The sequence below is a fragment of the Coptis chinensis genome, chromosome 4, assembly GCF_015680905.1.
Source record: "Coptis chinensis isolate HL-2020 chromosome 4, ASM1568090v1, whole genome shotgun sequence".
Classification (NCBI taxonomy): Eukaryota; Viridiplantae; Streptophyta; class Magnoliopsida; order Ranunculales; family Ranunculaceae; genus Coptis; species Coptis chinensis.
In genome coordinates, this window is record NC_141459.1 from 24,677,298 (window position 1) to 24,749,386 (window position 72,089).

The window sequence follows — 72,089 nt, forward strand, 5'->3', positions numbered from 1 at the left end:
CATAATATATAATAAGATTTCAGTGCATCCTAAAGATGTAAATGTAGTTACTTATTAATGGATCTGATAACCAAGTGTTTTTTTTTTTCCATTCTATATTGTTTTTATTTGTTTCAATATGTGGTTGTTATTTTTTATTCTTCACTCTTAATTTTCTAAGAGCATTTCTAGACCAATTCGTGCATGGGTAGACATCAATGATTCTATCCATAGTATTTTTAGAAGTTGAAGTAATCCAAACTTACTTTCATGGTTGTTATTTGGTTATATTTGCATAATCTGATAAGTTCATGGTCGTTGTTTAAATTTTGAATGGGGTTCTTGGTGTTAGTAGTGTACTCAAGTGGGAATGAATTACTTTGTACATGTTTAAGGTTTGTGTGTTAGTAGTTTGCATGTCGATGGTATTTTGAAGTAGATAAATTTCTCAGGGAGTGTCAGTGGCGCTACCAGAAATAGGAGATTCTTACATGGAAGCACAAATAGGAGATTCTTCAACAGAAAGTAAGTTAGTATAGCAAATGAGGTGATATAACTGAGTTAGGTTGTGTTTTGTGAAGTTGTTGGACAATATATTCAAAACTTGAAACTGTACTTCTAAATTTTTTGGTCACACTAATTTTATTGTGTACATATGTTTATGTTGGAACATTTGTGTTGTTCAGACTACCATTCTTCAAATGCATACTTAAAGTAAAATGATGTAAACCTACATGATAATATAGATACTTGAGGGAAACCAAAAGGTTCCATGATCATGTACCATAATAGTTGAGTAATATACTCATATGGATTTAATTTCTTAAAATTGAAGTTCAGGCACACAACATAATTCATATTTGATATTTCTTAAATTTTGTGGGAGTCGGTTTCCACGATTTTTCGGTTCACAAGTTAATGTTTAATGTATCTTAAAGTTAAAGCAATCGGTACTGCGTTTTTCGACCCAGTTGGGTACGTTTGATTGATTTTCTAACTTGATTGTTTTGTATGTTCTTAGATTCAGGTGTGTTATTAATCTAATATAATGTTGATTTTCTTTCACATGCGTTGCTTTACTATATTTTTGTTAGCCTTAAGCTACTTCATTGGTACTTTCGTCTCACTTACAATTACAAAAGGAAAGATTTATTAGCACTTGGTTTCTTTTGCAACAAATCGAAGATGAAGAATCTAAAAAACCATCACATTTTGGGTATGAATTTGAAGGTCTTGATTCTCCAATTAATTAGCTATGGCTCAGTCCTGAAGGTTGGACGACTCATTGATTCTTATCTAGCGGAAATTGTGCCTGATCCATATCTAGATCTACGGAAATTCATTGATATCATTGAAATCTTGCTTGACTTTGCCTGAGTTATTGATGCTGGACTCTACAGAGCAGCTGATATATATTTAAAGGCAACTTATCCAACTTTTTGTTTTTGTTAGTGTTGCAGTCTAAATTCATTTCTAATATAGAGTGATGATGTGATTCAGTGTTAATTCGACTCTTTCTTATGCTTTATTTCACTTTAATTTGTGATGGGGTTCTAATTAATAGATTTCTTTTGTAGAACAAAATTGAAATTTTTATCACAGGTTTGTTTTGAAATTTTCATGTTTTTAAGAGTGATTTTTTTTGTAATTGCACTATTAGTAAATTAAGTATTTATTTGTTTTCTATCGCGGACCATATTTCACATTTGTCTCTGATGGATTTCAAATATTAAACCATGAAGAGGAGTACCTGAGTTTCTTGGAAAAATGGTCGTGCTAACATGAATTAGCAAACGATGAACATTCTTATTATCTGTTTTGAGGACTGTACATAACGATAAATAGAAGTTGGTATTACACATCAACTTTGATAATTATCAGGAAATCAAAAACTGGACACAAATGCATTGAACCAACCCAAAAAATAATTAACGGGAAATAGGATAATAATGAGAAATCGCAAGTTGGATGCAACAACATTGAACTAACCTCAAAGAATAATTAAAGAGAAATCAGAAAATGGTTGCAACACTGCATTGAACTAACTCGGAATAATTAACATGAAATAGGAAAATGGATGCAACACTGCATTGAACAAACCTCAAAGAAAAATTAATGGGTAACCGGAAAATGGATGTGAGTGCATCGAACTAATCTCAAAGAATAATTAATGAGAAATTGGAGACTGGATGTAACACTGCAATGAACTAACCTCAAAGAATAATTAAAGGGCAACTGGAAATAAGAGACTGGATGTAAATGCATCGAACTAATCTCAAAGAGTTATTAATGCAAAATTGGAAAATTGGATGCAAATGCATTGAACCAGCCAATGTCAAAGAATATTAATGGAAAATTGGAAACTTGATGCAAATGCATTGAAGAAATCTCAAAGAATAGTTAATGGGAAATCGGAAATTGGATGCAACATTACATTGAACTAACCTAAAATAATAATTAATGAGAAATCGAAAATTTGATGCAAATGCATCGAACTAACCTCAAAGAATAATTAGTGGAAAATTAAAAACTAGATGCAACTGTATTGAACTAACGCCAAAGAAAAGTTAACGAGAAATCAAAAACTGAATAAAAATGCATTGAACTAACCTCAAAGAATAATTAACGAGAAATCAAAAACTAGATGCAACTGCATAAACTAACCTCAAAGAAATAATTAACGGAAATAAAAATTGGATGCAAATGTATCAAACTATCCTCAAATAATAATTGACGTGAAATTGGAAACTGGATCCAAATGAATTTAACTAACCTCAAAGAATAAATAACGGGAAATTAGAAGCTAGATGCAATTGCACTAAACCAAAGAATAATTAACATGACATCGAAAACTGGATGCAAATCCAGCTAACTAACCTCATAGAATAATTAATGGGAAATAAAAAAACCGGATGCAAATGCATCGACTAACCTTAAAGAATAATTAACGGGAATTCAGAAACTTGATACAAATGCATTGAGCTAACTGTTGGGGTTATACATCAATACCAATCGATTCCTCACTACACAGATAACTTGTATAGTATTCAATTAGTAAACAGAATGAAAGTGGCCAGGGCTTCATCGATTCAAAATGTTCCTCTTTAGTTATCCTAGAGACCTAGTAGGGTTTAAAATCTCAACCCAAGCCCAGACAAAATTTGTTTGGGCTCAGCTTTTCTTGCAAGTTAAGAAAGAGCCCAGCCCAAATCCGATCCCAAGTAACGCGAATATTCAAAGATCAGAACTACTCCCGCCAAAAAGACATTTGATCAAATGGTTGAGAGAACTTGGTTTGAACTGGAAATATTTGACAGCTGACAATTATCTCTATAAATAAACAGCCTACCCATTCATAAGAAAAAAAAATCCAAGAACAAAGAAGAAGGTACGTACGTTGTTTTCTGTAGTCTATAAATAAGTGATTTATACGTAGTCCAGATGTTTCCGGTAGGATTTCGTTTTGTTCCAACTGAGGTTGAGATGATATATTACCTACGTGATTCCTATGCCTATGGAGGAGGTCTACATGGGATAATGAAGAATATTATTGTTACAAAAGACGTATATGGTAGCGAGGAGCCTGCCGAGATATTCAACGGAAGTTCGGCAACAGAGATGTACTTCTTGACTGTCATCAAGAAGAAATCAGATAATGGCTGCGGAACGAATGTAGATAGAACAGTCGGCGATAAAGGAAGGTGGAAGATCTTGGGGTCGTGGCAAGACGAAGGGGGAGTCAAAGACGCGGTGATCTACGACCCTCAAGATAAGTCTCTAATTATTGGGTATATGAAAACTCTGAATTTTTATGGTAATGATGAATCAAAGAAAGAAGTTGGATAATGCATGAGTACACTTTGAGTGTTAATCCTCCTGGTCAACAAGTATGGGCTATTTTGTAAGATCATCAAAAAGTCCAATAACAGCGATGTTCAAGTTCAGATATCTTAGAGAAGAATACTAGAAAGAGGGTTCGGAGGATAACAACCCCTTCCCTACCCACCCTAAACCCTGCCCGAACTTCTTACCAAGGTTCTCCTATTCGGCTTCAGTTTTCGATTATCTTGATGACTCAAGTTCAAGGTTGCATCCTTTAATATGCACACCACATGATGATGGTAAAGTAGAATCTGGTGGTGTCTTTGTGAGCATGCCCTCTTGATGTTGATATGTTTTCAGTCCGGACATTCTCATTAATCTAGATGAGTTATTAGCTTCTCCGGAAGATGAGCCCAAATCTCTCAATCGATCTTCTTGCTCGGGCATCGAGTACTCAACTGTGTGCTAATAATAACAATGACGACAAGTTTGGTTTAGAGGAGTTTTCAAATAAGCTAGAAGAAGAAGAGGAGGATAATGATGTCGGTGAGGTTGATTTAAAAGAGTTTTCAAGTAAATTGGAATCGGAACTGCTACAAGAAGAGAAGGATATTATTAATGATGGAATGGAGAAACTTGCAGAGGAGTGTATTGTGGAATCATCAGCAGACAGTCTAGGCGTTCTTAGTGAAGAGGCAAAGTTTCAGTCTAATGAGGATAATCAACTGGATCATCATGCTATTCCAGCTCAAACTAATTGGGTCACTTATAATGAAAAAGACATGGAATCGGCTTACACAGATCTTGACAACTTTAAGTTCTTAGAGGAACTAGAATCTATTGTGGGTACAGATAAGTATGAGTTGCAAGTAGATGATCCGTTTTGTAAATCATTCGTGGGAGAGATGGATGTCGCATCTGCAATGCCAGCCTTGAGTGTTTAATTAATTCGCCTACTCGATCAATGTGGCGCATGCAGTACTGATGGTGTGCCAAATATATAACAATCCAAGGGCATGAGAAAAAGTTTATGCCGGTGATCTATATAGAAGAGAGGAGGAAGAAGAAAGAATGAAGAAAGGACATAAAAATGAAGAGTATAATATATAGTAAATTGGTGGTGCACTACTGAGGGCTGTGTGCCAAGTAGCAAACAATGGACATGTGAAGAAGCTTACATCATATCTATTGAAGTATTGAACAGAGGAAGCAGGAAGAAGCTACTGATGGTTATAGAAGACTAGAGTATGAAGACCTTCAGCTGCCACGTATTGCTCCAGCTCAGCTGGTTCTAGAACAGCCACCTAATCAGTTAGTTATAACAAACTAACAGAATTAGTTATAACCATGTTAGAATTAGTTATAACCGTATTAGAATTAGTTGTGAGAACTCTGTCTATAAAAAGAAGTTGTAATCATTTAATGAGAAACTAATGAGAAATTTTCCTTAGTCTCATTCTTCACTTCTTCTTCTTTTTCTTCTTCATAGTTTAATCATGGTATCAAAGATTTGAACATAAGTTCTTCAAGATCCACCATTAAAGAAGCTTCAATCATTCAAGAGTTCTCTAATTCATCAGGTTTTTTCTTCAATCTTTTTGTGATTAAACTATGAAGAAGAAGAAGAAGTGAAGAATGAGACTAAGGAAAATTTCTCATTAGTTTCTCATTGAATGATTACAACTTCTTTTTATAGACAAAGTTCTCACAACTAATTCTAATACGGTTATAACTAATTCTAACATGGTTATAACTAATTCTGTTAGTTTGTTATAACTAAATGATTAGGTGGCTGTTCTAGAAGTAGTTGAGCTGGAGCAATACATGGCAGCTGAAGGTCTTCATACTCTAGTCTTCTATACACCCCCTCAAGCTTTGATGAGTACTCAGTAAAGTTTGATAGCAGCTAAAGGTCTTCATACTCTAGTGGAAAAACACCCCCTCAAACTGAAGTGATTTCTGTCAATTTTGTAGTAGGAAGAACATTGAGTCTTTGTTGTAACATTGAATATCGAGTTGTGGACAGCCTTTTGTAAAGATATCAGCAACTTGGTCTTCTGTGCACACATATTGTAACCTGAGAACTTTGTTAGTAACTTGTTCTCGAATATAATTAAAATCAACCACTATATGTTTTGTTCGGGCATGAAACACTGGATTCATGGAAAGGGCAATAGCACTCAGATTATCACACCATAAAATAGGTGAATCCGGCAGAAAAACTTTCAGTTCTTTTAGCAGTATACACAACCAATAAATCTCAACAAATGCGTGTATGCAAGAGCCACAGATTCAAACTTCATTGATGATCTTGAAACTGTTGTTTGCTTCTTAGAACTCCAAATTATAGGATTTGAACCATTAAAAACACATAGGCCGATGGTAGATCTTCTATCAAAAGGACATCCTCCTTCGGCATTCAAGATCGAAAATGCTCGACTTGAGCATTTCCTTTCTGTAACTTGATACCATATTGTATAGTACCTTTTAGATACCTAAGTATCCTCTTGGATGCAACAAGATGAGTACTCCTTGGCTGTTGCATAAATTGACAAACCTGATTAACTGAGAAACTGATGTCTGGTCTTGTCCAAGTAACGTATTGCAGTGCCCCTACTAGAGATCTGAATTCAGTAGGATCGCGCAGTTCTTCTCCACTAGTTTTATCAAGCTTAGTTGAAGTAGAACAGGGTTTTGCTCCATCCATCTTAGTTTTCTTCAGAACATCCAAGACATACTTTGTCTGTGTTAAGAACATGCCATCCTTATCCCTTGTTACTTCTAATCCCAAGAAGAAATGTAAGTCACCTAAATCCTTCATGACAAACTTTGTACTTAGCTAATCAATCAAATTAAAGCCTGACAATAAGATTTAGAACTTCCTGTGACCAGTAGTATGTCATCAAGATACACTAGAACAAATGTAATGTCCTGAGCCGTGGATCTTATGCATAAGGAAGGATCAGCTTGAGATAAGGTAAATCCTATATCAACCAGAACATTCATCAAAGCTTCATACCATTCTCTGGGTGACTGTTTAAGTCCGTATAGAGACTTATGTAGTTTACAGACATGACGAGGTTTCAGAGGATCAATAAAGCCAGGTGGCTGAACCATATACACATCTTCTTTCAGAGTACCATGCAAGAAAGCATTAGTTACATCTAGTTGTTTTACTTGCCAAGAAGCTTGTGCCAGTCATTTATAGAGAAGAGAGGCAGAAGAAGAAACAATGAACAGAGGAAGTATGAAGAAGAAAGACAAGAGAATATGTGCTAATTGCATCTCAATCCATGTATCAAAACTTGAACTTAATGAAATGATTCTCGCTCCCTGTCAATGCCGAACCACGTAAATCTTGTGTTGTTTTGATTTTAGTTTTTGCTTCTTTTTCAATTTTCTTGTTAGCATAGGAGCTTATCTAGCTACGCATACTCATAGTTAACGATATGCAGGAAACCTTTGCTCAAGAATCTGGTCTTTCCTTAGTTAAATGAAGAGGCTTTCTGTAACGCCCGTATTTTTAAATACGTATTTTTCTATTTAATAAATTAATTAAATTATTTATTTTTAAAAATTCATCGGATTGGACTCGGGATACGTGGGCCTGGTTTTGGGCCCGAGTCTGTGTTGGACTTGGGTTTCGGACCCAAGTATATAAACACATTGTTCTAGAGAATAGGGTTTTGAAGATAATAAAATAATGAAAATGGAGGCAGAGATGAAAGCTGGATTGCTGGAGGGTGGAGCGCGACGAATCGGGCTAGGAGGATTCTTCGAGCTGTTCATACAGGTGAGTAGCTATTTTGCTATTTCACCGGATTTGTAGTTTACATATATCGGCGTATACTGTTTCTGTTTTTTTATACTGTTCATTATCCTGTTGTATTGGACTTTGTGCCATTGGTTTTATTAAATTTTGTTAAATTTCGGATTTGAGTTTAACTGTCGGAACTGTTGGAACTCGGAAGTCGTCAATGGCGGCGTCGCGAGTCCAACAACGAGAAATCGCCAGTATTTCTGTCGAACTTTATGGCCGGTTAAGGGCAGCTAAAGCCCAAATCTATAATCTATAGAAATCGTCAGTTTTTCTCTTTGTTTCACTGTTGGAACTGAAGTCGTTACTGACGGCCAGAGAAAAATCGCCGGTGCATGTTTTGAAACTGTTTGTGTATTCCTCTTGTTGTATTGATTGAGGTTGGTTGGTTTGATGTTTGGTTGGGTGATTTCGTGATGTTGGGAACTGTTGGAGCTTTGTGGAGACGTTAATGGCGTCTACAGTAAATCGTCCACTTATATTCAAACTTTGTTGTTGGGTTTGGTTGTGTGTTTGAATGGAGTGTGGGCGATGGGTAGCTAGTGAGGGTACGTGAGGGCAGTCGAGTGGAGCTTGTGGAAGCCATTAATGGCGCATGAAGATTCTAGATCCAGTTTGGTTGAGTATTTTAAATTTAAGAATTGAGTTTTTGGCTTTTAGTAAAGGTGTAGGGTTTGTGGTTAGGAGTGACTTCGGTTGGGTGAAATGGGAGATGGTGGTGGTCGGTTTTGGGTGGCTGGAGGAGGAGAACTAGGGAAGAAGAAGAACTGTGGATCGGCTTGGGCTTGGGCCTGGGTCGGTTTCAGTTTTTGGGCCGACCTTGTTTTGTTGTTGGGCCCGATTCTATTTTGGTTTTAGTTGGGCCTTATTTGATTTGTTTGTATGGGCCGGATTCTATTTTGGTTGGTTTGGTCCATTTTTTCTTTTAAGCCTTTGGGCCAGAACTTAGATTGTTTTGTTGGGCCGGTTTCAGTTAAAGTTTTTGGACCGAACCACTTAACTGTTTTTGGGGCCCGTTTCTAATATTGCTTTGGGGCCATCGGACTTAGAATAGATCTAATTGGGTCTTTAAAATGTTTAGACTTTTCGGGTTAAGGTTTGGGGCACTGGCCCGGTTAGGTCCGAACTATGACTTTGGTCACGAGCCCACGTGAGCCATGCACCTTTGCCTTTTAGCCACGAACCATAGCTATGACCACTCGACTTGTCGAAACACCGAAAAACAATTTGACTTTGACCATGACATTTGACTTTGACCATGATATTTGACTTTGACCGAGGCCATGTTGACTTTGACTTTGACCATGATCTGACTTTGACCGATGACTTTGACTTTGACCGTTGACCTTTGACCGTTGACTTTTGGTATGGAATGTTGACTTTTTCCAGTTTTTCACATATTTGATTTATATGGACAAATATAGTAATAAAATATTGTCGATATTGTATAACTTGGTTTGTCATTATCTAATTTAGATTTGGCGTGAGTAGTGTGTAAAAGCATATAAATATTGGGCTTTGATTGTGGGGATTTAATTGTCTTCACGTTTTATGTTGTATATTATATAGACACATATATAATAATAAAATTTGTGGAAGCTAGTATAAATTTGGTTGTCATTATCTAAGAAAGATTTGACATTGATGTTGTGTATTTTTGACATGTGGCGCTATTGAGATGTTAGGATACATTATATTCCTAATACGCTATAAAAATGTATGTGATACGTTGAAGCATTGTGATATGATATAATATGCTGGGATATTAATATTAATGCAATATCTTGGAGAAATTTATATAAACGCTCCATTATTATATATGTGAGATCTTCTTATGAGGTAGCATAGTATTGGTGAATATTTGCCCACGGGAGTGTGGTGAAGTGCAATAATATATTGACACGTGAAAGTCGGAAAGTGGTTATGTGAAATAACTGAGATATTTCTATATATTATGGCTTAGTGCAATAAGGTAATTGACCTGCACGTGATATAGTGGAATTTATTATGAGTCATTAATATATGACACCTGAATAAATTACGTAATGAAAATCCTAGAACCTGACTACCACAACTCATGTGATTGGCCCTTCGGCGTTTCGATTAATCTGAATGGCCTTCGCCCCTTCCGGCGTTTCAAGAAAGTTTGAATGGCCCTCTGGCGTAATTAATAGTGTCTTGATTATTCCGTTCGCAAAATAAAACGATGATCTTGCTACGATATTTTATGCCGAATAGTGGCATTACTTACATAATTGCTTCCGTGTGAGGATTTACGGTGTCGCGGCATCCCGCCGGGTGGTTACGCATTCGGAGTGGTTCATTATGTAAGGGGAGGCATGTGGATGTACATGTTCGGCGGGTAGCGATTGTGGTAGCCGGGAAACTAGGTAAGACATAGATATGACGTGATTTTAGGGACACACAAAGAAAGTCTAAACTAATATAATTATGGTAATATGTTGGTAAATAATATATCTCTAGATAGATGATTGTATATGTCCGGGTGGTTAGTAGTTTAGTTATAACCTAAAAACCTCGTGGAGGAACTAAATGCCTTATTTATGATGATTATAGTTTGTTGTGTGGTTAGTGGGAAGTTAAAGGCGCCTCGATTGGAGGAACTACTGCCTAGATTATTGTACTTAAAGATGTTGTATTAGTCGTTGAAAGTTAAAAGCCCTCGGTGGAGGAATTAAGCTGCCGTATGGATTATGGATATATTTGTATAAGTATATATTGTTTTTAGAGCTACTCACACCAAAGATTTTTATAATCTTCAATCCGATTTGCATGTTTGCTTATCGGGTGTGTTCATTAAATGAACATAGTTGATAAGTCTTGGCAGGTTTAGTGATGAAGAAGATTGGTTCTTTGCTTGTGGTTTTGCGTTAGCATTGCATCTCAGGATAAGTTTTGTTTTCCCTTGAGGTGATATAGATTTTCAGTTGAGATAAGGTTATTTGCATTTTCATTTGTAAATTGTTTTTGGTAATGAAGATGACTGTTGTTTAAGTTAAAATTTTTATTGGTTTTAATTATCCGCATATTTTAAAACTGTTTATGGGTTTTTGGGAGTGGAGAGTGCGTCACACCTCGAAAACAAAGAGTCGGGGACAAATAATGTTTTTCCGAATTCTGTCGAAATTCGGGGTGTGACACCTTCTTGTCTGCCTAGTTCTTTTCCATTCCACTCTAATGTATAGAAGAGTACAGGAACACAGGACCTGTCTGCCCTGCTTTATTGATTATTTATTTTTTCATTTTTTTTTCAATTCGTTTCTTTGATTTCCTGTGGTTACATCCTCTTTAGTCTTTGTTTTGCTAGGTTTAGCTCACTATCAAAATGTGAATTTAACTGTCTCCGATTATTGGCTTAGTCTGGTTTCAGGAGTGCTTTCTCTAAAAGCTGATGTTCCATGCATGTGTAATGTCTTCTTATTCATGACCTTGGTCCTTGGAATTGGCGTAGTAATCATCATAACAATAACAAGAAGCCGAGAAACAACATAAAACACAAAAAACCAGCCCTTATATCTTCTCATTGTGCACCACAAAAGTGTTTGTCATTACAATGTGTCAGTTTAGTGTATCAACATCTCTCCCCTTACTGAAGCAGATATTCATGATTATGCCTCCTAAACTTGTGCGTTGATCTCAAACTTGCTACTGAGAATTACCAGTTCCTTCCATGTATTTTGTGTTGTGCCAGCAACATAGCGTGTTTATCGTTGTGGGCTTGTGGCTGTAATGGTAAGGTTTCACATGTCTCCTCATGTAGCAGTAGCAGTACGTATATCAACTTCGTAGGGTAACTTTGCATTGTAAAACTGAAAGTGATGATTGGAGGGGATCCCACTATCAAATCATATACTCAACTAAGATATTTCTGTGTTATTTATTGCGGAGAAGATTCATAATAGATTGTTAATAGGTCGAATCACTAACTCAGTTCATAGACAAACAGTGACTTGGTGAAGCCCCATATTTTCTTTCCATACCTTAGAGAAACAGCATATTAGAGTTGATACGTTTTCATATCATCATCTGAATTAGTTATTAGGAAGGTACGAATGTGTTTGATTATGGTTGGTGCCTTGGTGGATCTTTCTGTCTTTGAAAACATCAGATGTCTTTCTTGCTTACAAAGTTTTTGACTGCAGCCTCTGGGAATAGAATTATAGAAGTAGAGGAGGAGCTTATAAGCCAAAGATAAGATTGCACTACCATTAGCCCATTAGGAAACAATGATACATTTACAACAAAATTTTCTTGCTAAGAAAGCTGAAATCAAAAGCCACACACAAAACGGCCAGAATTCAAAAATAATAATACACAAACTTTGCACCCACAGATACCGAAGTCCCCAGAATTCCAAATGCAAGCTTCAAACACACGTAGAAGTCCCTCCATGATGGCTCAAGTACTTTCCGCCTCATTTCATATGAAAGGAAGTAGCTTAGCAAGGAAACACATCGTGTTTTGAGTTATACTTTCTTGCAAGTACAATAGCTTGTAGGAATTGTGCCTTCGGGCTATGTACTCGTCTGTCGTGTTGCATCTTTGTTTGTTTTGTACCTCCCTCTAATGAATATAATACTCTTAGGGAGGAATGTAAGCTTCAACCTTTGGCTTTAATACACAGCGGTCTGCCTTAACCCCAGATTAATTTTTTTTGTTTAAAAAAAAGTAAAATGACAACTCTTTTACCTCCAAAAAGTCAAAAACTATAGGTTAACCTGACTGGAAAAGCTTCAAGGTCTCGTGCGGAATGAAATCTCAAACAGTCCTGGACGAGTCGACGCAAGAGCAAAACCTTGAGATTGCAGTGGTTTTTATTTGCATCTCGGTGATCCTCATGATACTGTCACTCTCACTAAACAGGGACCAAATCACTATTGAACTATTAGATGCTTTTGCTGTATTCTTTACAAATTATTTGTACGAGGTTTTAGAGATTTAAGTCTAGATAAATCCCATTATCGAAAAAAGGGCTTCTTGTGCCAATCAGATCAGAATACCAGGTAACTCGAAAAAGACCGTGCAATTTTTATCCCCATGGACGGTTGGAAAATATTCTAAAATATGCCAGACTTTAAAATTTATTCACACGAATTCACTCTGGGAGTACCTGTAACGTCATTCGGCATTAGATTTTACAATTAACTACAACATCTTTTCAAGAACAACCAAACAACTGCGTCCTCCACATCTAATATTACATTTCTGAAGATACGGACCTCCAATTTCTGTCTTTATGATAAGTTCTACAAATCCGGCTACACATTCAACACAACAATTGGTAGGTTATATTCCTTGACCAAATGCCGAAAGCTGTTCAGAGCCTCGTTAAGATTATAAGCTTCGATGGTGCCATTTTGGCTAAAAAAAACCAAGAAGCTTCAGTGTATATTTTGCAGACCAGGAACCTCAGTATCATCATTACCTCTTTTACATGCCCTATATTACGAAATGTCTTACTCTCAAAAATGGCTGAATCTTCTAAGTTATTATTCATTACTGTTCTCTATCCAAACGCAGTCTAAGTCAAGTCAAGCTACTTCGAGTTCGAACCCTATCGATTATCATTTGTCTTCCTGACAAATCCTCTTCGTAGCTAACAACCTGCATTTGAAACAAAATAGTATAAACATGAAATCTACAAGCTCATAAAAAAAACAACAGTAATTACAACTGGTTATGAAGTTATGAACTGAAACCTGAGACTCTGTTTGTGTTTCACTAAAAACATCGTACGGCCCTTGGTTCACTTGTCCTGAAGGATTGTAGAGATCATCTTGTTTGTCAGTCCTGACATAAACAATCACGAACAAAGTCAAGGTATTCATGTACAAATGGATCATTTATTACAATAGTAATGAAATACGTGAATTGAGATGAAATGCAATGAACAAAGATTCTTGCCTATCTTTAACCAAGTACTTATGATTGAACACATACACGTGTAAGTACCTCATTTATTTTCTTTTCTTTTTATGCCCCTTTTAAGTACTAATTTGTAAACGGGAAGAGAGAGGGAAAAGGAGTTCATTTTTGTTTTCTCTTTTTCCGTTAACTTTGTCTTTACTCTGCTAACTGCTACAGTGGGTCCCCTGGATTTCCCTATCTTCCAGTCCTAATATTATCTTTGGTTCGTACTCCCAACAAAATCTCTAGTAACTAGTTAAAGGAGGAAGGGAGGGAAGCTGAACTTTGACAAAAATTACCTGCTTTTCCAATGCTTAAAAACTCCAAAAGCCGATCGAGAATCAACATGATCTTGGCCAAATTTAGAACGATCAGGTGAAATAATTTGCATATTAACAGTCAAAGAAGATTGATCAGATACGCTCTGATCCCCTTGTGTCGCCATGTCTTGAATCTTAAGCATCATTTAACCAGTAAAAACAAAAATGAGCTAAAGAATCGTAGTTGCACAGTAAAGTAAATTAATAATTATCCCTCTCTTACCTTATTTGACTGCGCTAATAAGTCTTCGATAGCTGCAGCAACATCTGGAACAGAGTGAGAAGCTTCGGTAACATCAACTGCGATGTTGTTCCTCATTGAATCCACTTTGACAGTGGGAACTTCTTCATGAACTTTTGCAGTGCGCAAATCCATGTGGGTGATGCTCTCCACGAGCCTTGCCCTTTTGCTAGAATTACTACCGCTAACAATATGAGATGATATATTTTCCTGCACCTGGGATTGAGTTGGCAACTGAGATGGAATATCTCCAAATGTCATCCGAGCAGCTTGCGTAGGATACTGACTCATTGTGCACAAACCTGCCTCTCTATCTTGAGCTGTGACAGCTTTTGGCCGAAATGAAGCAATAGGGAGAATTGAATCCTGATATGGTATGGATGTGCATTAATCATTCGTTTTTTCTAAAAAATGATATTGCAAAAATAAGAGATAGTTGAACAGCCACAGAGAGAGAGGAAGAGAAAATATACCTGCCTTACGCATTCAGATATCCACTCAGAGGTGACTGACTGTATCTCCCACTTACAAGCAGCCTCGTACTTGGGGCCACTGGAAAACTTACATAGTAAATGGGTGACCCTTTTACTCAGTTTCTCAGTGAATTTAGCTCCTAGAACATAGCACAGGTTTCTCAATAATTTCCTATCCTTCTCTTCATATTGAGAGACACAAAACCGAAAACATTCGAACCCAGGAAAAGGAACTCGACAGCGAAGTGGCGAGTAGATAATGTGACTTCGAACATCATGCAGGCATCCGTCCTTCAGCAAGAAATTACTAAACCAATTATTGGAAGCAAACACTATTGTGTTAGCCAAACAAAAAGAACCCCAACAGATTTAAGGAAATGGAGTGAAGTACTAAACACTTTGAAAATTAGCCTATACTTTCGAATTGTTAATTACTGACTATCAATCATTTTATACCCAGCCACAATGCAGTAATGAACACAAACTTCAATAACAAATTGGAAGGCTAAGAAGTGTTGAGAAACATGAAGATGACATACGGTTTAGAAGAAACATGAGGTGCATTCAAGTGCTTTCTTGTCCAGGTTACATCTTACGACTGTCTGATTACTTAGAATGATCAATGGAATATAAGAAAGAAAAAACTCAAAATGAAGCGCATGGACATGCGTATATGTTTTAATATTCATACACCGACTGAAGGCCATTTTCAAACATGGGCCCACGCTTGACCTAAAACGCATCAACTTGTTGATCAGCAAAGGAGCACTACCTTTATAGCTTCCAAGTTTCACCATATACTTAGGGCTGGTCATCGAGTCGAGCTATTCGTGAGTAACTCGAGCTCGGCTCGTCGAAGGCTCGACTCAAACTCGTTCGCACAAAAGTATGAGTCGAGCTTGAGCTTAATTTAAAGCTCATTCTAGATAGCGAGTAGTTCGAGTTCGAGTTCGAAGTAGCTCGCATGAAGTTACTTTCGTGAGCTACTCGAGAAGTCGAAGCTCGAGCTTGAGTAGCTCATGAGAGCTACTCGCTTTATAAGCCCATACGTAGTATATAATTTATAATTTATACGACATTTTATACTTTATACCCAACTATAATTTACAATTTATACTAGTTTTAATGTTTTATATACATTTTTTTCGAGTTTGAGCTCGAGTTCGAGTTCAAACGAGCATAAGTGAACTCGAGTTCGAACCTGAGCTCGAGCTCGAAGTGTAAAACGAGTCGAGCTCGAGCTATTAGTATAACTAGGCGAGTCGAGCTTGAGCTTCAATATTAAGCTCGAATGCGAGTTCGAGTCAAGCTTCTACATGTGCAAGTCGAGCTCGAGTATAGCAAAACTCGACTCGGGTAGCTCGATGACCAGCCCTACATATACTAGACCGGGTTTTAGCAGCTTGTAGACACAGTAATAGATTCGGAAGAAATAGAAACGGAATTGCACCGTACGGAAGATTACCAATATAATAGAGGCTAAAAAGAAAGGTAAACTGATGATCCTACGTTATGCGCACCTCTAAACAAGACTTGATCCAGTGACTAGAGACAATAGTAGTATCAGAAACATCAGAAGGTCTATGCCCTAAACCGTGAGTCTCAATAGTGAACTGTGCATTCCGCTTGATGTGATTATCCACTACCAAACCTCCCCCTTGGTTAACCCATTCCACAATTTCAGCTCTCTGTACAAAAATGCGGACCAAATTAATGCCACGAATCAAAAGAAACAAATAAAAGGTGATATGGAGATAGCTGTCCAAGAATCCAAGATAAAGTATACGAAAAAGAATTGTCAACTAAACAGAAAGAAGGAATTAAACTGTTGGTGTCTACAACAATATCTACAAATCCTAACTTTGCCTCGTATCTTTTTTACCCAATTCATTGATTGGTCATTGACATCTAGATAATTAAAGTCGTTCTACAAGTGATCATCATTTGTTCCAAAAAAATTAACATTAAGCCTTAAAGTATTACGGCTTGAATTGGAGAACATTCTTATTTATGAAAGACCATTAGCACTATTAAGAATATTGGAGGAAGATACAATCAACCCTCTATCCCCTCATGACCAGCAATTATAGAATCACGATTACAGTAAAAAGAAAATAAACTTACACAATCTTCAGGAAAAGAACTCGAAAAGCGGAACTGTAGTCCCTTGAATATATCTGATAATCTTCTTTCTTGACCATCGATAGTGCCTGGGTGGGAACTTAATTCCTTCTGGTCCGTACGGTCATCATTTAGCAAGCAAAACTGGTCTTGCCGCCTAGATTTCGCAGATTCTTGTAAAACATGACTTCCTTCCAGGTTTGCTGTCAAATTCCTTTCTGTGACATTCTCGAATGACAAGCCCTTCTCAAACGTCACACTGGTCTTCACCTGACAAGTCGGAAGGATAGAAGCACCCGTGGAAGTCTTTCCTTGATTTATAGCAGAAATTCCGGTTACTTCTGCTACATTGGAGCATATATAATTTCAAAGTCAGGAAACAATAAAGTTCGGAAAGCATTTCCAAATAAAATGCTACAAGCTTTCCTTTGCCAACAAATGGTGCCAGGATATAAAAAATTTGAAGCTTTACTTGATAGTATTGAATTTTTTTAAGAGACAGTGTGCACACCTTTTGGAAGAAGTACATCAGATACATGTCTTTGGGACACAGGAACTTCTTTCCTTTCACGGTCACAGTCTTCCAGCCAGATGGATTTGACAATATAAATGATACCCAAAGCTGCATGATGCCTTAATTCCTTTTTTTCACTGTGTAAGAAAATCATCTTGGTCCTCTTAGAAATGACTCATTCTCTAGCTTTCTCAAGGTGCTAGTATGCCTTAGTTCTAAAATCCATAAGTCAGAAAAAACGATCTAATGTGAGCTATGGCATCATCTCTAGGAATTGTCATCTAATGGAATATGATATGATGAAGGTGGACAGGAATAATGATTTCAGTACGGGCTGCAATGCATCCAAGTTTCGTACTGATAATCTAGATGTGTTTAGAAGAGAAGGAAACATTTGACTCAACTTTAAGAATGGACCACACACAGAAAAAATAGAACCACAATTCTCACAGTGCAGCAACTAGTAAGAAAACTTACTTCTCAGAAGGTGTTCCCACAACAATATGTGTCAACCTTTCGCTGAATGACATGTAGCGAGAACCCCCACCTTTCCGCACCAAATTGACTAGTTTACGCATTTCAGAAGCCTGGAAACCAACAAACAAGATTCTGCAATCGGATAAGTACAAATCATTATCTTCCTTCTGAGAGTCATCAGCGACAAAATCATCAAAGTTTGTTTCATCTCCAGGCTGCAAGTCGGGTACTTCACTTTCCTCATCGTTAATGAAGATAGTGGAATCAGAAAATGTAGACGACATATTCTGGGAGAACGTTGTTTCTAAATCTGCTTTAACTGAGGATGGAACAGACTGTGAATCTGTGTTGGCTTTATCCTGTCTATGCTGCGCCATTAGACCTCCCTTTGAACCACCAATCATAATACTAGCTGAAGAAGTACAGGAGATCCGAACAGAGTAGGATTCCTCTTCTAGACAGGCTACTCATGAGAAAATAAATTCATCGGAAAAATGTGTTCCAAGGATTTTCTCTAAGGTGTTATGAAGTCTTCTGCAATCGCAATTTTAAATAAAAGAGATTATAAAATCAGGCATTACCTCTTCTAGCAATTGACTGCTCGAGCCATTTTGGAGTAACAATATGAATGCTACCCCATTTCCTTGCCACTTTATATTTGTCACCTTCAGGAGCGTACTGTACGTCAAGGGATTAACTTTATGCAACTAAAAGCTCAACATATGTTTGCATTTAATAAGAGAGTGTCTATGTAGTTTTTTAGTAAGAAGCAAGTGAAGAAATGAAGAAACATATTCTTTAGAAGTAACCACATGACCACAGTGAAAATAACAAGACAAACTTCACCAGAAACATGAACGTTTTTTCCCAATAGGCAACATGAAGCAAAATTTTGACATGATACTGATCTCTGAAACACAAATCAGACAGTAATAGATAGTTTCTATGCAGGTTTTTAGATGATTTCAGAATAGATGATTCTTATGTGTATGACATTTGAACTATTAGTACATCCTAGAATTATGCAACAAAAAAAAACATGACACCTCACACTAACCAGCAAGGAAAAAGATCAATGAACAGAATAAGAAAGAGCATGTGATCTCGTATTAACTCTAGAGGTTGTTTTACTAATTAATTAGTTCACAGTTTTCACTTTAAAACCTTTATACATCAAGCAAATGCGAAAAGTTAGAACAGAACTTGTGTACTTTGGTAATCATAAACAAGCACAGATATATAAGTATTCACTTATCAAAGGGCAATCATTAATGTTTGGATTATGTTCGTCAATATAAGGATTTTCGATGTCTTATCTAAAATAAGAGCATAGTTAAATTCAGCTCAACTTCTTTTAAGTAAACCCATAAAATAAAGAAGATGCCAGAAAAGGATATGTCAGATATCAAATGTGTACAAAACTTGGTCAGATCAGCAGAGTAATTCCCTCCATTCTGTAGAACAAGATTCGCCATTTCCTTCCGCGTATCTGAGTTATAACCAAGACCTTAGCACCCTTACTCAGAGGAACTTCAATTCAAGCAATGTCAGAACTCAGCAGTAGCAAATATCTTCAAATTCAGAAACAATTTTACTTAAAAGAATCAACCTGCTTTAGCTCTGGTAATACAAATTGTCAACCCAGAAAAAGGAAGAACCTTGTACGACTCCTGAGGCACGACACGATGCTCATTCCAGCACTGATTTAGCCAGTTAATGGTGACAATTGGTTTCTTGAGAACCATCAAAGCCCACTGAAAAAGTAACAATAAATACAGAAACCAATACATACATGCTACTGATTCTAAGTTAGTCTAGTACAATAACAAATAAATAAATAGATAATCCCGTAACAAACTGTAATTTTAAACAGAGCTGGTAGCCATTAAACATTGAACAAACCTTAGTGTATAATTCAGTCAATAATATAGTAGAAGATGGAAGAACATGAAAGATATGCCGGGAGCAACAGTAGATACGAGATAACAATTTCTAAGCTGTCACTCTAAAACAAGAATATTAGCCTGCTTTTTGGTCTCAACTTAAGCAGCTACATATACAGCAGGCTAGAATTTCTTCAAACAAGAATGATAAGTGATGTAAGTACCTTGTATTTTGCTGCCAAAACGTTTTTGGCAATAACAAAACTAACATCCATGGACGCCCGAGTTTGAACAATTCCTCCCATTGCATTCACTAACTTTTCAATCTTAACCTAAAAAATCACAACTATTAAAGTAGTCAATAACTTAAAATTTTAAAGTAAAGTATATTATCACCTTTTCTTGTTTATCGAAACCAGACGCAAGTAGTTTAACACCATCCATAGCAAGACAACATGTGTATCCCTTTCGTTCGGGTAAATTCCTTTTCTCTTTGGCACACGAAAGTACACATTGTGGACCTACCAATATTAAATTACAAAACAAAAGTCAATTAGGTCAAATTAAATTCAACAGTGGCCCCCATTTCATCAAATACTTACCGAGCAAATTACAACCCTTCTCTTTAAGAGCCTCGAATTTCTCCTGGAAAAAAAAAAAAAAAGTTAAAACAAAATGAGCGGAAATGAGGAAGAGTCTTAATTGAGAGGTTTACGTGGTCGGATGAAGAGATGACGTGGTAGTCATTGGGAGCAGTACGCCAAGGATCGCAACAGAGAAAGACTTTGGCTCCGTTTTGATTTAATGCATCGTGAATTGAATCGAAGACTTCGGGTTGTACTAGACTTCGTGATACAAATACGTTTGAACCTGTAAAGGGCTTTCTTGTCATCTTCATTTTTTTCTTTTCGGAATTTTATGCTGGATAAGGCTGAATTTCGGTATTAAATGGCGGGAACTGTGGACGGTGGAGAAATTTGTGATAAAATGTGGGCTGGTTAGCAGGACCGAACCCGAACCCCAAGCCCAAGCTAAAGTTTGAGTTGAGGTGCCATGGGTTGCAAACTTGGCAATTGCCAAAATCTTTGCTACATCTACATATCCCTATGTTTTTGCTGCGTAATGTTGTTCAAGGCATAATCGAGTGAGTGGAGCGAACATTTTTTGCCCTAGGGGATTATGGGTCCATAATGTCAATTGACGGCAACGTTCGTTTCACTGTCTCTTTTTCTCTCTAACCTTTCATCTCTTCGTCAAAAGATAACTCTCTTATAGTCGTATAGCTCCTATCTCAACTTATATTTTGCTCCACTCACGCCCCCATTTGCCATGTAGTGTTTCTAATATAAATAAATAACTCACCAAATGTAACTACTTTCCATTCTGCACTACAGTACATGTGTCCACACACCAGGTCGTATCTCCATCAGTTCGTACCACAGTGGCAGTATGTCGTAACGACCTAGACTCAGGTCATCCCAAATCTCAGTTCCAGTCATATATGGAAGCAAATCATCTAGTGCAATTATGAAGCTCAGTCAATGCACCAATTAATGAGACATTAACTTTGTGACATCAGGAGTAATATCGAATCATCAAGATAGCACTTAATAACGGCCTGAAGCAAATAAAAAAAGTCAACTCAAACATCTATAAGGAAAGAGAGATAAACTACGTAAGACTTGATTCAAGTTTATCCCGATAAACTTGATACATAGGCAACTCTTGTCCCAAGAAAAGTGCACTCATTTTTATAACGACTTATTTTTATTAGCAGGTTTTTCTTTGATGAGTTTTGGATATGAATGTCATTAAACAAATGAGGTTATGGCAAAAAAAATTCATAAATTATAAGTTAGTTTTTTTACTGAGTTTCTGTGTTAGACTTAGGTGTTTTCAGGATTGTTGTTTGTCTTATTTATGATTTCCAAAGTATATTAGCAGGTTTTGGATATGAATATGTCAATAAAACAAATTAGATTATGGCAAAAAAAATCATAAATTATAAGTTAGTATGTTTCCAAAGTATACTGTATAATTTTTTCAGGAATTATAAGTTGCATTTCACTCGTTTTTCAGGCTTGGTTCTGATAGAAATTATTTCAGAAATTATAAGTTGCATTTTCACTCATTTCCTATGTCTTAGTTATGACAGGAAATTTTTCAGGAATTTCACTCATTTTTTTAGGTTTGGTTCTGATAGGAATAGTGTATGGTGTAAACCGAGACGAATGTAACATCCCGTCTGGGCTTTTTAGACCAAAATGGAATGTAATATCCCGTATGGTAACTAAAAATCCATGCATTTGCGCCTTTTATTATTCCATACATTGGAATTATTGATGGTGTCCCATAAATTGGAATTATTGATGGTACATTTAGATAAAATGTGGTGTCACTTGGAGAGTGAACAAAAATCTGATAAAATATGTTGTCAATTGGAGAGTGGACCAAAATCTAACTATCACATGTGGGGCATTCTGATACTTCCGCTGAAGATGACTACATGGAAAGAGTAAGAGATGAGCATAATGATATGATGAGGCGAAGGAGGAGGATGAGGAGGAGGTTGCAATTATTATCCACCACTGGGGAATTAATGACTTAAGCAGCCATTGAAATTGAAGATATGGATATAGACAAACATGGTGGATCTGTGAATGGCAAAGATTACACGTTTAGAGATGCGATGGTGGTGATTTCAGTAAACAAAATATAATGAGGGATTACTTCACAACACCTTGTAGGTGGCCTCCTCATAAATTTAGGCAAAGGTACAGGATGACAAAAGAGCTTTTTATGTATATGTTGAAAATTGTTGCAACATTCGACGATTACTAACTTCAAAGACAAGGTGGATGGATTGGGTTGGCAAGCAACTTATGGGTTACAAAAGGGACTAGCTGTAGTTGCACAATTAGCAATTGGTTGTTCTTCTGATTCAACGGATGAGTATTTACAAATTGGAGATTCCACAACAAATGTATCTATGAAGCGTTGGTGCAAAGCAATAATCATGGCATTTGAGGAAGAGTAATTGAGGCGACCAACTGAGGCAGACACTGCTAGGATATTAGCTGAAAATGTGGCAAGGGGTTTTCCAGGAATGCTTGGATCAATCGACTATATGCACTGGGTGTGGAAGAATTGTCCAACTGGATGGGCTGGAACACATGTAGGGTACAAGAAAGAACCAACTTTGGTACTTGAAGCCGTTGCAAACAAAAACTGTTAGATCTAGCATTGCTTCTTCAGGGCTTACCAGGTTCGCATAATGACATTAACGTGCTTCATCGTTCTCATATTTTTGAATCATTAAAGCAAGGTGAGGCTCCTGATATTGCATTTAATGTGAATTGTAATGAATACGATATAAGATATTATCTTGTTAATGGTATTTACCCAAAATGGGGCACATTTGTTCAAGCCATTCGTTATCCAAGAAATAAGCATGAATTTTTTTTTACTCAACGTCAAAAAGCTGCAAGAAAGGATGTTGAAATGACGTTTGGAGTTTTGTAGGCATGATGGCATATTGTTAAGGCTTCTACGTGTTGTCATAGTGTTGTTGTTCTTGGAGACATAATGAAGGCATGCATTATAATGCATAATATGATTGTTGAGAATGAACGTGAAAGTGGAGTTTGGAATTGAAAGGTCAGAAGAAATAAACAATACATGTGCTCTTTCAGGAAGATGATGGTTCTCATTTTGTCTATCAGATGATTGAAGTAAGAAATAAGATCAGAAATGAAGTTACACATACTAATCTTCAAAAGGACTTAGTTGAGCATGTTTTTAATTGTACTGGTATTGAAGAAACAGCAGATCCGGTACCAATTTATAATCCAAATTGATCGGATCTAGAGGAGGGAGAAGGAGGGGAAAATTAAAATGGAAATGAAAGTGTATTTCCTATGTATTTCCTAACGTGAACTATGAAGTTTCAAAATATTTCCTATGTATTTCCTAATATATTTCCTATGTAATTCCAAAAAGTTCTTAGGTGTTTAATGAGTTGTGTTTTAATTAATTATATTACAATGTATTTTAATTTTATTGGTAATTGTATTTATATGAAAATAATTATATTGGAAATAACATACATAGTGCATTATTTAAAAAAAAAACAATAAAATTAAAATGCATAGTTTATTAATTAAAAATACAGTGAAATAAAAATACATAGTGCATTAATTAAAAAGACAGTAAAATTAAAATACATAGTGCATTAATTAAAATACATAGTGATTTAATTAAAATAAAATACTAGATATTACATAAGCTTAGTTAGAGCTAGAACCACCTCTAGCCCTTACCCATTCAGCACGTATTTTAGCTTGTTGTTGCTCGATTATAAAAGCGGTATCGGGATGGAGGACACTTGTATCGGTCCCTAAAATCTTAGCTTCATATTGCATCTTTTGAAGACAATTTTTTCCCAATTGAACTTGATTTTTTCCCATTTGAATCCAATTTTTTTCTTCTCTTGCCATCACAGTTCTTTAACCATATACAAGTTATCTTTCCCTAAGTTCTAAGCATTTTTGTGTTTCATTTGCATCATTTACAAATGTATCCTCTAAACGTGTAAAGTAACCCTCTAACATACCAACTGATTTTTCTTGGTTCCTCTTGGACTTGGCTTTCTTCGATCCAAGAGGATGCTCCATTTCTTGAGGACGCTCTATTTTTTAAGAACCCTCCAATTCAACTCCACCAACACTTGGTGAATTAGAAGTTGAATCTTCACCATCATTTTTGCGACCTTTTTCCCTTTGTGGTGCGGCTTGACCTTGCCTCAAATACGTTACTTCACTTTGGATTATCTTTGAGTATAACGTAATAATGATCAAGTGAAAAAGACGTTTTTTCTTGTAGTTGGTACGTCATCCTTGCCTCGGACAACTAAAAAATAAAATATAAATAATTAGACTAAGATAATTAGACTAAAATAATAATTATACTAAGACTAATATAGAAAAATAATTAGACTAAGACTAAGATTAAAATGATAATTAGACTAAGATGGAAATAATTAGACTAAGACTAAAATAATCAATAATTGACAAATTGACGAAGTTGTAATTACCCCGCTTTGTATTGTTGTACCACTTGCATCCGCATTCACAATTGCAACAAACTTGTTCATCATTTTCGAAATATATTTCTATCTACCGCTAATTGAATCGGAAGACCTATCCGACCCACGTGTTTGATTGAACTCGTTTGTTACACGATTCCAAAATTCTTTTGCATTTTGGAAAACACCAACAATAGAGTCTTCACTAATTTTTATTCAAGCAAGACATAGAGCTTGATCTTCGAACATGCTAAAGTGAGTTTTTGCTTTTGCTTTAGTGCTACCACTTGCTTGAGTTGTTTGAGATGCTTGAGATGATGCCATTTGATATTTTGTTTTTTTGAATAACTGATTTTAAAGAAGAATAAATATGATATATGATTGTTAGAAGTGTAAAATGAAATGGAACAAATGTTGCATATATACTATAATTTTTATTTTTCACCGTTTTTGACCGTTCTAACTTTTTGACCGTTGGTAAACTAGCCGTTAGGACTCCGGACGTGATGTTTGATTCCGTCTGGAAAAAAAGTAATATAGTGAGACGGGATGTTGGATTTTGTTTGGTGAGTTTTGTAATCCAGACGGAATCCAACATCCCATCTGAAATTAACAAGTCAGTCCACTATCTCGGTGGAAGGTTTCACCTTTATTTCAACTGGGGAAAATAATCATTAGTTTTTCACCTCTTTATTGCACACCCCTTTTTCAACAAAACCGGTGACTAAAGTCACAAACCCCCCAAAACCACCTGCATTGCAAATGCTCTAAGCTAAAGTTTGTGTTTAGCATGAGTTGAGGTGCCAAAAGCTTGAGATCGTAACTCCTAACCATGGGTTGCAATTGCCAAAAACTTTGCTACAACTACATATTCCTATGTTTTTGTTGGGTAATGTGTTCAAGGCATAATCGAGTGAGTGGAGCGAACATTTTTTGCCCTAGGGGATTATGGGTCTAGAATGCCAGTTGACACAACGTTGGTTTCACTGTCTCTTTTCCTCTCTAACCTTTCATCTATTCGCCAAAAGATAACTCTCTTATAGTCGTATAACTCCTCTCTCAACTTACATTTTGCTTCGCCCACGCCCCTATTTGACAGGTAGTTTTTCTAGTATAAAGAAATAACTCACCAAATGTAAGTATCATCTGTTCTACACTATAGTACACGTGTCCACGCACCAGTTTATACTACAGTGTCAGTACGTCGTAACGATCCAGACTCAGGTCATTACAAATCTCAGTTACAACTATATATGGAAGCAAATCATCTAGCGCAATCCTAGAGCCTTTCACTAGATTATGCGACAAAACTTTCGGGTTGGACTGGGTTAGGTTCGGGTTAACCCGCCAAACTCAAGGGTCTGCCGCTAATTAAATTAGGAAATAAATAAAACGTATTTTCTTGGAAACAGAAGGAAGGAACAACCAAAGAATTGTGCGAAACCCAGAAAGAGATAAGATCTTGTAGATATAATAATAAGAATAAAGATGGGTAATTTATTTGTGAAGAAAGCAAAGATCACGGATGTGGATAAAGCAATTCTCAGTCTCAAAACACAGCGACGTAAGCTGGCTCAGTATCAACACCAGGTTGCCTCCAATATTATATTCGCCAATCATTTTGACCAAACTCACTTTGGTTTGACTTGTTTTTCAGCTTGAAGCTGTGATCGAAGCAGAAAAGCAAGCAGCAAAGGACTTGATTCGTGAGAAAAGGAAAGACAGGGCATTAATTGCATTAAAGAAAAAGAAATCACAGGAAGAATTGTTGAAACAAGTTGATGCATGGCTCATTAACGTTGAACAACAAGTAATAATAAGTTGCTTTTTTTTAATGTTCAAACAATAATTCATGGGAGTATAAGTTTTTTTATATTAGTTGACAGATATTGAAGTGACGAGTAAACAAAAGGCTGTTTTGAGAGCTTAAAGGCAGGAAATAATGCTATTAAAGCTATACAAGGTGAGATCAATATGGATGATGTTCAGAAGCTGATGGATGACACTGAAGAAGCCCGTTCTTATCAAGACGTGAGTTTCATATACTTCTTTTTCCTTCAGTTTTCTATGAATCCTGTACTCTTGTAATAATTTATATATGGTAATCTATCAATAACATGCTAAATCTAAGTAATATGCGACCCAAGGCACTGGAAGTTAGAAAACAAGAGCCAAAAATATTTTAGAAGGGGTTGTTGTAAAAGTATTTGAAACCAACAAAATGATGTAGAACAAGCCTGTATAATGCTATTAACAAATATTTTCTCTTTATGACGCCCACTTTTTAAAATTTCAGTGACGTCTGAGGAGACCTTTTGTTGTTGTTAAGGAACTTATCCTCCATTTTCATTGTATTAGTCAGGATTATATCTCTGTTTTTAGTTACTACTTGGTACTTGCACTTTACTTAATAGCCTGGAAGGTTTGTCAGTTATGTCTACACGTCACTGTCTTAATGACCTTCTATTTTCTCTCTTTCCACTTGCCACTCTTTGGAAGATGTAGGCCATCATCATAGTGACATATTTTTTTCTTGACATCTTATAACAAATAGATGTATTAGTGAGATTCTGTTTTTTCCTTCACATCTTATCATTCTTGAATGAAGTTTTGCACATGTTGTGTCTTGATTGAATGAGTATAGTTCTAACTTCTAAAATGATATTAATCTTTCAAGTTTCTCACTTTTTTGCCTTAACACATTGTATATCTATATGTTACTGAGGTCTACTCTTGTCTGGCGTTGAAGGAAATTAATGCAATACTTGGAGAGAAACTATCAGCGGAAGATGAAGAAGATGTTTTGGCAGAGTTTGAGAACCTGGAAACTGAGGTATGCCTGTTCATGGAGACTATTGTATTTATTTTAAGCATTTTATATAAAAAAAAAATATTAGTTTGATTTTCAGTTCTATTGCAAGATGATTTCTGTTTCCACGGCGATTTTTAATCCATTAATTTCTTATTTTTTCCCCGGTTGTAACCATATAATAGCCTAAAATTGGTGGTTCCAGAACCTTTTGTATTTTTAATTTCCAACTTCTGTAACTCTAGTGTCATGATCTCTTGATATTGTTTTTTACGACCATTCTTCTGTTTTGTAATATCTGTACTTAGATAGGGAAACACGTTTTGAAGGTTATTCTGGAGTCTGGACACTGTAGCTGGCCACATATGCTCTCAACTCCAAGGCCTTAAGAGAGAGTAATATGCAATTACATCCGCTGTCCAATTTCCTTAAGACGCCAAGTGACTTGTTGATGATAGAACAGTCATAAATGATTTATAGTCAAGAACCCGGGCAACCCATGCAATAAAACTTTTTTTGAATATATAAAGACCAACCATTTTTCATAATCATCTTAGGACAGTTCCTGAAACTTACTAAAGAAACAGCTACCTGCCAAAATGATCTCGACATCATTCTTGACTATATGCTTTGTGTCAAGAAAGTGTTACTATATTCAGAACAGTGGTGGATGTCAACCTATGAATATACGCATCTATAAATATATTATTAACGATATTGAAGAGTTTGAAATGACCCTATTTGCTTTTAACTTGCTCTGGCTTTTACTGTATCTATACCTGAAGTTGTCATATTTGCAATTTCTCCAGCTTACCCTTCAGGATCTACCCAAGGTGCCTGCTCAGTCTGAACCTAAGGATGAGGAGTTGGTGCTACCCGATGTGCCAACCAAGACCCCGGTTGTATCCGAGGTGGTTGTAGAAGGTGCAGAAGATGCCAAGAGAATATCTGCACAAAGAAAAGGTCTCTCTCTCTCTCTCTACTTACTCGTGACTCAGGATTTCAATAATTGAGAAACTGCAACTTTTCTTGCATTACAGTCATGGAGGAACCATTGCCAGCATGATCAAGTAAATCATCTTTGCGTCTGTATAGTACTGAAAAGATGCTTGCCATCTTGGGAGTTATTGGGTGCCAAATGAACAATCTTTGTTTACACAGGTTTTTTATTTCGTTTTTGAAGATTTAACTATTAGTCTTTTGTAATATTATTCAAGACCTTACATTCCATGTGCTCTTTTGTTTGACTCGGTTTGGTTTACTTCGGTCTTAGATGTAAAGATTTATGCTTGCCACTACTGCTACAATAGTTGATTTTCTCTTCTTGTTCAATTGAAATGTGTTCTACTGTTCTAAATTAAATTTGTGCAATTTTAAATAAAGAAAGAGGCTTTTTAGTTCTTTAGTTCTTTGCTATCTGCATGTAAATAAGGAATAGTTTTGTCAACATATGTGACTGGAAGAAGTGATCACTTCAACCGTTGATCTCACTGCCACATGGACATGGTTAAAGTTGTTGTTTGCATAAGTTACCGAGAAGATCAAAGGTCACGACCAGTGTACCCTTTTTCTCCCCTTCGTATTCCTAACTGTCCAAAAGAATGCCATATGTAGATATTGATCATGCGGTGTTTGGCTGTGCTGAATGTGTAATATCCCATATTTTGGGCCTTGGATGAGTTGGGCAGGATAAGGCCCAATAACATTGAAGAACAAAAATAAAAGAAAAGAAAAAGAGAAAAAGGGGAATATGTTCGGCCTCCTCTCTCACGGGTCTCTTTTCTCCCACTCTTTCTCGGTCCCGGTCTCGCTCTCTCTCTCTCTTGGGTTTCAGAGGGGGAATCTCGGGGAATAAATTGGGGTTTTGAGTTTCGATCCTTGTAGAGGTGAGTGATTTGCTCTTATTTTCACTAATGATTTGTGGTGATTTCAAAATCCTACAATTTAGGGGTTTTTAGTTTTGCTTTCTAAATTGAGTTTATGAGATGTTTATTGAACTCGAAAACATGTGGATTTGGTTACTGGGTTACTGCGATGCGATATGGAATGAGCTGAGTTTATTTTATCGACTAACGGTTTGGAAATATATCGATAATAGCAAAAATGGTTATCGAAAAGAATGACTAGATGAAGCTTGTAGATATTGCACTAGTTGTTTCCTAGTATAGTAGGATTTGGTTGTTGGGTTGTCGTAGAAATAATTTTATTATTATTATTATTTGTCGAAATTGGTAGAATGGTTGTGTGCTTACTTGATTTTATATTTGTCTAATGTTGATGGTTACTCATTTACTTTTAATTGAGGATTTGACATGGTTTGTGCGATAGGGTCATATGGTTTACGTATGGTTATTTGTTTAGCCACAGGAAAACTTTAAAGCAGTGACAAAGTAAGAGTGGTAAAATATTATTTGTGAGTGGTTATTTTCATTGTATTTATTGATTTTTCTTTGCTGCCCATGATTTGTTAACCCTAAGAGTTGGGTTTACATTTAGATTGGATTCGTTGAAATTTGATTATTGATGGAGTTGTGGTATGGGATAATTTAAGAGCTACGTAAGGCTTGATTCCAAATCTTAAAGGATTTGGATACTTAGGCAATTTTTGTAGTAAAGTGCAGCCTTTATATTAGATATTTGTTTGTAATGTTATGAATACAATATGATAATATAGTTAAGTTATAAATGTCTTAAGTATTAGTTATTTTCGCTTGATTGAAAAGTGATTTGCAAGAGGGTAAGCCCTACTAACTCTTTGTGCAGGGCGCGTGTCTACCCTATGAAACTAACTTGGGTAAAAGTAAAAGTAAAGTTAAATGTAGTTATTTTGTATAATCGCGTGTATGTTACTTTAGTGATTTTGTTAGGGGAATAAGGAACTAAAATGCCTCCAAATGAGGAACTAGCTTTAGCGTTCCATGTTGGAACGTAGATGGAGAACAACAGAAAACCTAGCAGTTAATGAAAGGCAAGGTCTTTCTGTGGTTTTCTTTCGTTTCATATGTGACAATTATATGCGGATGTTAGAATATTTATTAGTTTTGTTTGGAAGATGGGTTGTTACATGTGAGTAGTGTGAAGGTATGGTGTATATATATTCGAAGTGTGGTATCTCTGGTTGGAACTAATAGAGGTGTATAACACTGATATAAGTGGAAGTGATGTATATGTTGTTTTCATTTTAATTTTTGTATATAATTTATAGTGTTCTTTTGATTCGAGGATTGGTTATTTGATTTAACTGGCATTGGTCGAGATGGTTAAGTAGCTGGTTCTACGAATCAATATATATTTAAGTAGTTGGGTTTACGACCAAGGTTTGAGGTTTTAATATATGTTATGGAAATATGTTATTTGATTTTCAAGTTATGACAGGATTTATTTCTATGAAATATTGAAAATACAGAGAAGATTATGTTGAAATTTTTTATGTCTTCTATCAAGGTGTCTGTCAAGGTTATAGGGTTTTGGAGTGTTACAGAATGTGTCTCGACTAGAGTGATCATTTGTACATATTTTCTGTTAAAGTATAAATGGAAGTTTTGCAGATTTGCAGTAGGTACCTGTTATTGGACTCATGACAATGATATAGGTTTTACTCATTCTGAGTAGTGACAAGGAAAAGCGTTGGTGAATGAAACAACACTTGCTTTTAGACGACCGAAACTAGAAAATAGATTGGCTTATAACAATCTATTTCTAGTAAGGTCACGGGATCTTCAGACGTTTGAGGATCTCACTCACTGTCGTACTGGTATATCTCAGCCTTACAGGGAGACAAATCTACTTATAGCTATGTCTTAAGAGACTCTAATGGAATCTGTATTGCTGCAGGAAGAGAACAGGGATGGGACAAATGCTCTGAAGAGGCAGTATGCGGAGCCGTACTCAAAGGAATCAGTTGGTGTAGGAAGTTCACTTCTAACAATATAGAGGTGGAGACAAGTTTTCAGACAGCAAAAAAAATTTGGAGCCGAAGAATATGAACCTATCATGGACATCACTGCTCATTCTCAATGATGCACTAGCATATTTTGGTTGTTTTGATAACATTGGTACAAACTGAGTAGGACGACGTACTGGAAACAAAGTTACACATATCCTAGCGTCTTATGACAGGCAGTATATAATACCTTATATGGCTGATGAACTCCTTGGATAGACTTAATGTAAATTCTGCTTCTTTTGTGCTTATGCACTTTCCTCGCTAAAAGTAACTTGTCAAAAAATCTTCAGAAGTTTGAGCTGGTAACTATATGAAATTTCTGATTTTAATTGGGCAAAGGGACAAGGGAGTCTGTAATTTATGTTTTTTATTTTTATTTTTTAGAGTGTAATTTCTACCCTTAGCTTTTTGATAACTAGAAATTAGTTTCACGAGTAAACCTTGGTTAAATATGATTCACTTGCTTAAAAGTACAACTTAGTTTTAAGATAAAAAAATTATGAACGCATGAGTCGACAATAGACTCAATTTTTTCTCAAGGATCGCTTGGACCACTTCGAGGTATATTAATCTCGTGTAGTTGAGAAGTGCCTCAAAATTCAATTATCGTGCACTATTATGAAACAATCAGAATCTGCTCTTGAGAAGAAATTGCGCAAACGATGCACTTGGTTTGCGATATCTACTATCTATATACTAAAGCAGAGACCTCTAATTGAGTATTTTCTCTTTCCTATGTGGCACTCTAATATGAGAGAGTTAGTTTTTTCTCTCTCCTATGTGGCACTCTAATACGAAAGATAGTCTTTTCTAATAAATTTCAAATCTCACATACATACAGAACCTCTTGGGAGAGTTTGAGTGTATTTCTAATTATTATATTTGGAGAGTTTGAGTGTATTTCCAATTCTTACATATTTGATCAAATAAAAAATTGCTTTAAAAATAGGTGATTTGTAAAAGTAATTTCCTATTATGAATCAAACACTTTTAGTGTTCCAATTCTTATATATTTGATCAAATAAAAAAAAAATATGTAATTTGTAGAATTCCTTATTACAAATCATACAATTTTAGTGTCTATGATAAAACACCTAATTTATTTCAATATATTCTTAACACAACCTCAAAACATAGTTAAAACAATTATACAAAAAATAACATCACAAAATATATAATAGAAAATGAAAAAAAAAAAAAATAACGGCAAAACAATAATGACAAATATTTTTAAAATTGCTAAAAAATAGGTGATTTGTAAAAAGTAATTTTCTATTACTTAATCAAACACTTTTAGTGTTCCAATTCTTATATATTTGATCAAATAAAAAAAATGCTAAAAAATATGTAATTTGTATAAACTAATTCCTTACTACAAATCATACAATTTTAGTGTCTATGATAAAACACCGACTTTATTTCTAACATGGCCTCAAAACATAGTTAAAAACAATTATACAATAAATAACATCACAAAATATATAATAAAAAATTAAAAAAAAAAAAAAAAAAAAAAAAAAGGCAAATAATAATGACAAATATTTTAAAAATATATATAATATTGAATGAAACTAACGTGAAAAAAACAATTAATGGGGAACCAAAACCTGGATGCAAATGTATCGAACTAACCTCAAATAATATTTAACGAAAATCGAACTGGATGCAAATGCAAACATTAAACTAATCTTAAAAAGTAATTAATAGAAAATTAGAATATATATGGATACAACTTATTAAACTAACCTCAAAAGAATAATTAACGGAAAATCAAAACTTGGATGCAAATACATTAAACTAACATAAAAAATAATTGTCGGCAAATCGAAACTGGATGCAAATGCATTGAGCTAACCCTCAAAGATTAAATTAATAGAAAATCAAAACGGATGCAATTGCATTGAATTAACGCCAAAAGAAAAATTAATTATTAATTGAAAACATGATGCAAATGCGTGGAACTAATATTAAAAAATAATTAATGGGAAATCGAAACCGGATGGAACTCGACCTAACTAATCTCAAAAAATAAACCGGATGCAAATGCATTGAACTAACCTCAAGAAATAATTAATGGTAAATAGGAAACCGTATGCAAATTCATTGAACTAATCTCAAACAATAATTAATGAGAAATCGGAAACTAGATGCAAATGTAACTTTATCAAATAATAAACGATAAATCAGAAACTGGATGCAAATGCATTAAACTAATCTCACAGAATAATTAATGGGAAATCAGAAACTGGATGCAAATGTATTGAACTGACCTCAAAGAATAATTAACAGGGAATTGGAAATTAGATGCAAATGTATTGAACTAATTAAAAAGAATAATTAATGAGAAATCAGAAACTGAATGCAACTGCATTGAACTGATCTCAAAAAATAAATAACATGAATTGAAAATTGGATGCAACTGTATTGAACTAACCTCAAAATATAAATAACGGAAAATCATAAACCGGATGCAAATACATTAAACTAACCTCAAAACATAGTTGGGTTATATGTTGTGGGAATGTCTCGGTAAGTATAGTTTTGCATTTAAAATGATGTTTATCTTATCTCTTTCCGTATGATTGGGAACTCTTTGCTATTCAAGTAGCTACAATATATATGAACTTCACCTTATTAGGCAATCTCACAAAACTTCAATCAAACTTCTATTATTAAACAACAAAATGAAGTTGAAGGATTTTATTAAAGGTACATGAGTTATTTTTTTAATGGAGAATAAGGTTTTCACGCTATAAGAAATTTGGTTGAGTGATTAATATAATATTAATATATAAAAGTTTTGCATATTTACAAATATTTTTCAAAATAATTAATATAACAACACCCGTTAATCTTTGAAGATTCTACATAGTAAGTCATGCATAATTTAAAGAATAATTAATGGGAAATCGAACTCGATAATCTTCAATGATCCCACATAATAAATCAAACATAATTTACTTTTTATGTCATGTTTGCAAGAACACTACTGATGGATCGGTAGTTGGTATTATACACCACATTGGATAATTAAAAGGAAATTGGAAATTGATTCAAATGCATAACTCAAAGAATAATTAACTGAAAATTGGAAACTTTATGCAAATGCAATAAACTAAACTAAAAAGTAATTAACTAGAAATTGAAAACTGAGTGCAATTGCATTAAACTAATGTCGATAATAACTAAAGGGAAATTAGAAATTGTATACAAATCCTTGAAAAATATTTAATGGGAAATCGAAACGGTATGCAAATACATCAAACAAACCTCGATAATAATTAATAGGCCGAGAAATCGAAACCTGGATGCAAATACATTGAACTAAACTCAAAAAATAATTAACATAAAATAAAAACCGAATACAACCGCATTAAACTAACCTCATAGAATAATTGGTGGAAAATCGGAAACTAAATGCAAATGCATTGAAATAATCTCAAAAAATAATTAACGGAAAATCAGAAACCAGATATAATTGCATCGAACTAACCTTAAAGCATAAATAATCAGAGACTAGATGCAGATGTATTGAACTAATCTTAAAGAGTTATTAACGGGAAATTGAAAACTAGATCCAAATGCAATGAACTAATCTCAAAGACTAATTAATGAAACATTGAAAAATGGATGAAACTACACTGAACTAACCTAAATGAATAATTATCGGGAAATTATAAATGTGATGTAACTGCATTGAACTAACCTCAAAAAATAATTAACGGGAAATCGAAAACTTGAGGCAAATACATTGAACTAACCTCAAAGAACAATTAACATAAATTCGAAAATTGGATGCAACTGCATTGAACTAACCTCAAAAAATAATTAACAAAAATCCAAAAACTAGATGCAACTGCATTAAACTAAAATAAGATATTAACTAACAGGAAATCAGAAATTGGATGCAAATGCATTGAAATATCCTCAAAAAATAGTTAACTGAAAATCGAAAGTCGAATGTAATGTAATCAACCTCAAAGCATAAATGTCGGTTTTTTTTAGCCTTCTCACATGAGTAATTACGAGTAATTAGGAACCCAAAATGAAAGTGAGTTTAAAAAAACAGACTCTTACATATATGCAAACTGTATAGAAATTGTAAACTATCGAACTAACCTAGAAAAACAATTAATAGGAAATCATAAATTGGATGCAGATGTATTGAACTAACCTCAAAGAGTAATTAACGAGAGATTAGAACCTGGATGCAAATTCAATAAACTAATCTCAAATACTAATTAACGAAACATAAAAAACTGGATGCAACTGATCAATTAACCTTAATGAATAAGTAACGGATATCATAAAATGGATGCAATTGTCTTTGAACTAACCTTAAATAATAATTGATGGGAAATCGAAAACTTGATTTTAACCGCATTGAACTAACCTCAAAGAATAATTAATGAGAATTTGAAACCGATGCAACGTCTACATTAAACTAACCTCAAAAGAATAATTAATGAAAAATTATAAACTTGATGCAAATGTATTCAACTAATAACCCTAAAATATATTTGTATTATATGTGGGGAATAAATGTCTCGACAAATATAGTTTTGCATTTTAAGTAATGTTTATCATACTTCTTTTATTGTGATTGGGAATGCCTTGCTATTCAAGTAGCTTCAATATTATCTTCACCAAATTGGACATTCTCAAAAACTTCAATCAAACTTCTATTGTTAAAACTAACAATGAAAAGAAGTCGATGAGTTTTATCAAAGTTTGATGCTTCCTTTTTATAGAGAGTGGTGCAAGAAATTTAATTGAGTAATTAATATAATTTTCATATCTCATAGCTATGCATAGTTGCTAATATTTTTAGAATAATTTAATATAATGGTACCCTTAAGTAGGACACGCTCATGTGATAAATCTTTTCAAGTGGGAGTAGTATATCCTTTGAGGATATGGAAACAATCAATCTATTTTAGTGATTTGTACACATTAGTAATGTAAGCGAAACTAATAAAACTATTATATATACAAGCTAGATCGAAGTTTAAGATAATTATATTTGAAAATTACGGATTAATATCCTAAACCACAAAGTGAAGAGGCTATCTCAATTTGATCCCTTAGTTTCCAAGTACTTATACACCATAATCGTTGCTCGGCTATCTCAATTTGATCCCTTAGTTTCCAAGTACTTATGCACCATAATCACGCTTTCATTAACATATTTCGTTTATTTTCAATAAAAATATTTTTGATTCAAAATTTGTTTGCTAAATCACCATAAATCTAAAAAACTATTATACAAGCTAGATCGAGTTTAAGATAATTTTATTTGAAAATTATGGATTAATATCCTAAACCATAAAGTGAAGATACTATCTCAATTTGATCTCTTAATTTCTAAGTACTTATGCACCATAATCACTTTTTTTTAACATATTTCGATTTATTTTCAATAAAAATATATTCTCGATTCTTTGAGACATTTTATAAAGCCTTTTCAAAGACACAAAATATTTAATAGATCCGGTTGCCATCTAGTCTGAGTACTAAATAGGAGTTTAGTCCGGGGTTGTACTGGTGTATCTATTAGAATTAGGGGTGCTACTTTTTTTTTGAAAGTCTGATTTTTCGGATTTCCATTCTGAAATTTTGTCAAATTTTTTGATATCTGATTTTCCGAAAAAAATTAGATAGGATGTGTTTTCAAAATCCGATCTCGTTTTGCCGAAAACGATCCGATCCGAAATTTCTGAATTTATTTCTGATTTTTTCCAAATTTATTTCCGAATCTTTAATACATTTTGATTGTCCATTCATATATACTAATAGCTAATCATTTAGATTACAAAATTACAAACTAAATGTTAAGCACTTAGGTTGTACTTGGTAAGGGCTACTGGACAACAAGTTTACACTTTGGAATTTTCAAATTACGTGTTTAGATAATTTAACATGAAACAATATTGTTTTGGTGTATACATGTTATTTTGTCTAGGTGTATACTTTGGAATTTTCAAATTACGTGTTTTAGTTAATTTAACAGGAAGCAATATCACTTTGGTGTATACATATTATTTTTCCTAGGTGTTATACATGTTTTAGTCTAAAATCTAAATGTATACATTGTTGAATGAATATATCAAAAGGTTCAAATTGGTTTCTAATTCAATACATTACCAAATTTGAAATGGTTGCTGGAAATGCATTAACATTTAATAGGTAAAATTTTATTTTTCTAATTCCAATTTTTCCAAATTTCTTTCTGATTCAAAATTTTCCAATTTTCTGATTTTTCTAAAATTCGAATAGAAATTACCCATCCGAAAAAAAAAAAAAATTGTTTTTTGAAGGCTCTTTATCCGATCCGAAGTCACCCCTAATTTGAATAGGTTGCTTAATTATTAGGATTTACCCATAGTTCATGGGTCACAAATCATATCTCATAACCATGTGTTGATGCGGGGCTAGAAGAACACGAACAATTACCCCAGAGCTGAGTAATTAACCCGTTAGTTCATCGAGTGCCGTGTCACAGACCAGCCAAGAAGTGACTCCAAAAGCAGCTGTGTTAAAAGTCTTGAACTGACTTGTATAAGGTTAAGCAGCCAGTTCAAAACCCATTAGGTAATAGATTGTCATGTCATCGGAATCTGTTTGTTTCCTTTCCTAACACGAGATTGTTGGTTACTTGGTTGCTCACTTGCTCCTCATTTGAAGCTATGTCACTTCAAACTTTAATTCGACTTGATGTGTAAGATCTCGCCAATGCTAGATTACAATAATGTTACATCAAACCCAAGACAAGATATATATCCTATGATTTTAACACTATATATGTATGCGTTACTTTTAGTCATTTAGATTTAGACTAAATGTAATGAAATAAATATTTTGATGAATTAGCAATACCTTCTTGGACTTAACCACCAAACAATATGGAAAATCATGTCCCCCCTGCAGTTTTACAACAAATGCGCAAAATCTCAGTGTCGCAAATAACAACACATGAATTGCAAAGTTAGCTGCTGGTGAAAACTAACAAGCCGACGAGATTCTGCTATCCCTCGTAATTTGAAAGTTGGTAGTTGGTACTGAAAATATTTTTGGGGGAGCCTAGTGCCCTAGTGACTTGGAAAAAATTTGTGACGTCTCTCATATTTGAAGGTTCATGCAGAATAGGTTGTGTTGTCCATGTAAGTAATAAATCATGCTAAGACTGAAGATCATGAACTATTCACACTGTAAAGATTACAATTTTGGTATGAGGACTTGAGGAGTTGGGGTTAGATGAAATGACTTTATAGAGTCGATCCGATGCATTCGTACCAATAGCTTGGGTGCTGCAAGCCATTTTTTGATGGTTGGTCCGGTACTCCAGTGCCAACCTTTGTACGAGGTGATTATTTGCACTCTAGCACAAAGTTAGAACATCTTTAATGGTGAGACCTGAAATTAAAAACACCAATTTTTTTTTGAACAAATCAACACCAAACCAAATAAACATCTAACAACTTAAATGGAAACATTAAAGAGTGAGCACCAAATGTACGTCGCCGGTGTTTCCAAAACTGCACCAAATAAAACCCAACACAGCCACTGCTTTCAGAACACCGCGAGAGAAAAACTTACAATAGAAGCTTGTTTTTGTCCAGAAATGAAAAAATGTTTTTGCCCACATGGTGTTGGGAAAACCGCGTGGTGTTTGAAACACCGTGTCGTACATTTGGTTTAGTACCACAGCAAATTCCAAATTCCATCCGATTTGATGTTTACTTTAGTGTTTTTTTGGTTTGGTATTCAAGAGGTATCACCATTAAAGATGAAAAACACTAAATTTGCAAAAATTTTGTGTTTGGTGCTCAAAAGGTCTCACCATTAAAGATGGTATAAGGACCCAAGCTTATGTCTAGGTCATATGAAAACTTGAAATCTGTTGACCCCAAAAGTAAGGATAAAGAGGTTAGAAACCTGGGTGCTTGATGGCTTACACAGTCGTAATTTTTGAAATGTACTTGACAAGTTCACAGGGACAAAATTACGAAAACAAAAAGTCCAGTAGACTCAAGAGTGTAGTAACAGGGATAGAGCTCAAAACCTCCTTTATTAGATTCGCGCGTGAACTGATTGGTATGCAGGTTAACTTAGGGAGCCATTTCCAAACCATAAGCTAAAAGAGTGTCATGTCACATTATATTGTTGTTCCAGTTACAGCTCTGTCCCTGCAATCATATCCTTTGGTCTGATTTGATAGTTAAACCTTCATTAATTCCACTCTTTTAGGTTGCATTCTCCAAACCCTACAAGTACCACTAAGCTTAACTTCTGACACGTGGTTAGTAGTACGACATGCAGAAAACCAAACAACTAACGTACCAAAAACAAAGGAAAGCTTAGTAAGGTTCAGTCTTATCAACAAAACCTTTGAATTGATTAATACATACATCACATAGAGATAAAAACGGGAAAAGACCAAAGGTTAAGAAAGGTGAATCACTTGCCCTTGTCAACACACCAAATACAAACCAACTTTACTGAACACTTAGAAAGTTCCTTGCCTTCTAACTAACTATGGACATTGGACAACCATGCCTACTGCAGCTTCTTCATTACTTTAACTTCTTTCTTTCTTCTTTATCTTCATTATTTGAGTTTTCTGTTCACACTTCAAAGAAGAGAGTTGTTGAGAGAAGGGGTTGTTTGTGTTGTGGTTTTGAAAAATGGGGAGAGGAAAGATTGAGATCAAGAGAATAGAAAATCCAACTAACAGGCAGGTGACTTTTTCAAAGAGGAAAAATGGGATTCTGAAGAAAGCTAGAGAGATTGCTGTTCTTTGTGATGCTGAGATTTCTCTTGTTGTTTTCTCTAATACCAACAAGATGACTGAGTTCTGTAGCCCTACTGGCCAGTATGTAGATCTTACTTTATTTTATTTTTTTTATCTTGTTGAAGTCTTTTTTAGTCCGAATTCTCTCTTCTTGTTTGCTGATATACATTATGTCCCTTGGTTCCTTTTGTTTTTTCTGTGGATGGTTGAAGGCTGGGATCGATCTTGAATAAGTATCAGAAGACTTCAGGGCGAATGAGGCTGTGGGATCCAAAACATGAGGTACTGTGGTTTCTCTGAGATTGTGTGTGCTTGCTCTTTTTTTTTTATATACTTTTGGGTTTTATGAAGTTATTGTTATTTTGTCTATGAATATTTTTGGGAGAGAACCAACTCATGGACATCTTGAAAAGAATTTTCATGAGGAAACCTCCTTTAATATGGTATACTCAGATTTTAATCAAATGTCCGTTGTTTAATATCTTGGCTGCTGAAACACAATAATCAGGACAGATCTACAAATATAAAGTGCTCTATTTTATCGCATACTCTTTCCATCTCTTGTTTTGAATGGACTATCTCCTTAACTGTTGTTCGTGAGTAATAATGCGCTAAATAGCATACCCTCATGCAATAAACACATCTGTCTTGGCAGATCTATATCTACTTACTTGAGAAGCTAGAAATCATTCTAACACCCTCTCCCCCCCGTCATTAAGTTGGAAAAAGCATCCCGTCCTTTTCGTTTCTTGGTTTACTATTTGCAAAAACAGATAGGTGCTTTTAAGAAAAAGTTTTACACTACACAAATTAACTTTAAAGTGTAAGGTATAGAAGATCTACTTATATGAGTTGGTCTTTCGATCTCCCATCTTAACGTGTTGCCTTACTAGTAATTATACACTTACACCAAAAACCTAATTGTAATTTCTATTAAGATGCTACTGCTGCTCTTAGTGTGTGTGTGTGAGAGAGAGAGAGAGAGAGAGAGAGAGAGAGAGTAGTGTTTCTTTCTTTATTTATGGACTTATACATGTTTATACTTCTCAGTATCTCTATAATGAAGTGGATAGAATCAAGAAAGAGAATGATAGCATGCAGATTGAACTCAGGTACCTTGCCTCTTTTTTAAGATGGTGAAAAAATTCTAAGACTTTCTTTTCTTTTGAAATTTGAGGTTGTCAATTGTGGATCTCCTCTTGTAGTACTGTTTCATTCTTCTAATTTTTTCTTCTTAATATATAGGCACTTGAAGGGGGAGGATCTCACTTCACTCACTCCTAAAGAGCTCATACCTATTGAAGCAGCCCTCTTAAACGGCATTGACAAGGTTAAAGCCAAACAGGCAAGCTATAATGTCTCTCCCTCAGAATCTTTTTTGTTTATATACTCCTTCGAAAGGGATATGCATATATGGCTATTGTTGATATACTCCTGACGATTTTTTTTTTCTTATTGCAGAATGAGTGCCACAAAATGCTGAAGAAGAGAGTATGTGGCTCTCTCATTCTATCTCTATCTCTATTTCACTTGATTGATTGTTTTGTTTAATTTGTCTTTTTTTTAAGTACATAGAGCTATGGAGTATCTTATCTCTTCTTTCTCAAAATCATAAAAATGAAAACAATATTTCTTCATGTTTCTGAAGACGGAAATGATTGTCCCTGTGCGTAACTTGTGTTTTTCCTTCAGGTTAAAATGGGAGAGGATGAGAAGGAGCGCCTCACTTTAGTCTTGGTATCTCTCCCTCTCTTTTACACACGCACTCGCACTCGCACTCGCACCCAAAGATTGTTATATGCTTACTTGCTCTCTCTAAACTGCAATTTGAATTTGGAAATGCTGAAAGATTATCCCTACAGTGAAAAGTTTATTGAGTTTTAATTAGTGTAAATATTGACGTTATTGTGTGATTCTTGACAGCATCAAAGGCAAATGGGCCTATCAGATGAAAATATTAGAGAGATGGAGAATGCATATCATCAGAAAGGAAGGGACTATCCTTCGCAGATGCCATTTCCCTATCATGTCCAGCCAATCCAGCCTAATTTACATGAGAGTAAATAGCACAACTTCTGAAATTATCACTCTGCTTGAGCCTTGCAAGTGAAAGCTCTTACCTTTAGGGGTTGTTTATTATGAAATTAGTATCTGCCTAAAACAATCAAATTGCAGATTGTAATAATTATCGCAAACTTATTTGACTTCTAGTTACTCCTGTTTTCCGTTCTCCTGGATATGTGGCCTTATTACTGATTTACATATAATAAGTTTTTCCCAAGTAGCTTATTATTATGATGATCTAGCTAGCTAATTTAACAATCTTGAATAGTGAACTAGATATGTGCTAGTGCAGAAGAAGTATTAGTTATATCTGAATTAGGTTCTTTATGTAGGAAAGTGAGTTCTTTGGAACCACCACCGACCACGGGGTTGGCCGTCCGACTTAATTGGTGTAAGCCTGTGAGGTTTGACGATACATACTACTATCTTACTATACATGACTTCGTTTACTTGATCCCTCTTCAGATTATACCATAGGCTCTCTTAATCGATGCCCCTAGTAGTCGCTGTTGTCAATGAATCACTGACTCGTGTATGCGCTTGGTAGTATTTTATTGTTCCAGTTAGTACTTCGTAGAAAAGGTTGAGGCATATAGAACACTCGAGTTCATGGTACTTGCATGAATCTTACATTATTCTTACCTGAGATGGATGGGTAACTGAAACCGATAGGTTCATCAAAAAAACAAAAAAAAAAACTGAAACTGATAGGAATTGCAACCCCCAAAATTTTGGTTTGGAACTGACCTGACCTGTGTGGGCCGGGCAAGTTTGGGTATCCAAACGAGCTCTATTCAAACGGTTTCTAGATATCCACAGAAACCTCGACTCTTAGGGCCATGTTACGTCCTTAACCTTAAGACTCTCCACGTGATCGGATACAACTTACAATACTTTCAGGCTATTATAGATTCTACTAGCATGTGTCCTGTGCTACGCATCAGTTCGCCAAGTTGTAAAGAACTAAAATGAAAATTGTTAAAAAAACTAAAGAGAAACAATTTTTTGTGAATCTCTCACTAAGAAAAGAGAAACAATTTTCTAAAAATGGGGAAGATATACAATTCCTATACATAAATTTTAGCTTTTAAATTAAGAAGACTATCCTAAAATTATTGAAAAAAAGAGGTGGTTCAATTTTAATAGAGATCAGGGAGCCAATTATAATTAATAAATAGGAGAGATGTAATTTAAATAAACATAAAAAGGTGGTTCTAAAATCTTAAAATTGGGATTATAAATACAGGCGCTTGATGTGGTTCCTTTCATATAGTGTAGAGATAGCAACTTAAGTACTTCATAGCCTTGGGAGATCAGGCGCTGATGCTTTTGCTAATGTTGCTTCTGATCGATTATGAATGGTGGCTTCATCCACTTGTTGTGAGACAAAACTTACCTGACAGTTTACAAGACATGTCTTTGGGGTATTAATCACTATGGTGTGCTAGGCCTCATGTATGTATTCAGAGGTCACTTTTTTAATTATCAAACTGCTGTCTCTACATATAAAATGGTTAAATAAATGCCAAAAAATAAGAAATTCTCCTACGGGCTAAGAATTGCCAACACAAATACCGTAGCAAAAAAGAAACATCCACCAATTCTCTTAAACCTCCATTACTCCATAGGCAATCAAAAAATTAATAGTAATAAAAATAGACAGGCAAGAATTAACTTAAACTAAAGACATGCCAGTTAAGAGGAAAAGAAAATCAAAACTCACAACTGGCTGCAGATATATGCACAACTCAATCGTGAAAATATAAGGAAGCTGAATAACTACAAACAATTTTGACAAAAAATATATGAAAAATAAAAATATAAAATAAATACATATGATAAAATTGTACCACACGATGTCTGCACAGTTTAGTTCTTAGAGGACCTTTCACCAAAACGAGATTTTACACTCTTGCATGCCATATGATTATTGTCCCACCTGTCAAAAATAAAAATGAATGAAACAGAATCATCAGAAACACAGATTCTGTTGCGAACAAACTATCGCTGTATTACTAACCTATCCACAGGTTTATACCTGGTTGACTTTTCTCAAATCAATCTTATGCTCCTCGGCATCAGTATAACCACCTTCCAGAAATACAATTTATTTTCACTTTTAGCTCCCGTCCTCTTCTCTTCAATTTGTTATGGGCATGTCAATATTTCTTTAGCAGACTTCTTATAGAGACAAACCACCAGGTCTTTAACAGTGTTTTATATTTTCTCCATCCTGAGAAATACTTCCCTATTACTGCTTTATAACTGGGCCTTTGCTTGACCAACAGCCAGTACTCAGCAATTTTGGGTCTGCGTACAATGTAGTCATCTTCCAGACCCAAGAGTTCGATGCGTGCCAGTAGTGGAATTAACATGACATCTGCCATAGTGAACTCATCTCCTACCAGATAGTAAGTTTCATTCAGTTGCAGCTCCACTTCGTCAAGAAGTTGGACCAGCTGTTCCTCACTTTCCTTCAGAGCATCCGGGTCTTTCAACTTGTCTTCTGTATCATATGCGTCTTTCAGCTTTAAATGATAGACACTTGCTAAATCTGGTGACTCGGCCATTCGAGCAATCACCACCCGTCTTAGGAATTTAGAAACAAATACACGGTACTTTTCGGGGATGTGGGAGAGAGTGAATATCTTGGAATTCCATCCCTGTATCTTGTGCATCCATTTTTCTACTTCTCTGTTACTACCCATGTCACTTTGAAAACCTGAAGTGAGTAACGTAATTCTCTCTATGTACCTGTAAATTATATGTCACTGTCAGAACTTATCCTCTTCCATTAGAAAAGAACAAATCAGGGTAATATTTATAAGTAACTTACTGGATTATATCAATAGTGTCAACTATAATTTGAGCACCATTCTGGAATACGGGCAATTTCGCCGTCGTGTTCATGCGGAAAAACGAGGAATCCATATTTTTCCCTGTAATAGGATTGACATGGTACGACGTGTAATCAATGCCTCTCTCTTCCAGTGCAAGTCTGACCTTCTGGCTGTCCAATGAATATGGATGGTGGTACAGCTGCATGATTTGCTTAAAGTTGGCTCCACAGAGTTTGTCAATGGTCCAAATTTAGCAAAAATGGTACTACTAATACGATTTTTTTGTCATGTACACAAGAAAGGCTTCATCAAGGGAGAGGACATCTCATGCCACCTAAATGATAAAAAAAGAGTTAACCAGTTTCTATCAAGAGGATCCAATAGTCATCATGGCAAGAAACTTTGCAAAGTTCATTGCAATCCAATGTGTATTGGAAGGTATAGGATCTGAAATTCTAGTACAAAGAAAAACAAACTTAGAAAAGAGTGTAACAAATGGTTATAGAAAGAAATGCTAAGCAAAATTTCTCTACTAAAAAGGAGAAAGTTATTTGGACATAAGATGGTGTTTGAACAGTCGGTCAGATTTCCAGACACGACGGATGAACATACACAATGGTGTTTGAACAGTCGGTCAGATTATATGTTTTTAGTGTTTCATGATGGATGAACAGGTCAGATTATATGTTTTTAGTGTTTCATGACGGATGAACAGACAAGATGGTGCTTGAACAGTCAGTCAGGTTATATGTTTTTAGTGTTTCATATAAACCTCACTCAATTTCAAAACTTGAGTGAAATGAGATGAGAAAGGCGACTTTCAGTAAGGCAGTAACTAAAAATCTCAATAGACTATCCTTAGAATTTAATATCAACCTTTACGTCCCCCCAACAGAAGATAAAGATATATACTGATGTAGATTAAACTAGCGGAAGCTTCAGTTTATCAAATCTACTCTTGAATTAAACAAAACAACTAAAACTAAAACAAATATTTATTTCTTTCTGAAATATTTTCAATAACACAACTCTCCCCTGAACCCTAATTACAAGCCCATTATTTATACTAATTCTAAAAACTATAAACCAATAGGAACACGACATGTGTCAACAACTAAAATAGAATAACTACTAGTGGGCTCGCGGCCCATGGGCTTGGGCTCAGCTAAGAGGAGCACACGTATAACACTTGACAGACGAACTAATGCTCTGCATCATTCTCTCTGGGTTGAAAATAACTCGTCTCGAGTTTGTATATGCAATTGATTGATGAAATTCGCTGTAGCTAATGCCCATCACTCTCCCGCTATTCAAACAAATTCGACCTCGAATTTTGTCCAGATACTCACAAGAATAAGAAGGCACCATAATGTATGCAAGTTTGCAAAATCACCATATGCAAAGCGATGCAAAAAAAAAGATGTAAAACCACCAACATGATTTCTCTGCTCTATGGGAAGACTAATGCGCATACCTCCAATTGTAACGTTAGATGCACCGAACTAAAGAGCTTTGTATAACTAATATCAAAATCCCCCCAAACCGAATTGGCATACTCAACAAAAAGATTCTCAGATAAAGAGGGAGTAAACAAATGATGTAGATTAAACTGGCGGAAGCTTCAGTTTATCAAATCTACTATTGAATTAAACAAAACAACTAAAACTAAAACAAATCTTTATTTCTCTCTGAAATATTCTCAATAACACAACTCTCCCATGAACCCTAATTACAAGCCCATTATTTATACTAATCCTAAAAACTATAAACCAATAGGAATACGACATGTGTCAACAACTAAAATAGAATAACTACTAGTGGGTTCGCGGCCCATGGGCCTGGACTCAGCTAAGGGGTGCACACATATAACACTTGACAGACGAACTAATGCTCTGCATCATATACAGACCAGTAATTTTTCTAAGAAAACGGGTTCCATTAAATTCCACATGCATATAGACAAGGGTAATGGAATTGGGGGTAGTAAAGAGCACAATTATCTAGTTCTGCAAGTTCTCACTATTCAAACTTTTTAAAAGAACAACGGAATGTTATTTTCATCTTTTGAGGACAAAGAGGCTCTGACACAAGACATACTTATTGGCCATAATGGATTAGAGCTACATGGTAAAAGTGGATAACAAAAGGGTCATGTAGACTGGTAAATGCCTTTACGGGATCAAGTGAATTTCATATTGATTTACAGTTTTGCAAGACCGAAGAACAACTTGCAGACAGTTTTACTAAAGCCATTCCACCACAGAGATTCAAGAAGTTCAGAAATCATTCCAAATTAGGAATTACGAGGGGATGTCGAAAGAGCTAAACAATTTTACCAGAAAAAATTATACGCTGAAACATGGTTTGAGTCCAAACTCTGTTGCCGAGTTGTATGTTTCTTTCCATAGCTTTCGAATTGTATGATTACTTTCACAGTTATATATCTAAAATTGCACAAATTAATAACAGTAAAACCCCTATATTATTTCTATCCATAACAGCTAAGACTATCACGTAAACAAACAGTATAAAAGAATCTGACCATACAACGCATATATATTGTAGAACTGAATTGGTTAAGCACTGAAAACTGAATTTTGAGGAGAGATCTAATTTACCTGAGCACAAATCCCAAAGGCAGGAAAGCGGTTTTTTTTATGAAAAAAGGGAATGAATGAATGACAGTTAAAGAAAAGAGCTCAAGTCTTACGCGCAGAATCTTATTGAAGTGGTCAGTGTGTTTTAAGTGGACGTGGCTTTTATTTGTTAGAATCATATGGGCCCTGGGAATGAGACACATGGGCAGTAAGACACGTCAGAATTTCGGTGATACGTTAGAATTTCGAGTCCTGTCTGATTATAATGGTTTGAAATCTCGTACGAGTAGAAATTTTTTGGGCTGGGGTAAGAAACAGAGCACCACTTCGGCAGCCGTACTTATTAGTGTCTTGCTTTGCCTATTGCCAGGAAACTGAATTTACAAGTTCAGCAATTGGGCGTGGTCCACAATCACTTCCTAAAACTAGGTTTTGCTTGTTTAACATTGCAAATGTTCATTTCGATCTTGAGCTTCTACTCTATTGAAATGAAAGTCTACATAATAATTTACTTTCAGGAGTATATATGTACAATGATTCAACAAACCAATCTCTTAATACAAATTAAAAGGAGAGGCATTAGGGATACAAATATACAATACTTGATTAGTATAACATTATAACGATTCTACAGGTCTAGCCTAAAAATACCTTGATAGTTGATACACACATTCTATAATTTCTTTACACACACAGCCACACAGGGCACACTTAAGAAAAACGTAAAAAATAATCTTAATAATCTAGACAAACAAAAAGTTCAACACTATATTCCTGGATCATCAGGCTCCAAAAACATTGTAACACACATTATATTTACTTATTTTAGTATTACCCTTTCCCTAAGTAAATCTTAAGCCTTGTACTGTATTCCAAGTTGAACTTTTAGCATGCGCCGCATCCGCCACCGCCACCACCACCGCATCCGCCGCCACCGCCGCCACCAGTACTACCGCATCCGCCACCACCATGAGATACACTGGAGCCATCAGATGAAAGAACAGGCCCCATCATGAAACTCATACCACCACCCCCGCTATTCTCACGCGCACCAGTTCCGTTTGCATTGGTACCTCTTGTTGATGTGGCACTTTCACCAGTGGCACGCAACAGCACAAACAGATCGTGTAAAGAAGGAACACAGCTCCTAAAATGGGTAGTATGATGATTAGGTCTATAATGACGGCATCCATGAAGAAGCCCTGGAAAAAGAAGAGAATGGGGATGGTTTTTGTGTTGGGAAAAACACTATTTAGCTTACTGAACACAGCTCCTCAAATGGATAATGCCAATAAAAAGGCAGGGTGGTACAGCTGCATGATTTGCTTAAAGTTGGAGTTTGTCAATGGTCCAAATTTAGCAAAAATGGTACTGCTAATAAGATTTTTTTGTCATGCACACAAGAAAGGCTTCATCAAGGGAGAGAACATCTCATGCCACCTAAATGATAAAAAAAGAGTTAACCAGTTTCTATCAAGAGGATCCAATAGTCATCATGGCAAGAAACTTTGCAAAGTTCATTGCAATCCAATGTGTATTGGAAGGTATAGGATCTGAAATTCTAGTACAAAGAAAAACAAACTTAGAAAAGAGTGTAACAAATGGTTATAGAAAGAAATGCTAAGCAAACTTTCTCTACTAAAAAGGAGAAAGTTATTTGGACATAAGACAAGTGTCAGGCTGAAGATAAGTGTCCAGACACGACGGATGAACATACACAATGGTGTTTGAACAGTCGGTCAGATTATATGTTTTTAGTGTTTCATGACGGATGAACAGGCAAGATGGTGCTTGAATAGTCAGTCAGGTTATATGTTTTTAGTGTTTCATGACGGATGAACAGACAAGATGGTGTTTGAACAGTCAGTCAGGTTATATGTTTTTAGTGTTTCATATAAACCTCACTCAATTTCGAAACTTGAGTGAAATGAGATGAGAAAGGCGACTTTAGAATTTAATATCAACCTTTACGTCCCCCTAACAATAGATAAAATATATACAGAACCAGTAATTTTTCTAAGAAAGCGGGTTCCATTAAATTCCACATGCATATAGACAAGGGTAATGGAACTGGGGGTAGTAAAGAGCGCAATTATCTAGTTCTGCAAGTTCTCACTATATAGACTGTTTGAATTGAAGAGCGCAATTACCAGAAAAAATTATTCACTGAAACATGGTTTGAGTCCTAACTCTGTTGCGGGGTAGTCTCATTTTGCCGAGTTGTATGTTTCTTTCCATAGCTTTCGAATTGTATGATTACTTTCACAGTAAAAAAAATTGCACACAATTCAACTCCCCCGATTAAGAACAGTCAAACCCCTTTGTAAAGGTGTTATTTAGTTTGGGCTTTACAACTTGTGATTAAAGTGGAGTTGATGGGGATATTAGATTGGAAAGACCGAGTTCGTTCTGAGCGAACTGCCTACGTATCTATTTCTCACTTCTGGGGGGAGAGTAGAATCAGGTCCGATGTAGTTCATGTAGGGGGTATTTATAGTTGCTGATCATGAGGATCCACACAACACGTGTGCTGACAACCACAGATGTAGGGTTGAGATTGAGAAGGAGTGTATAAATGGTGTTGGTAGGAATTTCGTAATGATGGGGAGTGGTTACAGTGGTTCGTAATTTGCGGTAATGGATTGTGTAAGTATGGCTTTAGTAATAATTGCATCTGAATAAAGGATGATGTCATGAGATGAATCGTTCTGCGTGAGTTTGTCCGTGCGACCTGCGTCCTTCTGGAGCGAGCTAGTAGGACGAACATCTTAGATCGGGTGATGATGTCGTTGCTTGTAGTAATGAAAAGGACAGACTACCTACATGAGGCGAAGTTAAACATGAAGCGAGCTTGGAGGACGAGGACATGAGGTCGGTAGGATATTTCTGTTTATGCTGGACACGCCCCTGATATTTATTAGATGTGAATATTACTCTCTCACACAACCCCTTTTCATTAGGTCGTGCTGTATATAGAAGCGATCTGATGAGAGAGAACGGTGGCGCGTGTCTAGCATATGTGAGGAGGTGAATAGCCGTGATCAGAAATACCAACCGTGTTACGGAGGACGATGTTTGTTGTATGACGAACTGATGTGAGACGTTATCAGTTCGCCTTTATCAGAAATAGAGCTGGTTTCCTTGGGTAACCTGGGCAGTTTGCCTTTCTTTATAGTTGCAATGATACATAACAAACTGGTTTCCACGTAGGTGGCAGTTTGATAGTTTCAAAACTTGTAATCAGACCGATTTGGATTTCTGGATTGATCCAACAGGTCGGTTGATTTATGAACTAGTATCCTGAGTTTGTTCAGGCAGTTCATTTATTTTGTTATGTCATTTCATTGTTGCAGCCTAAGGTTGTAGGTCTTGCAATAAATACGAAATACAGAGGCTAAGAAGCCTTTGAGCGGGAGTGAGCATGGTAGCTTAAGTAAACGTGTTGCTCGCGGAGAGCATTCTCGCTGAGTTGAGCCTAGAGTTGTAGGTCATCAACTAGTAAAAAATGTAGAGGCTAAGAAGCCTATGAGCTCAAGTGAGCATGTTAGCTTAAGAAAGCGTGTTGCTCGCGGAGAGCGTTCTCGCTGAGTTGAGCCTAGAGTTGTAGGTCATCAACTAGTAAAAATTGTAGAGGCTAAGAAGCCTATGAGCTCAAGTGAGCGTGTTAGCTTAAGAAAGCGTGTTGCTCGCGGAGAGCGTTCTTGCTGAGTTGAGCCTACAGTTGTAGGTCATCAACTTGTAAGAACTGTAGAGGCTAAGAAGTCTATGAGCTCGAGTGAGAGGTTGTCTGTATAGGACCCTTTAACTTGTGAGAGTGCGTGAGAGTTAAGTAGCCATGGAGCTCAAGAAAGCGTTTGGTGCTTGAGAACGTTTGAACTCCTGAGATTGTTGTAACTGGAATAAATGGTGGGCTCGTAGAGAGCCTTCTGTACTGAGTTGATCCTAGAAATGTAGGTCCTCAACTAGCGAGAAATATTGTTGCTATGTAGCCTAAGAGCTCGAGAGAGCGTTTTGTGCTTGAGAACGTTTGAACTCATGAGAGTGTTTTAGTTCGATTGCGTGTTCGGCTCGTTGAGAGCGTTCTGATCTAGTGAGCGTAGGTTTAGGACCCTTAGTGTTTAAGTATGTGTTCTGCTCGAGTAAGTGTAGATCAAGGGGCCATTTAGCGCTTATGTAAGTGTTCTGCTCCAGTAGGTCAATGGACCTTTTAGCGCTTATGGAAGCGTTCTGCTCGAGTGAGCATAGGTCGAGGGACCTTTTAACGCTTATGTAAGCATTCTGCTCGAGTGAGCGTATGTCGAGGGACCTTTTAGCGCTTATGTAAGCGTTCTACTCGAGTGAGCGTAGGTCGAGGGACCTTTTAGCGCTTATGTAAGCGTTTTGCTCCAGTGAGCATAGGTCAAGGGACCATTGGTGCTTAAGTAAGCATTCTGCTCAAGTGAGCATAAGTCGAGGGACCTTTTAGCGGTTATGTAAGCGTTCTACTCCAGTAGGTCAAGGGACCTTTTAGCGCTTGTGTAAGCGTTCTGCTCCAGTAGGTCGACGGACCATTGGTGCTTAAGTAAGCGTTCTGCACTGAGTTGATCCTAGAAGTATAGGTCCTCAACTAGTGAGTAATATTAGGGCTATGTAGCCTTTGATCTCGAGTGAGCATTTTACTTTAGAGAATGTTTTAGCTCTAGAGAGTATTTGAGTTCGAGTGAGTGTTTTTGATTTGGAGGTCGCAGCCGATAGCTAGCCTTGAATTGGCGTGACTGTAGCTAGCCCTAGTTTTGGAGCTTGATTGACCTGTACAAAATGCGAGCTAGCACCAAAGAGTTAGTACGAACTAACAATAGTAATTTTGGAGATACATAGAGCATAATAACAAAACTGAACATGTTTAGATGACAATAATAATCCCCGGTCTGGAGATGGTTGTGGCTAGCCCCCATCCCCTAGTTTGGAGCTTGATCGACCTATAAAAAATGTGAGCTAACACCATAGATGCGGTGGTAATTCTGGAGATGTATAGAGTATAATAACAGAATTGAGCCTATTTAGATGGTAATGACTAGCCCCAGTTCGGAGATGGCTGTGGCTAGCCCCTAGTTTATAGCTTGATTGACTTGTACTAGATTGAACTGCGCATATGGTTGTTGCGAGCTCCCACTCAGAATGCAATCGACTATGATAGATCGAGCTCCCGCTCAGAGTCCATGACCTGTTATAGTTGTATCATCCCACGATAAATCAATCTGCCAGGGATCGAGCGAGAATGAGCATTCACTTTACAATCCGAGCGACATGCAACGGATTGAGAATTTGCTCGACCTCTAGCATATCGGTCAGCAGTGATGCATAATTGAAAATCCCGTTAAAGCTTGCTCCAATGCAATTCACGCATTTTGCAACCTGTGAACTTCAAAGCCTCATGTAAGGTCTGGGAATGTCCAAGGTTTCATCTGTTTTGAGTCATGTAACCTCTTAACTCATCAGTTCTCAATATCTGAGAAGTATTGGTTCAGAGACTTGAAACTTAAGCTAGTATATTGAAGCATATCTGCTGCAGTATTATGGAGTGCACCATGAGCCTTGAAACTTTCCAAGATTAACAAAACTAAGAAAGCAAACTTGTATGGTCAGTGAAAGAATGTATTATGAAACCCACTGCTTTCCACCCAACTTTTTAGAACGTTGTAAAATTTTGATAATCACCACGCTTCGTGGTCTTGAAAGAACTTCGAATTAACGAAAGAGAAGTTGAATTTTTAAGACATTCTCCCCACAAACGGCACCAATGTAAAAGTGTTATTTAGTTTGGGCTTTACAACGTGTGATTAAAGTGGAGGAGATGGGGATATTAGATTGGAAAGACCGAGTTCGTTCTGAGTGAACTGCCTACGTATCTACCTCTCACTTCTGGGGGGAGAGTAAAATCAGGTCTGACGTAGTTCATGTAGGGGGTATTTATAGTTGCTGATCATGAGGATTCACACAACACGTGTGCTGACAAACACAGATGTAGGGTTGAGATTGAGAAGGAGTGTATGAATGGTGTTGGTAGGAATTTCATAATGATGGAGAATGGTTACAGTGGTTCGTAATTTGCGGTATTAGATTGTGCAAGTATGGCTTTGGTAATGATTGCATCTGGATAAGGGATGATGTTATAAGATGAATCGTTTTATGTGAGTTCGTCCGTGCGACCTGCGTCTTTCTGGAGCGAGCTAGTAGTACAAACATCTTAGATCGGGTGATGTAGATGTTGCTATTTTACGCCTATGACCTGATGTTGAGGTTGAAGGGGAATGGATGCACTATTCTTGGGATAAGAGTTGCCTACGTATCAAGTTTTTTGGGGTAAACTTGAATCAAGCCTTACGTAGTTCATCTCTCTCTACTTATAGATGTTTGAGTTGACCTTCCTTATTTGCTCCAGGCCATTATGATGTGTAGATCTACATTGTGTGCTATCTTGATGATTCGTCATTACTCTGATCTTACAAAGTTAATGTCTCCTTGATTGTTGCATTGACTGAGCTCCAGGATCGTGTTAGATGATTTGCTTCCATATATGGCTGTAACTGATGTTGGGACGACTTGGATTTGGGACGTTTGGTATGTTCTGATGGATTGGTATGAGCTGATGGAGTACGACCTGGTATGTGGACACGTGTACTGTAGTGTAGAACGTAGGGTACTTATACATCCCCCTTTATTTGAACCGTTCTTTGGACAGCTGTGATGTAAAAAGGGAGAGTAAAATAAAGTTTTCTCAACACACGTGTCGGACAGCTGGTAGGTTTTATTGGATTTTGAAAAATGTGGGGAACTGTTGGGCTGGATTCGTGGGCCTGTAATTATGGCGATTTGTGGGCAAGTGATGATTGTGTTATGTGGGAACACGAAATGCTTTGTATTTTCTTGAGGTTTTGGGCATGGTAAGGGTTTGTGAAAGGTTTCGTTTGCTCATTCTTCAAGCAAAAGAGAAAAAATATCAGTGAAAGAAAAAAAAACTTTCCCTTCCTTTGCTATCAGGTGCGTTTTTTTCGAACTCTCTTTAAAAAAAAATTGATATTTTATTCTTCTTTTGGTTTTGCAATGTCTATGACTAGTCATAGTTTAAGTGGTGAAGTTGAGATAGATGAGTGGAGAGAGAGAACAGTAAGTGCTAAAGAAGTTGAAGATAGGGTTTGTAGTGGTGGTGAGGCCTCATCGTCTTCATCGTTGGAGACGATGGCTGATGATGCGAGGAGGCCTATGTCAGAAAATTGTTATGCTTCTTTGAGGGAAGAGTTTGGTTGGGTGGAGGCCGACCTGGCCATGTACGACCTGAGTGGGGAGAGGAACTTGTATAGTAGTGACTACGTTTGTCACACCCAAATTCGGCGAGTGGGAAAAAACATTATTGTCCCCGACTCTTGATCTCCGAAGTGTGCCCTCTCAACTTCCAAGAACCCATAAAACGGTTTTAAATATCGCGGATAATTAAAACCAATAAAAATTTTAACTTAAATAATTGATCATCTTCATTACCAAAACAATTTACAAATGAAAATGCAAATAATCTTATCTCAACCGAAAATCTATATCACCTCGAGGAAAACAAAACACAACACGAGATGCAATGCTAACGAAACCACAAGCGAGAACCAATCTTCTTCATCACTAAACACATCAAAACTTATCAACTATGTTCATTTAATGAACACACCCGATAAACAAACATGCAAATCGAGGTTGACATTATAAACAATCTTTGGTGTGAGTAGCCTTAAAACAACATATAATATTACACATATATACCTGCAATCCATAAGGCGGGTTAGTTCCTCCACCGAGAAGCCTTAACTTTTAACGACTAATACAACATACTTAAGTTCAATAACCTAGGCGGTGGTTCCTCCATTTGAGGCTTTAACTTCCCACTAACCACCTGACAAACTATACACATCATAAATAAGGCATGTAGTTCCTCCATCGAGGCCTTTAGGTTCTAACTAAACAAATAACCCGATGACCATATACAAATCATCTATCTAGAGATATATCATTTACCAACATATTACCATAATTAGATTATTTCGGGCTTTCTTTGTGTGTCCCTAAAATCCGCGTCGTATCTATGTCTTACCTAGTTTCCCTGGCTACCCTGCAATCGCAACCCAACCCCCGAACATGTACATCCACATGCCTCCCTTACATAATGAGCCACTCGATGCGTAACCACCACTGGCGGGGATGCGACACCGTAAATCCTCACACGGAAGCCAAATCTATGTAAGCACTGCCACTATTCGGCATAAAATATTGCGCATCATCGTTATTTTTTTGACGGAATAATCAAGCCACTATTATTCATAGGGGAGGCCAGCCGAAGGCCGATTCGGCCCATTCGCCTTTAATCCGGACGCCGCCCGAAACCGCCCGAAACGATTAAGAAATCGCCCGGGAAGGGCCAATCACATGAGTTGTGGTAGTCGGGGTTCTAGGATTTTCGTTATGAAATTTATTCGGTGTCATACATTAATGACTCATAAACATTTCTCTATATATATCGATGCGGGTCAATTACCTTATTGCACTAAGCCATAATATCTAGAAACATCTCAATTATATCTCATAGTCACTTTCGTTCTTTCACGTGCCAATATATTATTGCACTACACCACACTCCCGTGGGCAAATATTCACTAATGCTATATTAGCATTTCACATATAAAATAATGGAGTGTATATACATTTCTCCAAGATATTGCATTAATACAACTATCCTAGCATATTATATCATGTCACAATGCTTCAACGCATCACATACATTATAACGTATTAGGAATATAATATCTCCTAACATCTCAATATCGTCACGTGTCAAAAATACTGTGATATCAATGTCAAATCTTTATTAGATAATGACAACCAAAGTTATACAAGCTTCCACAAACATTTTATTACTACATATGTCCATATAATATACAACATAAAAGCGTGAAGTACTGATTAAACAATCCAGTCCACAATCAAAGCCCGATATGCTTTACACACTACTCACGTCAAATCTAAATTAGATAATTTACCAACCAAGTTATACAATATCCGGCGATTATTTTATTACTATATATATCCATATAAACAAACATATGAAAAGCGGAAAAGTCAACATCCACGGTCAACGGTCAACGATCAAAGTCAATCGGTCGGCGGTCAAAGGTCAACACCTCATGGTCAAGGTCAAACTCAACATGCCATGGTCAAAGTCAAACTATCATCATCCAAAGTCAAAGGTGAAAGTCAACCGTCCATGGTCAAAGGTCAAAGTCAACCGTCAAAGTCAACGGTCGATGGTCAAAGTCAAACCGTCCTAGTCAAAGTCAGCGAGTCAGGTCTGGTCAAAGTCAATTCATCATTGTCAAAGTCAAACCTGTCGTTTTAAAGGTGTTCGACGGTCGAATTCATAGCCATGGTTCATGGCTAAGGTCAAAAAGTGCATGGCTCGTGGGCTCATGACCCGAGGTGATGGATTCGGACCCAGCCAGCCAAACCGAGAACCTTAGAACCCGAAAGTCTAAACATTTATTCCGCGAAGGCCCATGTAGATCTATTTTAAGTCCAATGGGTGGTCCATGCAATATTAAAAACGGCCCAAAAGCGGTTAAGGGGTTCGGTCTAAAAAATACAAATGAAGCGGGCCATAGACTAATATTAGAAGCGGTCCCAAAACTTAATTAAATTGGGCCCAAACAAAACCAAAGAAACCGCCCAACCTAACTAATGTGGTCCGAAAATTTAACGAAATTTCGCCCAACTCCCATGAAATTTCGCCACAAAAAAAATTTGGCCCCAAACCAAACCTTGAAATTTCGTTGACTAACAAAATAGACTAAAAGCCCAAACAAAAACTTAAGGTTTAGCCCCAAGGCCCAAACCGAAATCGCATGACAGTGCATCATCTTCTCCAATTCTCTCCTCCACCACCACCAAAATCCGGCCACCACAAATCTGTAATCGGCCACCCGATCCAACCTAAGCGGTTTGACTCGTTTCAACAACCCTACAACTTTAGTAAATCACGAAAACCGAAAATCATACAATCCAAAAATCATCCTAATTCTAGATCGAAAATCGCGACCGCCATTGATGGAGCTTCGGAGCTTCAATCGGCCAAGAGCCCCAACCATCCCCACTACCACCAAACATCAAACACCAACTCACCATACCACAAAACGGTTCAAACACAAATAATTAATACCGCAAAATCAAAGTCCTCGATAATGGCGGTAATGCCATTGGCCTTGATTCAAGCTTTCTCAAGCTCCAACCGCACCCCGTCACCTCAACATAATCCCACTACTCCAAACATCCTAACCCAACCACAACAAAACAAATTAAACCAAAAACACAGCCCAAACGGCAGCCATGAGCGCTGTCGAAGGCGGAGCTTCGGCGACCCGATATCAACCCGACGACCCCAACAAGTTTTACTATATCAACAACCAACCCGGTACCCGCAGTTCCACCGGATCTTGCATCTTCAAGCGCGTTGTGGCTTCGCCCGCCGATTAACTGCTCGAGAAGCTTCGACAAGTTTGAGTTCATAGTATCCGCGATCAAGCGGTTAAATTACACATCCAAATTCAATAAAGTTTAATAAAAAGAGAATAACCGAAGTCCAATACAACGGAAAATGAAACGATATCAATACGCGAGAAAACCATAAGTTCGGTGAAATAGCAAAATAGCTACTCACATTGTATGAACGACTCGGCCGAATCCTCGTCATCCGAACCGTCGGCTCCACCTCCGGAAATCCAGCTTTCATCTCTCGCCTCCATTTTTAATATATTATTATTCTCCGGGAACCTATTTTCTAGAAAAAGTGTTTATATACTTGGGTCGAAACCCAACCAAATCTGACTTCGGACCCCAAACCCGGGCCCCACATATCCCGAGTCCGATCCGGCCAATTTTGAAAATAAAATAATTTAATTAATTAATAAATAGAAAAAAAATCATTATTTTAAAATCTGGTATTTCTGTATACACATCTCAAAAGAATCTCCGTCGAGATTCGAAGTAAAAACTATCTGAACAAAAGCGTTGGTTATTAACTTAGAACCTATACAAGAATGCACGTTGATTAAACTTAAACAAGATAACATTGGATATTAATTATTTTAAATAATACCGAATATATATCCTCATGCCATTACAAAACCTATTACAGTTTAAGCTCTATATTAAAACAAATTATTACTTGTCACTTAAACGCCAAGATAAATATATCATTACTCATAAGCATGCAGTTTCTTGACCGTAGCAAACTCTACTGAAAAATTAATATTCTACTTAAACTAATAAATCATATGGGATAAGTTCATCCATGCATACAACATTATGGAGTCTTTTATTATCATGCATAAAAGAAAAATTAGTGTCCTAGCACACTTAAAACAAAAGTCACTCATGTCATTGATAATACAATAAACTTTATATTACTTTAGTCATGCTCTCGAAATATTAAATTTAAAACAACTCTTGAATCCTAATTCATGCTTGCAATTTGGATCAAATATAGCATATTCAAAAATAATTTTTCATATTCATGTATAAAAATCATATAGACTGAAATCAAACAAGTAAGAATAAATACTTGAATATGCAAAATCATGTGAAACTAATTTAACGATATTAATCAATCATATCATACGGTAATAGTTTACCTATATACAATAATATAAAAATGTGTATCATCATAGTATACACCTCTCAAAAGAATACACGTGTATAATGCAAGTATACACTTCTCAAAGAACACGTGTATCGCGATTATACACATCTCAAAAAAATGCGCGTGTATGTATGCTAAGTATACACGTCTCAAAAGAATACTGCGTGTATACCGCGGTATACACATCTCAAAAAGAATACACGTATATTTTATTTATTATACTTTCTATTTATAATTAATCACATATAACAAATTAATCTCTTATACTTCAAAATACTGTTCATCCATTAAAGTGTACGAGTGAGGCGAGATAGTTCCTCCAACACCGAGGCAATTAGTTCCTTACTCAGTACGTCACAACGCCGTCAGATAATACAACTCATTCAATATAGATTAAAAATATCTCATTATTTCTTGAATAATATCATACCACTCAAATACAAAGTTCACAAACATGTGGTCATACTTAATCCATACTCCACGTGAAAATGATCACCAACAATAAAACAATATTATAGTAGCACACATCATTTTGATCAAATCCGTTAATAACTAACATCCGACAAATGTAACTACTCCTCATATGCTAAGGAAAAATAAAAACATTTCATACGCACTCCACAAGAGTAACTAATATCAATATACACATCACACGTACAAACAAATCAAGAAAAATATTGACTATCTTTATTTCTATATCTCTTTCATTTTCTTTGTAAAAACAAAACAACTAGCGGAAATAGTTTTGAAAAAAAAAAACTTCTTAAACACTCCCCATAAACCACGATCCGAGAATCACCTAGACTCACCCTAGTCTAAGCTAACCAAATGCTCCGATACCAAACTGTCACACCCCGAATTTCGGCGAGAATTGGAAAAACGATATTTGTCCCCGACTCTTGATCTCCAGAAGTGTGGCGACTCTCAACTTCCAAGAACCCAAAACGGTTTTAAATATCGCGGATAATTAAAACCAATAAAAATTTTAACTTAAATAACAATGATCATCTTCATTACCAAAAACAATTTACAAATGAAAATGCAAATAATCTTATCTCAACCGAAAATCTATATCACCTCGAGGAAAACAAAACACAACACGAGATCACAATGCTAATGAAACCACAAGCGCAACCAATCTTCTTCATCACTAAACTGTCAAAACTTATCAACTATGTTCATTTAATGAACACACCCGATAAACAAACATGCAAATCGGTTGACATTATAAACAATCTTTGGTGTGAGTAGCCTTTTAAAACAACATATATATATTACACATATATACCGCGATCCATAAGGCGCTTAGTTCCTCCACCGAAACCTTTAACTTTTAACGACTAATACAACATACTTAAGTTCAATAACCTAGGCGGTAGTTCCTCCAATTTGGCAACATCCTTAACTTCCACTAACCACACAACAAACTATACACATCATAAATAAGGCATGTAGTTCCTCCATCGAAGCCTTAGGTTCTAACTAAACAAATAACCAATGACCATATACAAATCATCTATCTAGAGATATATCATTTACCAACATATTACCATAATTAGATTATTTCAGGCTTTCTTTGTGTGTCCTAAAATCACGTCGTATCTATGTCTTTACCTAGTTTCCCTGGCTACCACAATGCAAAACCCAACGCCGAACATGTACATCCACATGCCTCCCTTACATAATGAGCCACTCCGTGTAAACCACCACTGGCGGGATGCCGCGACACCGTAAAATCCTCACACGGAAGCCAAATCTATGTAAGAATGCCATATTCGGCATAAAATATTATGCATCATCGTTCTATTTTGCGAACGGAATAATCAAACCACAATTATTCTCGCCGGGGGGAGGCATGAAGGCCATTCAAATTTTAAGCGAACGCGGGAAGGGCAGGCCATTCGATGGATTAATGAAGCGCCGGAAGGGCCAATCACATGAGTTGTGGTAGTCGGGTTCTAGGATTTTCGTTATGAAATTTATTATCGGTGTCATACATTAATGACTCATAAACATTTCTACTATATCGTGCGGTCAATTACCTTATTGCACTAAGCCATAATATCTAGAAACATCTCAATTATATCTCATAGTCACTTTCGCTTCTTTCACGCGTGCCATATATTATTCCTACACCACACTCCCGCCAAATATTCACTAATGCTATATTAGCATTTCACATATAAAATAATGGAGTGTATATACATTTCTCCAAGATATTGCATTAATACAACTATCCTAGCATATTATATCATGTCACAATGCTTCAACGATCCATACATTATAACGTTATTAGGAATATAATATCTCCTAACATCTCAATATCGTCGCGTGTCAAAAATACACAATATCAATGTCAAATCTTTATTAGATAATGACAACCAAAGTTGTACAAGCTTCCACGGCATTTTATTACTACATATGTCCATATAATATACAACATAAAACGTGAGTACAATTAAACAATCCACGGTCCACAATCAAAGCCCAATATGCTTTTACACACTACTCACGCGTCAAATCTAAATTAGATAATTTACCAACCAAGTTATCTGATAATATCCGACAATATTTTATTACTATATATATCCATATAAACAAACATATGAAAACTGGAAAAGTCAACATCCATACCAATCTAACGATCAAAGTCAAATCGGTCAATCGGTCAAAGGTCAACACCTCATGGTCAAGGTCAAACTCAACATGCCATGGTCAAAGTCAAACTATCATCGCCAAAGTCAAAGGTGAAAGTCAACCGTCCATGGTCAAAGTCAAAGTCAAAGTCAACAACCGTCAAAGTCAACGGTCGATGGTCAAAGTCAAACCGTCCCTAGTCAAAGTCAATGGTCCCGTCAAAGTCAATTCATCATTGTCAAAGTCAAACCGGTTTAAAATGTTTCGACAGTTCAGTCGGTCATAGCCATGGTTCATGGCTAAGGTCAAAAGGCATGGCTCATGGGCTCATGACCAGGTGATGGTTCGGACCTAACCATTGGAGCCCAAACCTTAGAACCCGAAAGTCTAAACAGGTTGAAAGGCCCATGTAGATCTATTTTAAGTCCAATGGATGGTCCATGCAATATTAGAAAACCGCCCAAAAACAGGTTAAGGGGTTCGGTCTAAAAATACAAATGAAACGGCCATAGACTAATATTAGAACCCGGTCCCAAAACTTAATTAAATTGGGCCCAAACAAAACCAAAAGAAACCGCCCAACCTAACTAATGTGGTCCGAAAATTTAATCAAATTTCGCCCAACTCCCTCTATTGAAATTTCGCCACATAAAAGAAATTTGGCCCCAAACCAAACCTTGAAATTTCGGCCCAACTAACAAAAAATAGACTAAAGCCCAAACAAAACTTAAGGTTTATTTGAGGCCCCAAACCGAAATCGCCAACAAGCATCATCTTCTCCAATTCTCTCCTCCACCACCACCAAAATCCGCCACCACAAATCCTAATCGGCCACTAATCCAACCTAGCGGTTTGACTCATTTCAACAACCCCTACAACTTTAGTAAATCACGAAAAAAAAATCATACAATCGAAAAATCATCCTAATTCTAGATCGAAAATCGCGACCGCCATTGATGGAGCTTCGAGCTTCAATCGGCAGCCCCAACCATCCCCACTACCACCAAACATCAAACACCAACTCACCATACCACAAAACAGTTCAAACACAAATAATTAATACACAAAAATCAAAGTCCTCGATGGGCGGTAATGCCCATTATCGCCTTGATTCAAGCTTTCTCCAAGCTCCAACCGCACCCCCGTCACCTCCAACATAATCCCACTACTCCAAACATCCTAACCCAACACAACAAAACAAATTAAACCAAAAAACACAGCCCAAACGGCAGCCATGAACGCTGTCGAGGGCGAGCTTCGATGTGACCCGATATCAACCCACGACCCCAACAAGTTTTACTATATCAACGATTGAACCCGGTACCCACGCTTCCACCCCCGATATCTTGCAAACTGCGACGCTGTGGCTCGCCGCCATTAACGCTCTGTCGAGCTTTCGACAAGTTTGAGTTCATAGTATCACAGTCAACAGTTAAATTACACATCCGAAATTCAATAAAGTTTAATAAAACAGAATAACACGAAGTCCAATACAACGGAAAATGAACAGTATCAATACACAGAAAACCATAAGTTCGGTGAAATAGCAAAATAGCTACTCACCTGACGTAACAGTCGACGAATCCCTCGTCATCCGAACCGTCGCGCTCCACCCTCCAGAAATCCAGCTTTCATGCTCTGCCTCCATTTTTAATATATTCTATTCTCCAGGAACCCTATTTTCTAGAAAAAGTGTTTATATACTTGGGTCCGAAACCCAAGCCCAATACAGACTCGGGCCCAAAACCAGGCCCACATATCCCGAACCGATCCGACGATTTAATTTTGAAAATAAAATAATTTAATTAATTAATAAATAGAAAAAATACGTGTTTTTAAAATATCACGCGTTCTGACTATACACATCTCAAAGAATCTCGTCCCGAGATTCGAAGTAAAGCTATCTGAACAAATAACGTTGGTTATTAACTTAGAACCTATACAAGAATGCACGTTGATTAAACTTAAACAAGATAACCTGGATATTAATTATTTTAAATAATACCCGAATATATATCCTCATGCCATTACAAAACCTATTACAGTTTAACTGTCTATATTAAAACAAATTATTACTGTCACTTAAACGCAAGATAAATATATCATTACTCATAAGCATGCAGTTTCTTGACACGTAGCAAACTCTACGAAAAATTAATATTCTACTTAAACTAATAAATCATATGGGATAAGTTCATCCATGCATACAACATTATGGAGTCTTTTATTATCATGCATAAAAGAAAAATTAGTGTCCTAGCACACTTAAAACAAAAGTCACTCATGTCATTGATAATACAATAAACTTTATATTACTTTAGTCATGCTCTCAGAAATATTAAATTTAAAACAACTCTTGAATCCTAATTCATGCTTGCAACTGGATCAAATATAGCACGTATTCAAAAATAATTTTTCATATTCATGTATAAAAATCATATAGACTGAAATCAAACAAGTAAGAATAAATACTTGAATATGCAAAAATCATGTGAAACTAATTTAACGATATTAATCAATCATATACGCACGGTAATAGTTTACCTATATACAATAATATAAAAATGTGTATAAAAGTATACACCTCTCAAAGAATACACGTGTATCATAAGTATACACTTCTCAAAAGAACACACGTGTATATCAAAGATATATACACATCTCAAAAGAATGCACGTGTATACGCAAGTATACACGTCTCAAAAAGAATACACGTGTATACACAGGTATACACATCTCAAAAAGAATACACGTATATTTTATTTATTATACTTTCTATTTATAATTAATCACATATAACAAATTAATCTCTTATACTTCAAAAAATACTGTTCATCCATTAAAGTGTAATGCGAGTGAGGCGAGATAGTTCCTCCAACACCGGCAATTAGTTCCTTACTCGATGCGTCCAAACGTCGATAATACAACTCATTCAATATAGATTAAAAATATCTCATTATTTCTTGAATAATATCATACCACTCAAATACAAAGTTCACAAACATGTGGTCATACTTAATCCATACTCCACGTGAAAATGATCACCAACAATAAAACAATATTATAGTAGCACACATCATTTTGATCAAATCCGTTAATAACTAACATCCGACAAATGTAACTACTCCTCATATGCTAAGGAAAAATAAAAACATTTCATACGCACTCCACAAGAGTAACTAATATCAATATACACATCACACGTACAAACAAATCAAGAAAAATATTGACTATCTTTATTTCTATATCTCTTTCATTTTCTTTGTAAAAACAAAACAACTAGCGGAAATAGTTTTGAAAAAAAAAAACTTCTTAAACACTCCCCATAAACCACGATCCGAGAATCACCTAGACTCACCCTAGTCTAAGCTAACCAAATGCTCCGATACCAAACTGTCACACCCCGAATTTCGACAGAATTCGGAAAAACATTATTTGTCCCCGACTCTTCGATCTCCGAAGTGTGACGCACTCTCAACTTCCAAGAACCCATAAACAGTTTTAAATATGCGGATAATTAAAACCAATAAAAATTTTAACTTAAATAACAGTCATCTTCATTACCAAAAACAATTTACAAATGAAAATGCAAATAATCTTATCTCAACTGAAAAATCTATATCACCTCAAGGGAAAACAAAACACAACCTGAGATGCAATGCTAACGCTAAACCAAAAGCAAAGAACCAATCTTCTTCATCACTAAACCTCATTAAAACTTATCAACTATGTTCATTTAATGAACACACCCGATAAGCAAACATGCAAATCGGTCGACATTATAAACAATCTTTGGTGTGAGTAGCCTTTAAAACAACATATAATATTACACATATATACAATCCATAAGGCGCTTAGTTCCTCCACCGAAAGCCTTTAACTTTTAACGACTAATACAACATACTTAAGTTCAATAACCTAGGCGGTAGTTCCTCCAATCGAGGCTACTTTAACTTCCCACTAACCACACAACAAACTATACACATCATAAATAAGGCATGTAGTTCCTCCATCGAGGCGCCTTAGGTTCTAACTAAACAAATAACCAGCCAACCATATACAAATCATCTATCTAGAGATATATCATTTACCAACATATTACCATAATTAGATTATTTCAGGCTTTCTTTGTGTGTCCCTAAAATCACGTCGTATCTATGTCTTACCTAGTTTCCCTGGCTACCACAATCGCAAACCCAACGCCGAACATGTACATCCACATGCCTCCCTTTACATAATGAGCCACTCGTCGTGTAACCACCTGGCGGGATGCCGCGACACCGTAAATCCTCACGGAAGCCAAATCTATGTAAGACCGCCACTATTCGGCATAAAATATTATGCGCATCATCGTTCTATTTTGCGAACGGAATAATCAAGCCACTATTCGCTTCGCCGGAGGGGCCCGCGCCATTCAACTTAAACCGAAACGCCGGAAGGGCGCCGAAGGCCATTCGGATTAAAGCGCCCGGAAGGGCCATCCGAGTTGTGGTAGTCGTTTCTAGGGATTTTTCGTTATGAAATTTATTCAGTGTCATACATTAATGACTCATAAACATTTCTACTATATCATCGCGTGTCAATTACCTTATTACTAAGCCATAATATCTAAAACATCTCAATTATATCTCATAGTCACTTTCGTTCTTTTTCACGCCAATATATATTATCACTACACCACACTCCCGTGGCAAATATTCACTAATGCTATATTAGCATTTCACATATAAAATAATGGAGTGTATATACATTTCTCCAAGATATTGCATTAATACAACTATCCTAGCATATTATATCATGTCACAATGCTTCAACGATCACATACATTATAACGATTAGGGGAATATAATATCTCCTAACATCTCAATATCGTCACGTGTCAAAAAAATCACAATATCAATGTCAAATCTTTATTAGATAATGACAACCAAAGTTGTACAAGCTTCCACGAAGATTTATTACTACATATGTCCATATAATATACAACATAAAACGTGGTACAATTAAACAATCCACGGTCCACAATCAAAGCCCAATATGCTTTTACACACTACTCACGCCAAATCTAAATTAGATAATTTACCAACCAAGTTATACAATATCCGGCATGATTTTATTACTATATATATCCATATAAACAAACATATGAAAACCGGAAAAGTCAACATCCACGGTCAACGGTCAACAACCAAAGTCAACGGTCAAATCAATTCAAAGGTCAACACCTCATGGTCAAGGTCAAACTCAACATGCCATGGTCAAAGTCAAACTGTCATCGCCAAAGTCAAAGGTGAAAGTCAACCGTCCATGGTCAAAGGTCAAAGTCAACCGTCAAAGTCAACGGTCGATGGTCAAAGTCAAACTGTCCTAGTCAAAGTCAACAGGTCCTGGTCAAAGTCAATTCATCATTGTCAAAAGTCAAACTGGCGCTTTCCGGTGTTCGACAGTTCGAGGTCATAGCCATGGTTCATGGCTAAGGTCAAAGGTGCATGGCTCATGGGCTCATGACCAAGGTGATGGTTCGGACCCAACTGGCGGAGCCCAAACCTTAGAACCCGAAAGTCTAAACAGTGAAAGGCCCATGTAGATCTATTTTAAGTCCAATGGACTGGTCCATGCAATATTAGAAAACTGGCCCAAAACAGTTAAGGGGTTCGGTCTAAAAATACAAATGAAACGGGCCATAGACTAATATTAGAACTGGTCCCAAAACTTAATTAAATTGGGCCCAAACAAAACCAAAAGAAACTGGCCCAACCTAACTAATGTGGTCCGAAAATTTAATCTGAAATTTCGCCCAACTCCCAATCGAAATTTCCCACATAAAAGAAATTTGGCCCCAAACCAAACCTTGAAATTTCGCCACTAACAAAATAGACTAAAGCCCAAACAAAACTTAAGGTTTCGCCCAAGGCCCAAACCGAAATCGCCAACAAGTCATCATCTTCTCCAATTCTCTCCTCCACCACCACCAAATCCGCCCACCACAAATCCTAATCGCCACCCAATCCAACCTAGCGGTTTGACTCCATTTCAACAACCCCTACAACTTTAGTAAATGCGAAAACCGAAAATCATACAATCCAAAAATCATCCTAATTCTAGATCTGAAAATCGCGACCGCCATTGATGGAGCTTCGAAAACTTCAATCGGCAGCCCCAACCATCCCCACTACCACCAAACATCAAACACCAACTCACCATACCACAAAACGGTTCAAACACAAATAATTAATACACAAAAATCAAAGTCCTCGCGAATGGCGGTAATGCCATTGGCGCCGTTCAAGCTTTCTCCAAGCTCCAACCGCGACCCCCGCACCTCCAACATAATCCCACTACTCCAAACATCCTAACCCAACACAACAAAACAAATTAAACCAAAACACAGCCCAAACGGCGGCCATGAACGCGCTGTCGAAGACGGAGCTTCGACGACCGATATCAACCCACGACCCCAACAAGTTTTACTATATCAACAAATGAACCCATCTACCCGCGGTTCCACCCGATACTTTCGCAACAATCAAGACGCCAGGCTCGCGCGCCATAACGCCTGGCTGAAAGCTTCGACAAGTTTGAGTTCATAGTATCACGATCCAACCGCTTAAATTACACATCCGAAATTCAATAAAGTTTAATAAAACAGAATAACACGAAGTCCAATACAACGGAAAATGAACAGTATCAATACACAGAAAACCATAAGTTCGGTGAAATAGCAAAATAGCTACTCACCTGACGTAACAGCTCGACGAATCCCTCGTCATCCGAACCGTCGCGCTCCACCCTCCAGAAATCCAGCTTTCATCTCTGCCTCCATTTTTAATATATTCTATTCTCCAGGAACCCTATTTTCTAGAAAAAGTGTTTATATACTTGGGTCCGAAACCCAAGCCCAATACAGACTCGGGCCCAAAACCAGGCCCACATATCCCGAGTCCGATCCGACGAATTTTGAAAATAAAATAATTTAATTAATTAATAAATAGAAAAAATATGTATTTTAAAATACGGGCGTTACAACGTTCCTTGGGGTGGGGGAGTAGTGGTTTGTTATGGGCAAAGGCTGGGATGAGGTTGCCTTTTTCCCGTCTTACTGTGGAGGTGTTGAATTTTTTGGGAAAAGCCCCTTGTCAGTTCGTAAGGAACAGTTGGAGGATTTTCCATGTGTTGGATTTGTTGAATGAGCGGGGCTATAACATCTGCTTATCAGATGTGTTGGAGCATTTTACTGTGAAGAGGTCGGTTGCTCTGAACTTCAGTTTTTAGGTCGGGAAGGGGAAGTCTCCTGTTATTGTGGGGGTGAGTAATGAGAATTGGGGGCGTAGGCCGTTGTTGGTTGTGGGTAGATATTGTCTTTCTGGTTGGGAGTTTAACACTCGTGTTGTACAGTTGGAGGGTAGGTCGTTTGTTCTAGGTTGTACTGTGTGTATGTTATTTATACTTTGGACGTTCTGACTTATTTGTTTTGTTTGTGCAGAGGTTAATATTCTTGATCGTACTGAGACCGGTGCTATAGAAAGGTTTGCTTGTTTGAGCTTGGAGGAGAAACGAGCTTTGTTGGGGGAGGTTGCGCATTATTTTAAGAGGTGTAGAGGAGAGAAAATCAACCGTAAAAAACTGGAGCAAAAGAAGAGGACTCGCAAGGCTGTTGTTGATATCTCTGATTCTATAATGGAGAAGGATAGCCAAAGGAAAACACCTATTTCTCGAGGGAGAATGGCTAGAGGGGCTGCTGATAGCCATTCTGCTTCGGTGAGGATGGCTGGAGGAGCTACTGATAGCTATTCTGCTTCAATGAGGACGGCTGGAGGAGCTGCTGAAAGTCGTTCTGCTCCCAAACGTTTTGAGTTGGGTGATGGTGAACTTTCTACATCCAAACGCTCTGAGGTTGGTTGTGGAAGTGTTGTTGGTAGTGCTGGTGGAAATACTGGTGGAAGTGCTAGTGCGTGGTAATACTGGTAGAAGTGATGGTAGAGGTGGTGATGCTCCCACTTCGTTCCGGAGGCCTAATCTGAAGAGGCGTTCCGAAGTGGTTGAGACGAAGGGGGCAAAGAGGTCCTGTACTGAGTCTAAAGAACGACCTAGTGCTGGTGAAGGTCGGGTACCTTTGAAGAGGATGAACTTGAGTGATTTAGTTGTTGATGCTGGGGTGGCTGAGGCCCGTGGTAAGAAGAAAGCTGGGGATGCTGAGCGAGCTACCCACAAATGTCAGGGGTCGGGGAGTGCGGCCCCAGGTGACAAGAGTGGAGATGACGTTCTGAGTATGCTTGCCATGTATGATGACCCTGCAAGTGGGCTGAGGAAGTTTGTGAAGAATGGGGATTGTAGTTTTAAGTCCACGTTGGTGGTTGGAAAGCATTGCTCTTGATGGAGATAGGCGTAAGCTGGACTCTAGGAAAGGCTTGGATGCGCACCTGAAAGAGATGGACCGGTCGCTGTGCTTTGTGAGTTCTCTGCTGATCTGAGCTTGTTTTCTTTATGTATTGTAAGTATTGCAGATCTAACTTATTTTGTTGTTTGTTAGGTGCTGGCCATGTACAGGAAGTTGAAGGATATGGCAACCATCTCCGACTTGTATAAAAAGGAGCTGGATGCCGCCAAGGAGGCCTATGACAAGTTGGTGGCTGTGCAACAGGTGGGAGAGAGCTGAGGTTGTTGGGCTGAGGGCTCAGGTGCATGATCTGGCTGGGAATATGGCCTCGTTGCGACCTGCTCTTGATGCTTCAAAGCACGAGACTCAGCACTGGGCTGGGGAGTTCCGAAAGGCACAGCTTGTTGCTGAAAAAGCTCAAGCTGAGTACAACGATTTGGTTGATTTGGTGGAGAGCGGGGTTGAGTACGTTTTGATAGATGATTTTATGGTACTAGATCGTAAGTACACCGCCTTGAAAAGATCTGTCGAAAGTGGGGCTGCAGTGGTAACTAGTGAAAGTACCGCTGCAGATGCTAGTAGATGATCTGATCTGCCCTCCGACCTAGGTGTTGTTCCAGCTGCCTCTCCTGATGATGTTGTCGTAGATGTGTTGCAAGTGGTTGATGATCCGGCTAGTAGCTCTGCTGCTGTAGAGGGCTGCGAGTTGGATCCTTTGAATGTAGAGCAGGTTTCCCGTGTTGTGTAGTATTGAGTTTCTCTAGTTTGAGTTTGTGTTTGCAGGTTCTTTGAACAATATTTGAACATTTGTGTTTTTCCTACTGATAAACTATATTTTTGATGATGAGGATACTGAGGTCGGCTTCCCGGGATAATCTGGGGGCCTCTAGTATCTATCCAAATTTGTATTTAAGTAGCAATATTTAAATTACTTACTTGCTGAGATTGTGCTTGATGTTTGCATGCATATGATTGTTTTTGCTGTTTTTGATTTGTTGTATGACTCCCTGTGTTATGAATTGATAAACTGTTGGACTTTGATAGGTCGTCTAGTTGTAACAGGTCGTAGAGCATTCGTGTATGACCTGTTATATTTGCGTAGTTAACACCTAGACTTTCTCATGCCCTTAGGTGTTTGTGCTGAGTCGTTCCTTCTTGGGGGAACTTCTTATTGATATAATTAGCCTTTGAATGACCATTATAGTTGAGTCTAACTTAAACTATGTCGAGGACGTAAGTAGGCTTGGGGTCCTTTTGGAGGACCCTTGGATTGTATTTGTCTGATAATTGACATTTGATTGGCAATTACAGTTGAATCATACTTAACCCTGGCGTTGGTGTTAAGTTGATTTATGGTCATTTTGGGGGACCTTGGTTTGAATTGATTGATGATTAACCACTACGTGGTTGTTGTAATTGAGTCGTCTTTGACTCCGCCTTTGATGTACGACCTGATATTGTGATGTCCGAGGTCGGTTTGCGTAGTGCAAGATGCCTGGTACTTATGTAAAGCAAAAGATGACATCTGTACTCGAAATGTTGATGAAAATTTATTCATATCGACTGATATATCTGGCGAAAAAAAACTTATTAATAAAATTGCTTGAGGAGAGCTATATCCCAAGGTCGGGGAAGCACATCACCGAGCTGAGTTTTGATC

At 36.7% G+C, this 72,089-nt stretch overlaps 5 protein-coding genes across 9 annotated transcripts; 3 read left to right on the forward strand and 2 right to left on the reverse strand.

The window, feature by feature from the left end:
- The first annotated feature begins 3,420 nt into the window (after positions 1–3,420).
- On the forward strand, positions 3,421–3,825 carry LOC147502842 (putative NAC domain-containing protein 61). Its single transcript, XM_086604627.1, has one exon. It carries the CDS (start codon positions 3,421–3,423, stop codon positions 3,823–3,825), a length of 405 nt encoding a protein of 134 aa, XP_086460753.1.
- Positions 3,826–12,692: 8,867 nt separating this feature from the next.
- MEI1 (transcription coactivator) lies at positions 12,693–20,521 on the reverse strand. The gene is made up of 16 exons (XM_086607687.1): positions 20,291–20,521; positions 20,178–20,220; positions 19,972–20,096; positions 19,800–19,907; positions 19,302–19,446; positions 19,090–19,181; positions 18,274–18,367; positions 17,693–18,155; positions 17,213–17,352; positions 16,705–17,045; positions 16,101–16,268; positions 14,581–14,871; positions 14,090–14,473; positions 13,846–14,000; positions 13,339–13,429; positions 12,693–13,243 (listed from the first exon to the last, which is right to left on the reverse strand). The coding sequence occupies exons 1-16, from the start codon at positions 20,471–20,473 to the stop codon at positions 13,166–13,168; spliced, it is 2,901 nt and encodes a 966-aa protein (XP_086463813.1). The 5' UTR covers positions 20,474–20,521; the 3' UTR covers positions 12,693–13,165.
- A 5,526-nt stretch (positions 20,522–26,047) lies between these two features.
- Positions 26,048–28,829, forward strand: LOC147502844 (vacuolar protein sorting-associated protein 20 homolog 1-like). The gene is given in 7 exon segments (XM_086607688.1): positions 26,048–26,248; positions 26,316–26,468; positions 26,538–26,571; positions 26,574–26,689; positions 27,408–27,491; positions 28,277–28,430; positions 28,508–28,829. Coding segments are annotated over 7 exon segments (669 nt in total). The 5' UTR covers positions 26,048–26,146; the 3' UTR covers positions 28,534–28,829.
- An 11,171-nt stretch (positions 28,830–40,000) lies between these two features.
- On the forward strand, positions 40,001–42,488 carry PI (K-box region and MADS-box transcription factor family protein). Of its 3 annotated transcripts, none has more exons than XM_086603912.1 (7): positions 40,001–40,285; positions 40,417–40,486; positions 41,255–41,316; positions 41,450–41,561; positions 41,666–41,695; positions 41,897–41,941; positions 42,128–42,488. In XM_086603912.1, exons 1-7 carry the CDS (start codon positions 40,098–40,100, stop codon positions 42,269–42,271), a joined length of 651 nt encoding a protein of 216 aa, XP_086460038.1. In that variant the 5' UTR covers positions 40,001–40,097; the 3' UTR covers positions 42,272–42,488. The 3 variants fall into 3 exon arrangements, with proteins under 3 accessions (XP_086460038.1, XP_086460040.1, XP_086460039.1); XM_086603914.1 differs by having other exon boundaries at positions 40,022–40,285; positions 41,450–41,534; XM_086603913.1 differs by having other exon boundaries at positions 40,023–40,285; positions 41,450–41,549.
- A 1,475-nt stretch (positions 42,489–43,963) lies between these two features.
- LOC147502846 (Glutathione S-transferase family protein) lies at positions 43,964–47,842 on the reverse strand. 3 transcript variants are annotated; one of them, XR_015221816.1, is made up of 4 exons: positions 47,727–47,842; positions 45,105–45,442; positions 44,307–45,022; positions 43,964–44,207 (listed from the first exon to the last, which is right to left on the reverse strand). XR_015221816.1 is itself a non-coding variant. In XM_086607689.1 (2 exons), exons 1-2 carry the CDS (start codon positions 45,311–45,313, stop codon positions 44,428–44,430), a joined length of 804 nt encoding a protein of 267 aa, XP_086463815.1. In that variant the 5' UTR covers positions 45,314–45,442; the 3' UTR covers positions 43,964–44,427. The 3 variants fall into 3 exon arrangements, 1 of the variants encoding a protein (XP_086463815.1); XR_015221815.1 differs by having other exon boundaries at positions 44,289–45,022; XM_086607689.1 differs by lacking the exon at positions 47,727–47,842 and having other exon boundaries at positions 43,964–45,022.
- Positions 47,843–72,089: the final 24,247 nt, after the last annotated feature.

Bases quoted from the DNA above. Each gene is read 5' to 3' on its own strand.
- LOC147502842 (XM_086604627.1), top strand. From the start codon at position 3,421: ATGTTTCCGGTAGGATTTCGTTTTGTTCCAACTGAGGTTGAGATGATA.
- MEI1 (XM_086607687.1), bottom strand. From the start codon at position 20,473: ATGAAGATGACAAGAAAGCCCTTTACAGGTTCAAACGTATTTGTATCA. The intron at 19,908-19,971 runs GTGATAATATAC...GTGATTTTTTAG, and splicing joins GTTTCGATAAACAAGAAAAG to GTTAAGATTGAAAAGTTAGT. The intron at 14,474-14,580 runs GTATATTTTCTC...ATACCATATCAG, and splicing joins TATCTGAATGCGTAAGGCAG to GATTCAATTCTCCCTATTGC.
- PI (XM_086603912.1), top strand. From the start codon at position 40,098: ATGGGGAGAGGAAAGATTGAGATCAAGAGAATAGAAAATCCAACTAAC. The intron at 41,317-41,449 runs GTACCTTGCCTC...CTTAATATATAG, and splicing joins AGCATGCAGATTGAACTCAG to GCACTTGAAGGGGGAGGATC. The intron at 41,696-41,896 runs GTATGTGGCTCT...TTTTTCCTTCAG, and splicing joins ACAAAATGCTGAAGAAGAGA to GTTAAAATGGGAGAGGATGA.
- LOC147502846 (XM_086607689.1), bottom strand. From the start codon at position 45,313: ATGCAGCTGTACCACCATCCATATTCATTGGACAGCCAGAAGGTCAGA. The intron at 45,023-45,104 runs GTAAGTTACTTA...TATAATTTACAG, and splicing joins GACACTATTGATATAATCCA to GTACATAGAGAGAATTACGT.